Genomic DNA, 72,089 nt, shown 5'->3' on the forward strand with positions numbered 1-72,089 from the left:
AGGGATGTCACTTACTGGCTTGCTTCCCCTGGCTTGCTCAGCCTGTTTTCTTATAGAACCCAGGTCTACCAGCCCAGGGATGGCTCCACCCACAATGGGCTGAGCCCTCCCCCCTTGATCACTAGTTGAGAAAATGCCTTACAGCTGGATCTCATGGAGGCATTTCCCCAACTGAGGCTCCTTTCTCTGTGATAACTCCAGCTGTGTCAAGTTGACACAAAACCAGCCAGTACACCTGGTTAAAATTAAGATATGAAAGGAAGACAAAAACTCACAGTCTTTCTCTGTGAAGAAGTAGGGGTGACATACATCCCCACTTTCTTTTAAGCTGATTTTTGAGATGAGATTTCTTCTTCTTGCTGTGTTCTCTCCACATATATCAGGTGATCCTTGAACTTGCAATATTCCTGCCTCTGGAAAACAGAGACTGCTGAGGCTTTCCAGGCATTTGTGTCGTGACTACTTCCAGTCAAAAAGTGTTCTAATCACACACACACACACACACACACACACACACACACACACACAAATATGTCATCCAAGAGTCAGCTGAACAAATGTCATGTACCTTGTCATCTGGAAATGGTCTATCAGAAAAATGTACGCAGAAGAAGGAAGTTGGAGCTAAAATATGTGGCTTCATTTTTACTCCTGTAATGGCTAGAAGTCCAAAGATGCCTCTAAGGCCTTGAACTAAAATAACAAAAACTTAAGCTTCTGGCTTCTGCCACACCTTCATTGCCAATCTTCACCTGGTTTACTTTCAAATATCCTGTCATAAGATTATAAAGCTTAGGTTCTACAGAACTGGCAGTTTTACACTCACTGAAGTTCATAAAAGGGATAGATGTTGGGATGGGCTAGTGGTTTCGAAGAAAAGGAACTCTGCTGTAGAGAATAGGTTTCCACCCAGAAGGCCCTTGCATGCAGACCAAACGCTCAGGCCATTTTCCACCGGGAACAGCAGAGATCCAGGAAAGCAGGCCTGGTGAGACTGCACCGCAGAGGGAGGTCTGGGCCAAGCACTCGGAAAGCGCCCCCCCCCCAATTGGTTCAGGGGAGCAGGAACCCTGGAATAGGGACTTATTATCTGCCCGGGAAACCATCACATGTGGACCAAACACTCAGGCCATTTCCCACCAAAAACAGCAGAGATCCAGGGACACAGGCGTGGCAAGAGAGCGCTGCAAGTACCTGGGGCACATAGAGGGCTAGGCCTAGCCTGCGGTAGGTGCGGCCCTCCAGTTGGTCCAGGGGAGCAGGCACTCTGCTGTAGAAACTAAAGTACACCCAGAAGGCCCTTGCAAGCAGACCAAATGATAAAGCTATTTGCCACCTAAAACAACAGAGATCTAAGAACACAGGCAAGGTTCATGGGAGAGACAAGAACCAATCACTGACAACAACACGACATATAATCACAGACAACAAGATGGTAAGAGGAAAGTGAAAGAACGTGCCCAATGGAAACCAAGACAACCTGGAAACGTCAGAACCCAGCTTTCCCTTCACAGCAAAAAGCAGAATGCCAAACACTCCAGAAAAAGAAGACTCAGACCCAAAATCATACCTCAGGATGATGATAGAGATCCTTAAACAAGAACTGGAGGAAAAGCATAAAGAAATAGAAGCTTTTAAAGAGGAAACAAGAAAAACATTCAAAGAAATAAAAGAAGTAGAGGAAAACAGAACCAAAGAGATGAAGGAATTGAAGAATGAATCTAAAATGGAAATGAAAACAATAAACATAATAAAAGCAATATTCAGCAAACCAACAGCAAACATCAAAGGACAAACAAACCCAAAGGACAAACATGTGGAGAAAGAAATTAGGAAAAAGATGCCCTTCACAATAGCCACAAACAATATGAAATACCTTGGTGTGACTCTAACCAAACAAGTGAAGGACCTGTATGACAAGAACTTCAAACCTCTAAAGAAGGAAATCAAGGAAGTTCTCAGAAAATGGAAAGATCTCCCATGCTCATGGATTAGAAGAATCAATATTGTAAAAATGGCCATCTTACCAAAAGCAATCTACAGATTCAATGCAATCCCCATCAAAATACCAACCCAATTCTTCATAGAGAGGGAAAGAGCAATGTGCAATTTCATCTGGAATAACAAAAGACCTAGAATAGCAAAATCCATCCTCAACAACAAGAAAACACCTGCAGAAATCACTGTCCCTGACCTCAAGTTATATTACAAGGCAATTGTGCTAATAACTGCATGGTACTTGTACAGAAATAGGCACTTGGATCAATGGAATAGAATAGAAGATCCAGAAATGAGCCCTCACATATATGGTTACTTGATTTTTGACAAAGGAGCTGTAAACATTCAATGGAAAACGGACAGCCTCTTCAACAAATGGTGTTGGTCCAACTGGCACTCAGCATGCAGAAGAAAGAAAATAGACCCTTTCTTATCTCTTTGTACAAACCTCAAGTGCAAGTGGATCAAGGATCTCCACATTAAACCAGGTACACTGAAATTATTAGAAGAGAAAGTAGGGAAAACCTTAGAACACATAGGCACAGGAGAAAATTTCCTGAACAGAAAAACTATGGCTCGTGCTCTAAGGTAAAAGATTGACAAATGGAACTTAATGAGATTGAAAAGTTTCTGTAAGGCTAAGGACACTGTCAAGGAAACAAAATGACAGCCAACAGAGTGGGAAAAGATCTTTACCAACCCCACATATGATAAAGACCTAATATCCAAAGTATACAAATAACTCAAGAAGTTAGACACCAGAGAATCAAAGAACCCTATTTAAATATGGGGTACAGAGCTAAACAAAATGTTCTCAATTGAGAAATATTGAAATCTGAGAAGCATCTAAGGAAGTGCTAGACATTTTTAGTCATCAGGGAAATGCAAATCAAAACAACCCTGAGACTCCACCTCACACTAACCAGAATGGCTAAGATCAAAAATTCAGATGACAGCAGATGCTGGTGAGGATGCAGAGAAAGAGGAACACTTCTCCACTGTTGGTCAGGTTGTAAACTAGTGCAACCACTCTGGAAATCAGTCTGGCGGTTCCTCAGAAAAATGGACATAGTACTACCTGAAGACCCAGTTATCCCACTACTGGGCATATACCCCAGAGAAGCTCCAACATACAACAAGGACACATGCACCACAATGTTCATAGCAGCCATATTTATAATAGCCAGAAACTGGAAAAAAACAAGATGTCCATCATTAGATGAATGGATACAAAAATTGTGGTTTATTTACACAATGGAGTACTACTCAGCTATCAGAAACAATGACTTAACCAAATTCTTAAGAAAATGGCTGCATCTAGAGAAGATCATCCTGAGTGAGGTAACCCAGTCACAAAAGAACAGACACAATATGCAGTCACTGATAATTGGATACTAACCCCAGAAAGCTCTAAACACCCCAGAAACAACTCACAGACTATATGAAGTTCAAGAAAAAACAAAAGCCAAAAAAAAGAGAAAATGAAAAACCATTATACTTAATCTTTACACACCAAGAAAACTTTGACTATTTCCAGGTTACATCTTGTTTTACATGTACTTTATGCTCATTGTAACTAGTAAGATTTTAATGCATACTATCAAACCTTTAAAAAATCAAGTACTGACAAAAATGTATTCATATACTTTCATGCAAAAATGCTTTTAAAATCTGACATTTATCTCTGTTTTTAAACATAAAGTTGTTCAACTTTTTTGAAAAGGGGTTGTCATGGTCATGGTGTTTCTTCACAGCAATGAAACTCTAAGACAATAACTGAAAAACAAAAGTACATGAATGACAAAGGAAAATGTGAATAGCAGAATCTTATTCGTGATTAATTTCTGACAGTTCAAGAAGAATAAAAACAAAACTGACCACAAATCCCAGTCCAAAATGACTATACCAAGCAGACAACAGCACATTCGTGCTTTAACCATTCCTACCCACCGTGGGAAAGATACAAAATCAACCTAAATTCCCCTCAACAAACAAAGAAAGAAAGAAAATGTGGTTTGTATACATCATGATGCTGTAAGCCACTCAAAAAGATAAAATGGTGTTCTATCTATGTTACAACACAAGTGGACCAGGGGACCACTATAAATGACCCCAATACAAAAAGACAAAATACAGCATGAGCTTATCTATGTAAAACTGAAAATGATATTGAGGTTGGGGATAGAAAAATTGTTACCAGAGGCTAGCCAGTCAGTGAAAGAGGATGTTCAACGCAGAATGTCGCAAATAAATGGAAAAAAATGTTTATTGTTCTGTTCAGGTTATGGTGAATATAGTGAACAGTAATGAAACTCGTGTGTCAAAAATCCAGAAGAAAGGGTTTAAGCTGTATCACCCCCAAAATATTGCATATGTCTAAGTTGAGGGATATGCTAATCATCCTCGCCTATTATGCACACCTATAGAAACTGAAATAAAACACTACACCCTATATGAAATAGAACACTATATGTGCAACTGTTGCATCATTGAATGTTAAGTAAACAATGTTAAATAAAACAAGCTCTAAATAAAAATAAAGGTAGAAATAATCCATTTACATCTCTGTCGCTTAAAATAAAAAACCCAATTTATTTTTACATAGAACCACTATTAAAATGTACATTCTTAGACTATAATGAATCACTCCCACAATATTAAAATAGAAGCAACAACATTCTCTAATCAAAGTGTCAAAAATTAGAAATTAAAATAAGTCAAAAACTAATTTCAACAATTGGGCTACTTTATATAAATCATCTATTTTCAGAGACTTCACTGTACCAAATACAAAATAAAAATAAGACCCAAATCATGTAGTCATTTTGAATAATTGATGAAGTTTAAAATACTGCATTATAAAACCTTATCCAAGAATAATCTATTTTCTCACTGCACTTTAGAAACAACTGGATTTGGCAGCTCCTGATATTTGAACAATTTTGTCTGTACTTCTGCATAGTCCCATTAAATCAAATTAAATTTAAAAATCCATTTTAACCCAAGCCACATTGAATTGGCCCATATCACTTGCAGTTGCCATATTGGATAGCAGAATATTTCCATTATTACAAGCAGTTCTGCTAGGAGGCAGGGGCTTTGATTATACTGAGGAAGTCAGCCAAATATTTTGAAGTTTATGAGAATTGTTTAAATTTTATTTCTTCAAATTATCAGGGTCCTTCTAGTGAGAGTCTCAAATGAATTTTTTTCCCACTTCACTTCCTAATTGTACTAGATCATTCTCACAAATACATTAAGGTGCTAATTGACTACAATGGGTAAGCTGAGTGTACTAATTATCACTAATTAATTTAATGCTGGTTGTTTAAGCCTTTAACAGCTATTCACCTACAGAGTAATTCGTGTCAACTTGATGGCCATCATTCTCCTTCATTTCACTCAGTTGATCTCATTGCTTCAGTGTGAGCCCAGTGGAGCATCAGCATTGGTAGTACTTTTAATATTGACACAAAATGTGTACCTAGCCATAGGTGCTGTCACAGCTTGCATGACTCGCAGCATCTATAGTCACAAGCAGTGTGTTCCTGTTAGCCACATATATCACTAGAACTAGAGAGAAAGTAGCCTGAAGTGACCTGCACAGAGTGGAATGGAACAACCATGGAGAGAGCAGAGTATGCCCACACAAGAGGTAACTGGGGTAGGATCACAACGGAGTGAGTGGCAGAAGTGTGGCTAAGAAACCTGAAGTTAAGGCCTGCCAACAAGAGAAAATGACTTGGTATCACACCAAAGGAAGCCTCACAAAAGCTTAATGAGAAAGGAAAGCTGCAGGTCTACTTCATGTAACATTATATGCTTCAATATAAAGAAACAACAAAGCAGAGGTGAGTGGTGCTTGGTTCCCTGACCCTCACTGTCTGGTCAATGGCTTGCCCTGCTATTGTGAGGAGCCATGCAGAGCCCAGGAGTATCCTGCTTCCCACAGAAGACCTAGATGTCACAGGAATATACATACTCAATTAGTCCCCCAGAAATCCACCGGGAGTCAGGTCTACCTGGGGTACAGCCCTCAGAGTGTTTCGAGTGGTCACCTGACTTCAGTCATCTGGCCCATGTCTCACCCTGTGATGCTAAGGAGCCTTATGGGGTCCTAGGGGTATCAGTTTAGATGTCTCCTTAATCCCCCCACTGCCAGGTATACCTAAAGTATAGTCAGTAGAGGGGCACAGTGTTCTGTCCTGCAATCTATTGTCAAGTTCTGTCTACCTTGCCAAGGCATCCTACTAGTACCAGGAACATCCACCCAACACCGGGGACAAACAGATGACTAAAGGACATCATAAGAACACAATCAACAAGAGCAATGTGGCACCATCAGAAAACAGCTATCCTGCTACAGCAAGCTGTGGATTTTCTAACCTACCTGAAGCATAAGAAGATGCCCTAAAATGGAATCTTATAAAGATGATGTTGATCTTTAGAAAAAATAAGTACCTTAACAAAATACAGAATAAAATAAAATATGTAAAAAAAATTTTTTTTAATTGTCAAAGAACTGAAAATAGAAATAGAAGCAATAAAAAGGCACAAACTGAGGCAAACCTGGAGTGGAAAACCTAGGAAATAGAAAATAAACTACAGAAATCATCAGCAATAGAGTACAGGAGATGGAAGAGAGAATCTCGGGCATAGGAGGTATGGTTGAAGAAATCTATACATCAGTCAAAGAAAATAATAAGTCTAAAATGTTCATGACAAAAATCATTCGATAAATCTTGGACACTATGAGAAGACCAAACCTAAGAAAAGATAGAAATAGAATGAAAACACTCCCAGCTACAAGGCCCAGAAAATATTTTTTACAAAATCGGAGAAGAAAATATTCCCAACCTAAAGAAAGATATGCCTTTATAGATACAAAAAACTTAAAGAAGACCAAATAGATTGGACCACAAAAAAAAATATCCCCACCAATAATAATCAAAACACTAAATGTACAGGACAAAGAAATAAAATTAAAAACCTGCAAGGGGGCCCACACTCTACAGCCTGTGTGCCTCCCAGGAGGCCTACAGTAACCAAAGACACAGCTCCACTATTCTTCCTGTCTGCTTGCCTGCATAGGCCAGATCAGTGACCTTATACCCACTCATACACTACACCTTGTGTCTCACTGGAGGTAGTCAGTAACCAGGGACATAGTTAAGAACCTGGCTCAGCATCTCAGGAAGTGCTCCACATCAATAGCCATCAGGGAGATGCAAATCAAAACAACCCTGAGATTCCACCTCATACCAACTAGAATGGCTAAGATCAAAAATTTAGATGACAGCAGATGCTGGTGAGGATGCAGAGAAAGAGGAACACTTCTCTACTGTTAGTCGGGTTGTAAACTGGTACAACCACTCTGGAAATCAGTCTGGCAATTCCTCAGAAAATTAGATATAGTACTACCTGAAGACCCAGTTCTTCCACTTCTGGGCATATACAGAGATGCTCCAACATACAACAAAGAGGCATGCACCACAATGTTCATAGCAGTCCTATTTATAATAGCCAGAAGCTGGAAAGAACCCAGATGTCCTTCAGTAGATGAATGGATACAAAAATTGTGGTATATTTACACAATGGAGTACTATGCAGCTATCAGAAACAATGACTTTACGAAATTCTTAAGAAAATGGATGCATCTAGAGAATATCATCCTGAGTGAGGTAACTTAGTCACAAAAGAAAAGACATAATATGCAGTCACTGATAATTGGATAATAACCCCAGTAAGCTCTGAACACCCCCAAAAACAACTCACAGACTATACGAAGTTCAAGAAAAACAAAGGCCAAAAAAATAAAAAACCATTATGTTTAATCTTTACACACCAAGAAAACTTTGACTATTTTCAGGTTATATCTTGTTTTACATGTACTTTATGCTCATTGTAACTAGTAAGATTTTAATGCACACTATCAAACCTTTAAAAACCTTTAAAAAATCAAGTATTGACAAAAACGTATTTATACACTTTTATGCAAAAATGCTTAAAATCTGTACATTTATTTGTTTTTTAAATAAAGTTGTTCAATTTATTAAAAAAAAAAGAATCTGGTTCAGATATCCAAACCAGCCTGGATACCCATAAAGCCCATCTGATATGATACATCTACAACCTACGAGTTCTGCCTTCTTTCTGGTTCCATTCTCCACCTGAGTCGATCATCAGGCTCAATACCCTTCCACACCCTACAGCCTTTCTGCCTCCCAGGAGGTCTACAGTAACCAGAGGCAAAAGAGGCCTGTAGCAAGCAAGGACACAGATTGCCTGCTTCCCAGGAGGTCCTCAGTAATCAGGGACACAAGAGGTCTGCTCTAACCAGAGACACAGGAGGGAGGCCCACTCAAACCAGAGACAGCAGTGCCTGCCTCCAAAGAGACTGGCTCTAAGCCTCCAAGGAGGTCAGCTCCAGTCAGACATACCCAGACCAATTCACACCAGAGAAGAACCTGGACGGATGTCATCCAGAACCTAAGAGAACACAAATGTTAGCTCAGGCTACTAAACCCAGCGAAACTCTCAATCACCATAGATGGAAAAACTAAGATGTTCCATGATAAAACCATATTTAAACAATATTCTTCTACTAATTCAGCCATACAGAGGATACTGGAAGGAAATCTTCAACAAAAGGGGTGTAACTACTTTCATGAAAACACAAAAAATTAAATATTTCATAACAAACCCAAAAGAAGGTAATAATACACACGTAATACCACCTCCAGCAACAAAAGAGCAGGAACTAATAGTCTGTATGTCTGTAATACCTCTCAACATCAGCAGACCCAATTCCCCAATAAAAAGACACATTTTTAAACAAATGGTCCCAAGAAAAAAGCTGGAGTTTCCATTCTAACATCCAATAAAATAGAATTTCAACCAAAAGTTATCACGTGAAATGGGGAAGGATACTACATATTCATCAAAAGAAAAATACACCAGGAGGAAGGCTAAATTGTGCATATCTATACCCAAATGCCAGAGTACCCACATTCATAAAAGAAACTTTACTAAAGCTCAAAAACATACAGTGAGCCTTAAACAATAATAGTGGAAGACTTCAACACCCCACTCTCACCAATGTAAAAAAAAAAAAAAAAAAAAAAAAAAAGAACAGTAACACAGTAAAGCTAAAAGATATTATGAACTAAATGAATTTAACAGATATCTACAGAACATTTCACCCCAAAACAAGAGAATATACCTTCTTCTCAGGACCTCATGGAATCTTTTCAAAAAAAAAAAAAAAATGACCATGTAATCAGATACAAAACAAGTCTCAACAGATACAAGAAGATTTCAATAATCCCATGTATTTTATCAGATCACCATAAACTAAGGCTAGGCTTAAATAACAACAAAATCAGAAAACCCACATACTCATGGAAACTTAACAACTACCTGCTCAATTATATCTTTGTCAAGGAATAAAGAAAGAAAAAAATCAAAGACTTTATAGAATTCAACAAAAATGAAGACATATAACCAAACATATGGGAGACAATGAAGGCAGGGTTAAGAAGAAAATTCATAGAATTAAGTGCCTTCATAAAGAAATAGGAGTAAATGCAGAGAATATATAATAAAAAAAATTTTAAAGAAACTGGAGAGATCCCATACAAACAACTTAAAACAATGTGAAAGCAAATATATCCAACAGGAGTAGACAGCAAACAATAGTCAAACTCAGGGCAGAAATCAACCAATTAGAACAAAGAACTATACAGAGAATCAAGAAAATGCACAGCTGGTTCTTTGAGAAAAACAAACAAGATAGATAAACCCTCAGCCAAACTAACTAAGGATTAGAGAGACCACATTCAAATTAAAAAAAAATAAAAAACAGAAATAAAAAGGGTGACATAACAATAGAAAATGAGGAATTTCCAAAATAACATCAGAACATACTACAGAAGCCTGTACTCAACAAAACTGAAAAATCTAGGAGAAATGAATGATTTTCTAGACAGATACCACCTACCAAAGTTAAATCAAGATCATGGAAACTATCTAAACATTCCCATAACCTTTAAGGAAATACAAGCAGTCATAAAAATCCTCCCAACCAAGAATAACTCTTGGTCCTGTGGAGGCTCAATGACCCAGGGTAGGGGACTTTGATGGGAGTGGGTTGGTGGGGGAGCACCCTAATAGAGGAAGGGGAAGGGAGGGAATAGGGGGTTGTGGAGAGGAAACTGGATAAGGGAATAAAATTTGAAATGTAAATAATAAAATAACCAATGAAAATTTTAAAACAGAACTTCCAACCAAAGAAGCCAAGTGCCAAATGGTTTTAGTACAGAAATCTACCAGACCTTCAAAGAAGACCTAAAAATAACACTCCGCAAACTATTCCATAAAATAGAAACAGAAGAAACTTTACCTAATTAATTTATTTTTTGAAGCTACAGTTACTCTAATACCTAAACTACACAAAGACCCAACAATAGAACTTCTGACCAATTTTCCTTATGAATAGCAATGCAAAATTACTCAATAAAATTCTCACAAACAAAATCCAAGAACATATCAAAACAATCATTCACCATGATGAAGTAGGCTTCATCTCAGGGATGTAAGAATGATTCAATATATGGAAATCTATCAATGTAATCTACTACATAAACCAAGTCAAGGAAAAAAAGCCACATGATCATTTCATTAGATGCTGAAAGCATTCAACAAAACACAATATCCTTTCATGTTAAAAAACTTAGAGAGATCAGGAATTTGTGGCACATACCTAAACAAATAAAAGAAATATATATCAAACCAACAGTCAATATAAAATTAAATAGAAAGAAACTGGAAGCAATATCATTAAAATCTAGGACAAGACAAGGTTGCCCACTCTCTCCCTATCTATGCAATATAGTGCTTGAAGTTCTAGCCACAGGAATTAGGCAACAAAAGAAGATCAAGGGGATAAATGTTGGAAAGGGAGAAATCAACGTATCATTATTTGCAGATGATATAAGAGCATAGATTAGTGGCCCCCAAAATTGGACCAGAGAACTCCTATAGCTAATAAGCAACTTCATCAAGATAGAAAAATATAAAAATAATTATTATATTAATTAACTCAAACAAATCAGTAGCTGTTCTTTATACAGAAAGAAATTAGGGAAACAATGCCGTTCACAATAGCCACACATAGTATAAAATATCTTGGTATAACCAAATCAAGTAAAAGATCTGTATGACAAGAACTTTAAATCTGTGAAAAAAATTTGAAGAAAACCTTAAAAGATGGAAAGATCTCCCATACTCATGGATAAGTAGAATTAACGTAATAAAAATGGCCATCTTACCAAAACCAATCTACAGACTCAGTGCAATCCCAACAACATTCTAACACAAAGCCAAGTAACCAAATTTTAAAATGGGGTACAGAACTAAACAAAGAATTCACAACAGAAGAATCTCAAGTGTCTGAGAACTTAAAGAAACATTCAAATTCCTTAGTCATAAGAGAAATGTAATTCAAAACAACCCCGAGATTCCACCTCACACCAATCAGAACTGACCAAAAGCTCAAGTGACAGCACATGCTGGTAAGGATGTGGAGAAAGAAACACTCCTCCATTGCTGGTGGAATTGCAAACTGGTACAATCACTCTGAAAATCAATCTGATAGTTCCTCAAAAAACTGAAAATAGTTCTACCTAAAGACCCAGATATTGTACTCTTGGGCATATATCCAAAAGATGTCTCATCATACCACAAGGACACATGCTCCACCATGTTCATAGCAGCCTTATTTATAATAGCCAGAAGCTGGAAACAACTCAATTGTCCCTTAAGTGAAAAATAGATGCAGAAAATGTGGTTCATTTACTCAATTCAGCTATTCAAAAGAAGGGCATCATGAATTTTGCACCCAAATGGAAGGAACTAGAAAATATTATCCTGAGTGAGGTAACACAGACCCAAGAAGAGGTGCATGGTGTATGCTCAATAAGAGGATATTAGCCAAAAAGTACAGAATGCCTAGAACAGAAACCAGAGAAAGTAGGTTTCTGTACGAAGTGAAACAAACAAAGAGGCCAAAGTGAGGATTCTTCAATCCCACTTAAAAGGGGGAAGAACATGATCACAGGTACAGAGGGAGGGACGACCTATGTGGGAGAGGAGAGGGGGAAAGACAACAGGATTATGTATGTGGGCAGACAGGAGAGAAGCCCACAAGGCAGGAAGAATGAACTGAAATAAGCACCTTTGGGAGTTGGGAGGTCAGGGAATTCTCTAGAAAGTTCCAGAGACCCAGGAGGTAAAAATACTCTCAAGACTCAATGGGGGGTTACCTTATCCAAAATACCCAACATTGGGGAGAGAAAAATCAAAGAGTCAACCTCCAGTAGATAGACAGGGCTTCAAGTAGAGCAACAGGATTACTAACCCACAGTCAAAATTCCTGACCCAAAATTGCTTCTGACTAAAAGAACTGCAAGGACAAAGGTGGAAAAGAGACTTAAGGAAAGGAGGTCCAATGCCTGACCCAACTAGGGGTACCTATCATGGAGTGGGGAGGCACCAAGGCCTGACACTATTACTGATGCTCTGATGTCTTTACATGCAGAAGCCTGGCATGACTGCCCTCTGAGAGGCACTAACAGCAGCTGAATGAGACAAGCAGATATTTGTACCCAACCATTGGGCTGAAATTGGGGATCCATGTGGTTGAATTAGGGGAAGTACTGAAGAATCTGAGAGGGAGAGAGATCCCATAGGAAGACCAGCTGTCTGAACTAACCCAGACCCCAGGGAGGTTTCAGAGACTGAGCCACCAACCAAAACCATATACAGGCCAGTCCAAGGCACCTGGAGCATATATAGCAGAAAAATTCTATGTGTGAGTTATCCATCAGAAGAATGGCAAAATACTTATAAATTGTGAATTTATAATGTGTAATTATAATATGTGACACATTCTCAGGGCTGACTATTATTAGGTAAAGAATGGAAAGAACCAAGAGAGATGGAGGTTGAAGCACACCCTTGATGCCTAGAAAGGTTTGAGTATTCTTTTCCTTATTTGCCTAACTCTCCCCATTGATAATGATAAGTCCTTATTCCCAAAGGTTGTAAAGCTGATTTCTAGTTCCTTCTCACTTTTCTTGTCACTGGCTAAAGAAAAAAAAATCATTTAGTTGGAAAAATAACAGCTGCAAGGGAAACATGCCAAGTAACATATAAAAGCAGACCTCTCAGAATTATACCTGACTTCTCAACAGAGACTGTGAAAGCCACAAATGTCAGTCCCGACAAATAAACCCAGCAAAATTTTCAGTCACCAGAGACTGAGAAAGATGTTTAGTGACAAAACTAAATTTTAACTATAGCTATCCACAAATCAGCTCTACAGAAGAAGCTAAAAGAAAAATTCCAACCCAAGGAAGCTAATAAACCAAAGGAACACACGCATACACACACACACACACACACACACACACACACACACACACACACACACTGCCATCACCAACACAAAACTTAATAGGAATTAACAATTGCTGGTCAATAATATCTCTCAACATCAATAGGCTCAATTCCCCCAATAAAAAATACAGACTAACAAGTGGATGAGAAAACAGAACTCAAATGGATGAAACTAGAAAATATAATTCCGAGTGAGGTAACTCATACCAAAAGGACATGCATAGTATGTACTCACTAATTAGTGGGTATTAGCCAAAAAAATACAGAACACTCAGAATAAAATCAACAGAACTCAAGAGGCAGAGGAAGGGAGGGAGGAACTGGGATGGGGAAGGAAAGGGGCGGGAAAAGAGGAACATGATCAGGTATTGGGGAAAACAGGAGTGAAGCCCTGAGGTCCAGCAGAAATAATGGAAGCAGAAAGTAGGAGGTGTCAGGACCCTTAGAATGTACAAGAAACCTGAGATATGAGAAATACTCAAGACTCAGGGGTAGAGACCTTAGATACAATGCCCAACAATAGGAAATAGAAACTTATAAAGTGAATCTCCAATAGACAGGGCATCAAGTGGTGGAATGGGGCTGACATCCCACAGTCAAAAACTCTAACCCAGAATTGTCCTTGTCTAACATAACTGCAGGGACAAGCATGAAGAAGAGACTGGGGGAAAGGAGGTCCAGCAAAAAGCCCAAATTGGGATCCGGCTCAAGCAGAGGCTTTAAGGCCTGACACTATTATTGATGTTGTATAGGCCCTTTGAGGGGCCCAACAAGCAGCTGAAAGAGTCAGATGCAATGAACAGAAGCTGGTGACCCTTGTGGCTGAATTAGGGTAAAGCTGGAAGAAGCTGAGAAGGAGGGTCATCCCATAGGAAGACCAGCAGTCTCAATTAACCTGGACCCCTAAGACCTCTAAGACACTGAGCCACCAACCAGACAGAAAACACTAGCTGATATGAGGCTCCTGACACATATACAGTAAAGGACTGCCTAGTCTGGCCTCAGTGAGAAAAGAGGCACCTAACCCTCAAGAGACTTAAAGCCTCAGGGAGTGGGGAGATCTACTGGGGTAAAGGTGGGTAGGATATCCTCTTGGATATGGGGTGGGAGGAGGAAGAATGGATGAGGAACTGTTGCAGGGTGGACTGGAAATGGGATAACAGTGAGACTGTAAAAAAAAAAAGATTAAAGAATAGTAATAATAAATTTTAAAAGAAAATGGAAAAATCTTAGAGGTCCCTCAAAGAATGAATAAAAATAATAGACACCTACACAATGAACTACTACTAAGCTATTCAAAATAAAGACGTCATGAAATTTGCAGGCAAATAGATTGGAACTAGAAAAGACCATCCCAAGTGAAGTACCCAAGACCCAGAAAAGCACACATGGTATTATTTACTCACTAAGAAGTAGATATTGCCATAAAGAATAGGATAACGAAGCTACAATCTGTAGACCCAAAGAAACTAAATAATAAGGAGGTCTCAAGGCAGAATGCATAAATCTCACTCAGAATAGGAAACAAAAGAATCATCAAAAGTGGATGGAGAGAGGGAAGTGATTGGGAGAGGGGTTAAGCAGGGAAACAGAGACAGGAATCAGGTGTGGAGAGAGGGGAGTTGGAGAGGGCAGGGAGAGAGAGAACGGAAATCAGTGTGGGAAGGCATCTCTGGGACTACTCAGAGACCTGGGACAGGGAAGTCTCCTAGGAGTCTATGGGGATGACCGTAGCTGAGACTCCCTCCTAGCAGTGGAGGATATGGAGTCTGATGTGAAAACCAGGCTCTTCCAGAAGAGGGAGGGATCATCAACTCACCCACAATTTGTCCTACCAACAAGAGGCACAGAGATAAAGATGGAACACAGATTGAGGGAACAGTCAACCAATGACTGAACTGAGACCAATCCCATGGGAGAGAGCCAACCTGACATTGCTATTGATACTCTGCTATGCTTGTAGATAGGAGCCTGGCATAACTATCTCCTAAAAGGTTTCATCCAGCAGCTGATGGAAACAGATACAGAGGACCCACAGTCAAACATCAGGCAGAACTTGTAAAGTTGTGCAGAAGAGAGGGAGATAGAATTGAGAGGGCTGGAGGGATCAAGGATGCCAAAAGTAGACCTACAGACTCAACTAAGCAGGTCCTGTGGGGATCATAGAGACTAAACCACCAACAATAGAGCATGCAAGGGCTGGACCTAGGCCCCCTAAACATTGTAGCAGATGTACAGTTTGGTTTTCATGCAATCCCCTCACAATTGAAGGTGGATCTGTCTCTAACTCTGTTGCCTGCCATTGGATCCCTTTCCCCTCAGCGGGAGAGGATGCACTTAGTCCTGCTACAACTTGTTATCCCAGAGTTAGCTGGTACCCAACTTGAGCCTCCCCATCTTTGAGAAGAAATGGGAAGGGTGAGTCTAAAAAGAGAGGAAGAATGGGGGGGGGTGTCACTAGAATGTAAAGTGAGTGAAAAAAATAACTTAAAATATAAAGAGGTAAAGAATTTTTAAAAAATAATGCAATAGTGGATTTAAATAAATAATACACAATGATTGAACAAGTTTGTCTTGGGAATAAAAAGACTCAACATTAAATACAGTTATCAAAATAATTCATCATTTTAAACAATAAAATAACTAAATATTTCCTGAGGGATTGTGCCTGCAATACAAATACCAGAACTTTTTATAAGAAATTATTTATACCATGAAGTGTGAAGAATATCTTTAATAGAATCAGGAAATAAAACTGCTTCATGTGGTTTCAATTTTTCACAAAGTTTACACCATAGTAGAGAAAGAGAAAGCAGGATTATCTTTGTTTGCAGCTTATATGTTTTCATCTGAGAGACTCAACACCTATCAAGTAGCACAAGAGAGATATTCAATATAAAAATGAAAGAAAGTAAAGATATCTAATCCACTGCCACCAAATTACAATTCTTCTTATAATAAGCATAATCAAAAATTTTTAAAGTTATAAAGCTTTAACAAAAACTGTTGAAACAAGTAAGCAAGAATAGGAGACTAAAGGTGGCCAAAGTGTGAGCCATCCGTGTGGGAAAGTGTCATTGTTATACCTCTTAATGTGGATACTTGGTTCTAAAAGGAAAGGAAGTAAAAAACAAACAAACAAACAAACAACTCATTTCCCCAGACTAATAGATAAATGTAGTGAACACTTAAACAGAACTCTGTAAACCAAAAAACTAAATAAGATATCTGGAAAGAATCTTTTAAAACTTTGTCACCTTCTATTTATATATAGGGTGGCATGTGTGCCATGGCTTGCAAGTGGTCAGGTCAGCAGACAATCTCCGGGAGTGGGTTTGCTTCCTCAACCATGAGGGTCACACTCAGGTTATTTGGTTCTGAAACAAGGACCTTTTCCCACTCAACCACCTCACTCACCAAGAAATTAGAAATGATTATTGGCAGGAGTGAATCCTGAATATTAAAATGTACTATGGAGCGAAGGATGCAGGTCTCAAACAGAATTCTTGCTTAGCATGTGCAGGCCTCTTAGGTTGTTACAAAACATTTAGAGAGAGGGAGAAAGGAATGGCGGGGGGGGGAGGAGGGGAGAGGGAGGGAGAGAGGGAGGGGAGAGGGAGGGAGGGAGAAAAGAAAGGAAAGAACAAAGAAGAAAGAATGATAGATAGATAGATGGATGGATGGATGGATGGATAGATAGATAGATAGATAGATAGATAGATAGATAGATAGATAGATAGATAGATAGATAGATAGATCTTATGAAGCTCACAGGAATACAGTTACCCAATTACATGAAGAAACTTCAATCATAATGAACTTGTACAAAGTTATTAGAAGAAAAGTAAATTATTCAATATATACTTCCAGGAAACCAGCAATATGTGTAGAAAAATTATATAGGGTATCAGAAATAATCATCAGCTTCAGTAGACAGAAATGCAAATGTACTTGCAGAACAGTCTGATGGCTCTCATAAGTGACATGCATGACTCCTTCTAAACAATATAGGAAAGTCATTGCAATTAAAAGCACTTTACAGGGGCTAGGAAAATGGCTTAGCAGTTAGCAGTACTTGTTCTTGTCACAAAATGGGATCCAGATCCCAGCATCCACATGGTGGCTCATAATTATTTATGACTCCAGGTCCAAGGGATCCAGTGCCCTCTCCTGACCTCCATAGACACCAGACATACACATGGTATACATACATGCAAGGAAAATTTTCACACACATAAATAAAATTAAGAAATTACAGGTTTGCCTAGACAAAGCTCAGTATTGGAGAACCTAAACAAAATCAACAGTAATTTTAATTATAGTAGAATGGAGTTCTATACATTTCTTCAGAAAAATCCTAATCTTTAAATAAACAAATAAGAATAAAAAGTACGGAGGGAGGTGGAGAGAAAAGAGGTCTGAGGAGATCATGGATGAGGGAAAGGTCAAAACATGGAGGTTCCCAAGGACCAGCTAGATCCAGGTGAGATTAATTGGCGTTAAATAGTTATGAACATTAAGGATTTTATAGGTCTAATATCTCATATAGAAGGGTAGTTTGTATCTTTGTCAATTGGATGCAATCTTGTGAAGAGGGTTTGTGGATTGAGAGTTGACTATATAAACCTGTATGAAAAGCTTTTGGGCTGTAGAGTTGTGTTTATGTGGGACTTGGGGTACAGAAACACCCCGGGATGGAGGTGGAGAACAGGCGGTAGAAAACCGCCAGGGAAGAGAGTTGTGTGAACAGTGTGATCCGGGTGGTGGCTCTGGCCAGGCGACAGAGGTGCACGCATCTACGAACTAAAACTGGGCCTAAGCAATGAGACCTTAGGGCCAATAGAGAGATAAACCTTTTATATTTTTAATATTTACTGCAACAGGTGGTGCACCAACTGGTTAGGCAAGAATCCACCAGAAGGTGTATGGCTATCAGCCTAAGAGTTAGTTAGGAAGTGTTTGTTTTCTGAGTAAGAGGGCCCAGCGCCATTTTGAGTCATGTGTCTTTATTGTAGGAACCTTAAAGAGACAGCCTTTGCTGACAAGCTGTAGTGTCCTGCGCCTAAAAAGGCAGGCGACCCAGGTACACACAGAGATAGAGAAAAAGAAAGAGAGAGAAAAAGAAAGAGAGAGAAAAAGAGAGAGAGATAGGGAAAGAAAGAAAGAAAGAAAGAAAGAAAGAAAGAAAGGAAGGAAGGAAGGAAGGAAGGAAGGAAGGAAGGAAGGAAGGAAGGAAGGAAGGAAAAAATACAGAAATAGAAAGAGAGAAAAGGATTAGTAACTATTTGATTCTTTTTAGAAAAATTGTTTTCAAAAATTAAAAAGGTTATTTGTTTTAAAATGGTATAAAGAATTGAGATACAAGTCAAGTTTGTTTTCCTAGATAGAAGAATATAGAATTTACCCGAATCACATGGGAATTTTCACCAGCGGTTCAGAAATAAGATAAGTCCGTACACCAGAAGAATGAATACAGACAGATATTAAGTTAGGTACTAATAATGAAGATCTTATTCTCCAGACTGAGAAAGAAAGATAGATGGAAATACTTTGGGCTAAGATCCTAGACTAACATAATTGTTTAGTAAATGTTTGAAAAGTTGCTTCAGAAATAGACATAAAAAATTAGTCACTGACTCCAAGAGAGAGAGTGGTGATTTTTGCAGGTTAAAGGTTTCTCATTAATAGAGATCTGTGTCACAGAGAGTATATATTGGGGAAGTTATAAATAATTAAAGATCTGATGCCCCAGATTGAGACAGGTCAAAATACATAAGCTAAGGTCTTGGTTTTACACATTGCTTACATACTGATTTGTAAGTGATAGTACTTTGTTTTGTGAATTATCCTGCTAAGGCCATGTGGCTCATCATATGCCAGCTAGCAAGACTTTATAACAATTATCTTAATTGTTTACATTGTTTCAAAATAAATATGATGTTGAGTTTTGTGTTTATATTATTTCTGTGGAAGAAAATACAAGATACAAGGTACGCTATTTTGGGAGAAAGGTTTTGTCTTTGCATTTTTAAAAAGTGTAATTTGGCCCTGTGTGCCTTCCAGCATTATATTAATTAGATTTGATAGAGGTAGACCACCTGAAAAACTAAATTGGAAAAGATCAAACAAAATATTTCTTGATACTAAAATATTTTCTGTTGAGTTTTATATATGTTTTATAATGTACAGCTATGATAAGGCTTGTCATCAGAATGCTGAACCGGCCTGATTCCAGAAGTCAAAGACTACAACAACCAACAGTGTGGCTTTTCCTCTTGAGGCCTTTCCAGCTTCTTCAGTTCCCTACCCCCTTCTAAGTTCTCAATGCCCATATATTCAACTTGAAGAAGCTTAAGATGAGTCATCACCTGATTTCCTAGACTTGGGGGGGGGTGAAAGTGTTTATTGTAAGGTTGTTTTTATTTAAAAAGTAGGAATGGTCATATTCATACGGGAAGAAATTAGCCAAATTTGATTATACAGTCATAATCCTATTTTGTTAACTAAGCTAAAGTCATATCTTCATTAGTAAGAATCCTTCTAATTGATACAAAGTTAAAGTTATAATCTTTACAGTACTAAAAGTTGATTTGATACAGATTTAAAGTTTAAACATTGTGTTTAGTTGGCTGAACAATCTAGTTGAGGGCTAGATAACAAGCTCATGGTTCTGAGTCATTAAAACAGTGCTTCTTTAAAAAAGACAATTTCAATTTAAGAACAGTCAAGGCTTAACAATTCAGAGATGCTTTATGTAGACAGATAATCTTCAAAGGCATCAGAAGTCCACAGGATATATAATATTTATAGACATTTTTTATATTAAAGATCATTTGACTAAAGACCTGTCTATTCCTGACAGCACCACTTCTTAGATTCTAAGAAGAAATTGAGCATCAATAGAGTTGCTTCAGTTGTGGCGAGACAGCCACTTGGCAAGAATTGCCTCATTCATCTACAGACAGTACTGTCCAAAAGGGACACTTTTGAGGAATAGTCGACTGATAATATTTGCCAAGTCAAAATTATCAGACCTTCAGTTTCTGCATTAAAAGGGTCTGTCAGATATGATCCTGGGCCAGAAGGCTGAAGACTGATGCTCCAATGTTTTGAAAAATGTAGGATTGTCCAAGTGATTGGCTAGTTTTGAAAGCTGTATTTTGTGTTTCTCATTATCAGGTAATATTAGTCATTCTGAGATTTCTGACATTGTTGAAGACTGGTAACCTCATAGCCAAACCAGATGTTTGACATTAAGATAGTTAATATAGATCTAAAAAAGGTGATTTTCAAATGACATACAGTCTAAAACCCGAGATATAAATCAGGTATAGAATTATAGCCTTTCAATGTAGATAAAAAGGTGCTTTATTTAATAGACAAAATTTACAGGCTAGATGTTAAGGTTGTCTTATACTTTATAAATTTTAAAATGGAAATAATTATATTCATCTATAGTTGAAGAAAAAAGCGCCTTTTAACTAGACAAAAAGAAGAAAATGTAGATTGTCCTGAAGCTGTTTGTATTTTAATGTTAATTCCACTCCCCCAGAAGGGCTGCCTAGTCACATACTCACAAGGTGACTTCATCTGAACCTTCCCATTTTAATTAGTAAAATAAAGAAAAGCCAGTGACTGGGCAGGGTGAGGAAGGTAGAGAGAGGAGAGGTCTGAGGAAGTCAAGGGACAAGAGAGAGGTTGCAACATGGAGGTTCCCAAGGACCAGCTAGAACCAGGTTGGATTAATTGGCGATAAATAGCCATAAACATTAAGGATTTTTTAGGTTTAATATCTCATATAGAAGGGCAGTTTATATCTTTGTCTACTTGATGCAATCTTGTTGTGTAGAGGGTTTGTGGATTGAGAGTTGAATATATAAACCTGTATGAAAAGCTAAAAAAAGGAAAAAAAGGAATAAAAGGTACTGTGCAAAGATTATGCAACCCTATGTGTACTCACACCATTTTGGTCACTAAAAGTCAACAAATAGTAGCCTAACTTTCTCAACCACTCTTGGCTAAATAGAAAATGTTTGATAAAATCCAGATACCTGCATTTAAATCACAGTTTAAGGAAACTTTCCTGTATAGTTTATTAATGGCGGGAGAAAGTAGTGTTTTATAGCATACCCAGTTTGGGCCAGAAATCCCTATAATGTTAATCTGTATGGAAATGCAAGCATTAGCCTGTAGTGCATCATTGATTGCAAGGAACACTTTTAAATCATCATGCAGGTGACAGCTGAGCTCATGAGAATGAATGTGATATATTTATTTTCAGGTGCCCTTAAAATGAGAGAGACTAGATAATTCTCTCATTAACATATCTATGACTCTGTGACCCAATAACACACTACACTCCCTTGGCAAGTCTTGGTGTATTGAGCTCACTTTGGTACCAGAGTCCTTATAATTATAATTTCATGTTTCTTCATAACTTTTCTCCCATATATGAACTGATCAAAAAGCTGAGAAATATTTATGTGTATGTGCACATGTGTTATAAATATGTGTATACCACCATGTGAAGATATATATTTTTAAATACATGTGTGCATGCATGTTTAAATACATTTTATAATGTATAAATACATTTTATAAAAGAAGTTTAAAAAGTCACACACACATATATAAAACGAGACTCATACAGAAACTAATGTCAATCATTCTGCCACCTGGAAATAGAAAGAATATTAAGATGTTAAGAGAGAATTGTATTCATTTTGAAGTTAAATAAACTGAAGGGAAAACAAAACCAAAAAGAATCACTTAGGATCTGAGCTCATTAAACTTTTTGAACTTCAACTCTTTTGCCGGATAAAGTCTGACGTGACTACACTTGTACAGGTGCATAAAACAAGCACACAAACCAAACATTTACTGGAAATAAGTCATAAAGAAACTTAACATAAATCCACTTGTTAGTACACACATAATTTTACTACTGAATGATGAAAGCAAATGTGTATTATAGCAAGGTAACTGTGGTTGTTTAGTTGTACATACAGCATTAAATCCTGGCTCTTCAGGAAGAGTGGGGTAAGCCCAATGGGAGAAGGTACTGATAGCACAGGCCTGGAACAAGAGTGAGGTACAAACCCTAAAAATCTTATCTTGAGCAGGAGTAAGAATCATGGCCTACTTATTTTAGGTCTGTATGCCCTGGGGCACAGAGCCACCACTGAGGTAGTCACAGAGCCCTGATGGCCAAATTACAGGACTAAGCACCTGGAATTCCTCTAATGTACATGAAGCATTCACCGAACCTCAGCTTCCTGATAATGTACATTCACATCCAAAAGCCCTGCCCATTCCAACAGATTACATAGCCCTTGTTACCCTGAAGGAAGAGCCGATTCACTGAATATCAACTTGCAATGGTGGTGCCTGAATACCCCAAGGGCAGAAGCAGTGCCAAGCCCACAAGGAAGCAATGCATCTTCTATGTTGTTCAGTTACTGATGCATCGGTTCTATAAACATCAGCACTGAAAATGTCACTTCAAATAATACTTGGTGAAAATGACAGAAGTGTGCACATATCACAAAAGTCACTAGGAATTCTGTCCTAATTCCAAGTCAAAGGTCACTCAATATTAGTTAGTTAGTTAGTTAGTTAGTTAGTTAGTTAGTTAGTTAGCTAGCTAGCTAGCTAGCTAGTTGGTTATCTAGTTAGTTAGTTATCTAGTTAGTTTTTTGTTTGATTTTTATAAAACTTAAGTCAGCAATTCAAACCTCAGTGTTAAAGATCATTCTAACACAACACAATTCAAAGATACATTGATTTTGATGCTTAAAAAAGAAATGGCTTTAAGAAAATACTAAAAGTCTTCCTTTTTAGTTTTAAGTCGCAGTGTTTCCATGAGACCAGAGAAGTTCACATGTCCAGTACAAACACTATGGTTCATAACAAACAATCTGAGTGCAGGTGTTTCACGTGCACAGGGGTGAGAGGGCATTGCAGGGGTGAGAGGGCATTGCAGGGGTGAGAGGGCATTGCAGGGGTGAGAGGGCATTGCAGGGGTGAGAAGGCATTGCAGGGGTTAGAGGGCATTGCAGGGGTGAGAGGGCATTGCAGGGGTTAGAGGGCATGCACATGGGTGAGAGGGCATGCACAGGGGTGAGAGGGCATTGCAGAAGTGAGAGGGCATTGCAGGGGTGAGAGGGCATTGCAGGGGTGAGAGGGCATTGCAGGGGTGAGAGGGCATTGCAGGGGTGAGAGGGCATTGCAGGGGTGAGAGGGCATGTGCAAACAGAGTATTGTAAGGCTAAGCATGGGTGCTGTGTTTTGAAACAAGGCTGCAGTGAAGTCCTGAGGTGCCAAGTGGCTAAGCAGTACCCTATACACCTTGGCTCACTCTGTGCTTTCTTTTTAGTTCACTTTGTTTGTAGGGTTTTCAGAAACCTGTCACTGTTTCCAAACGTTTCATTCCTTCTCCACTGGAATCACATTTTACCATTTAAGGAACTGTGTCCTGAAGAAGTAAAATGAACAGCTCAAAGGATTTAAAGATGGCTTTCTAACTCAAAAATATTCCTCTCTTCCCTCCTCCCAGAGTTCACAAAAATCATACCCAAATTTGTGAAAAAGTCCTAAGAAAACCCAACTCCTATAAATTTTAAACATGTTGAGAACAAGTCATGTGGACGAAACAGAACTGTGCAGAGCTGTTTGTATGAACAAAGTGGAGATTCATTAAGTCAGCATAAAATAACGGGTGTAGTGCCCATTATAATGAAATCACTTAGGAAACAACTTCTGTGATGAGGAACTAGTTCCAAGTGCTTTGCATAACCTCTTTTCATCCCTCTCTCCCTCCATCCCTCCCTCCTACATCCTATATCTAAACTTCAACTAAGGAAGGACTGTCCTCAGCAAATACTTGGCATATGTAACTCACTTTACAGTCAGGAATTTTACAATGTAGCCTCATATCATTTACTCCTAAACATGAATTAAGCTGAAAACCAGTAGACAAACCACACGCATCGCATACTCCCTAATCCTCCCTAACTACTGAAAGTGGTCAGTAGTTCACTCAGTAACTTGAAGAAGCTGGACTTATGCCTTCTGGTCTCAGATGCTTCACTCTGATCCTTTTTTTCCCACTGTAGAATCCATCCTGTCTCTCCTCCCATGTCCCTGGTACTCCATCTCTCCATAACATCTGTGGTGCTGTAGGGGTGCTTCATTTATGATCCTAATCCAATCAATTACAACCCTGATTCTAATTCAGTCAATTAGAAACTGAGTCTGCCAAAACCTAGAATGGAGCTGAAGTGAAAAACAAGGGAAGGAAGGAGGGAGCCTCTGTTAGCATTTCAACAAAACATCACACCTGGGACTTGAATAGTCTTCCGTTCAAACGATTTATCTCTCATCAAGAATAAGCACAAGAAACTATTTGTTGAATTTATGAGGAAATATGGGGAAAGAAATCAGGAAAAGAAAAAGAGACACATTCCATCACTGAGGGAAGTCAGGGCAGAAACTCAAGGCAGGAACCTGGAAGTAGGAATTGAAGCAAAAACATGGAGAAGAACTGCTTACTGGCTTGCTCAGCCTGTTCTTATATAACTCAGCTTCCCAGGAGCTGCAAGTACAAATTACTTGTAAATAACATGCTTTGATTCATTGTTGGATGCTTGTAGCTGCTTGGTCTCTAGGACACTTATTCTTCAGTTTCTTATTTCTCGGGATGGAACGAGGATTGTGTGAGACATGGGTGAACGTTCTATCACTGAGCTATGGCTCCAACAGTTTCATCCATCTGTTTTTTGCCTGTTTGTTCATTGTAGAGTCTCATACATAAATAGAGCCTCCATGGTTTGTCAGGCATCGATGCGAGGAGAGACCCTTGGTTTTGTCAAGGCTCAATGCCCCAGTGTAAGGAAATGCGAGGGTGGGGAAGCGGGAGCGGATGGGTGGGTGGGTGAAGGAGCACCCTCATAGAAGCGGGAGGAGGATGGGATGGGTGTTTCTGGAGTGAAAATTTGGAAAGGGAATAACATTTGAAATGTAAATAAAAATATTCAATAAAATAAAAAAAATAGATCCTCTAGTAAGCCCATGATCTCCAGTACTCTGCTATCCGTCATCCCCAGTCCTCTGCTCTCCATCATCCCCAGTCTTCTGCTGTCATCCCCAATCTTCTGCTCTCTGTCATCCCCAATCTTCTGCTCTCTGTCATCCCCAGTCCTCTGCTCTCTGTCATCCCCAATCTTCTGCTCTCCATCATTCCCAGTCTTCTGCTCTCCGTCATCCCCAGTCCTCTGCTCTCCATCATCCCCAGTCTTCTGCTGTCATCCCCAATCTTCTGCTCTCTGTCATCCCCAGTCCTCTGCTATCCATCATCCCCAGTCTTCTGCTCTGTCACCCTCAGTTCTCTAATTTCCACCAACCTCTGCCCCTGCTTTCTTATTGCCAAAATTTTACACATATTGAAGTTGGTTCCTACCTAATCTTTTACTGAGTATGTATTATCTATAACTTCCAGGTTTTATTAGAAAAAATACTAACAGCGATAAGACATAATCCAATGGAGGTTTTGTTATTTTTGTTGTTGTTTTGAAAAAGAGTGTCTTTGTGTTGCCCAAAATGTCCTCACCCTGTCTAGGTCTCCCAACATGCATCACTAGGGATGGATATTTGTTTTGCTTTGCTTTGCTTTTATGAATTTATAAATAACATGCATGAGTTTTTACCATGTAGCCCAGTCTCAACTGAAACTACTAGTCCTTTTACCTTCACTTCCCCAGTGGGAAGATCACAAGATATGCAGCACCACACCCAGTCCAGTCCAGTCGTTTCCAAGTTTATAATCTCAGATAGAGGCTTACAGGTAATTTTCCATTGGCATAAATAGAAAAATAATTGAATCGTTGGCCATTGCTTCTTCAAACTTCATAAAAATCGAAGCTAAATGAATGCCTTCTGGGCATAATGAGCAAGCATTTGCGAGAACGAAAGCATCCAACTGGTGACACATCCTGACAGGTCACTCTCTCCCAGAGTCCCACATGCTGACTGTCAGGCTGCTTTATTGTTACTGCAAACCATCATTCCTTTGGCTGCTCTCCCAGCATTACAGTGAAGGTCTATAAAATGCTGTATCTCAAGTTCTGTCACACGTCAAGGCTAAGGAAAAAGAAAACATGGAAGAATTTTTCTTTAAGTCAGTGTGTTGCTTAATCTTGGAACCTTAAAGTATAAAGATTTGCAACCTGCTGTATTTAAATCTCCATTTCTTTTTCTTATCGTTTCTATTAGATATTCTATGTATTTCCATTTAAAATGTTATTCTCTCTGCCCCATATTTCTTTCTCTCCCCCTTCCACTTGTTTCCATAAAGATGCTCCCACTCCCACCTCATTACCCTGGCATTCCCCTACACTGGGAAAATGAGCCTTCACCAAACCAAAGTCCTCTCCTACCACTGTTGCCAGACAAGGCCATCCTCTGCTGCATATGCAGCTGGAGCCATGGGTCTCTCCATGTGTGCTCATTGGTTGGTGTTTTAGTCCCTGAGAGTTCTGGTTGGAGGGGTGTTGAAATCTCCATTTATTCTGTTGATAAGATCCTTGAAGAAGTAGAAAGCAATTTTTTGTATACTATAAGAGAGGATGAAGAGAATTGGCAGAGGAATAACAGAATGAGGGTTTAAAAGAAGACAAGAAGGGTAATAGAAAAATCTTCTTTACCCATAGATGCAAAGAGAGAAAAAAATATACCAGCAGTGAAATATACTAGTAGATTTTCTTTGATTACAGGTAGAAAAATGTACTTTGATTACAGGTAGAAAGGTAGAAATTGTACCCACTGTAAAACATATTGATGGCTTGCTTAAAACCACTTAGATGAATTGCTTCTGTTTCTATTCAAAAGTAATGTCGGCATAAAAATCTAATGTTTTCATTGGCACTTCAACAGTCCTGCTTGTCTCAACACAATTACACTTAGTACGTAAAAACTGTAATAATTAATGATCTGTTTCTGGGGCAGAGGGGATGTGTTTTATTTATAAGTGATCAACTTTAGTGTCTAAGCAGTGCTGTGTGAATGCAAGGACACGGTAGTTACTTGGTAATTTGGCCTAAAGCAATGTAAACCTCAGTGAACAGCCTTGGATTAACCAGGAATAGCCTGAGCATTGAATTCTACAGGGAGAAGCAGAACCCAATATGTAGCAGAGACATTCACAATCCAGCACAACTTGAGAGAGAGAGAGAGAGAGAGAGAGAGAGAGAGAGAGAGAGAGAGAGAGAGAGAGAGGGTCTCCTCCATCTTGAAACAGGGAGTATCTGCTGATCTTTCATGCTTTGTATTAAATGAAACAATTATGCACTCTTTCTTCTTCCCCTCACCCCTCCTCCCTCGCTCTTTATCTCCCTCCTTCTCTCTCTCAGTTGGTGCCAGCTACACTAGAGTGCTCTTCTGCCCAATCTCCTCTAGCTTCCACACCTTTAGTGTGACTACATGGGGTTTTCTCGTGTTCTTACTGACACCATGTTTTTTCAGACATCCAGCCCTGCTGTGAAGCTGTTGCAAAATCAACCAGTCCTTCTCCACCAACATGAGCTGGTCAGAATTTCTATCAGCCCAAGATACCTCAAGACATCTGCCTTCCCATGATTGGACCTGATGCTGAAAAACTAAAGTCTCCAGACGTCAGCCATTGACCCCTATGCACAAGCAGCTTCCATAGGTAGGGATAGCATGAGGTTTGAACTATGCAAAACAAGAGATGCAGGAGAAAATGTCTATCACACAGTTTTACCCATGGAATTTGCTATGGTCTCTGTTGGCTTTAAGGGTGTAATTCTAAGTAACATTTTTCTTCTCTTAATATTTTTAACTCAGATGTACTGAGTTCCTACTATGTGAAATAATACTCTGGGTATTGAGAAATAAGAGGTAAGACAAATTCTCTGGCAAAATAGATTTTGCAATAATAAAGTTTAAAATTTGAAATGGTTGGTTCTTCAAAAGAGGAATAGATATAGAAAATGTGGCACATTTATTTACACAACGGAGTACTAATGGAGCTATTAAAACAATGACTACATGAAATTCTTAGACAAATGGATGGAACTAGAAAATATCACCCTGAGTGAGGTAACATAATAACAAAAACAAATAAAAACCACACACATGGTATGCATTCACTAACAAGTGGATATTAGCCCAAAAGCACAGATTACCCAAGATACAATACACAGACCACATGAAGGATGACCAAAGTGCAGATACTTCAGTCCTTCTTAGAAGGGGGAACAAAAATATTCACCGGAGAAAATATGGAGACCATGTTTTAAGCAGAGACTGAAGCAAAAGTCATCCAGAGACTGCATCACCTAGAAATCCAGTCTATATACAACCACCAAACCCAGACAATATTGCTGATGCCAAGAAGTACAGGCTGACAGGAGCCTGACATAGTTGTCTCCAGAGAGGCTCTGCCAGAGCCTGACAAATACAGAGGTGGATGCTCACAACCAACCATTGAACTGAGAACAATGTCCTCAATGGAGGAGTTGGAGAAAGGATTGAAGAACCTGAAAGGGTTTGCAACCCCATAAGAACAACAATACCAACATACCAGAGCTCCCAGGGAGTAAACCACTATCCAAAGAGTACAAATGGACAGACCCATGGCTCCAGCTGCACATGTAGCTGAGAATGGCCTTGATGGGCATCAATGCTAAAAGAAGCCCTTGGTCCTGCCAAGGCTCAATGCCCCAGTGTAGGGAAATGTCAGATCAGGGAGGTGGGAGAGTGTGGTGGGTAGGGAGGCACCCTCATAGAAACAGGGGAAACGGGGTTTATGGAGGGGAAACCAGGAAAGGGGATAACATTTGATGTGTAAATAAAACATATTCAATAAAAGAAAGAGAGAGAGAGAAAAAAAAACAATGCAAAGAACAAAACAAAATAGTGTAGGAAAAAGCAAAGCAACATAAAGGCGTCCAGGATGAATGAGGAGATGACCCATGTTTAACATACAACCTTAATGCTCCAGCTGTGGACTTTGAACAAGTGGCTTAATTTCTCTAACATCAGATTTTCTTCTACAAAATAAATATAAAGATAGAGCTCATCATTTTTAAATGCTTAAATGAGTGCACGTGCTGTGTGCACGCACACAAACAAACACACACACACACACACACACACAGGTATATGTATACTTGGTACTTGTCATCCTGAGGCAAAACTTTAGCCCCTCCATACCCTAGGGGCTAAAATTTTAAATGAATTTTTTCAATTATGCTTCACAAGGCAGAAAAAAAAATTAGTTCTTAGTTAAGGCCAAGGAAATAATAATAAAAATGTTTTGGCACAGTACAAGAGCCCTGCTTTTCTTCAGGTGTCTTTTATTCACTGATATCTATGATTCATGCCATTTGTCACCTCCCAAGTGACATGAAGTCCCACCAGGAAGCAATGTCACACTTTACTTTAACCTGATGGCTATTTGATACTCACTTGTATCAAACACTTTAAGCAGGTGTGGGGGCTCATGCACATAATCCCAGAAGTTGAAAGGCAACGCCACTATACCATTCCTGAATACGTATCTAGGGACCCCAAGCCCACTGCAGAAATCCTTGCACTGCCATTTTTATTACTTCACTATTTCCAGCAGTCAAAACCAGCCTGGATATCTATCAATAGATGAATGGATAAAGAAAATTTCATGTATGGAAATAGCTAATTTGGTACAGTGTTGTGGTGATTATTAAAAATGATAGTGACCAGTTCCAGCCTGGCACCTCGCTACACTGCTCCCTGGCTTTAGTTCCAGCACCAGAAGGCCACATAGAACTAACATGTGTTTGTCTCATAGGCTGTCATCCTCTTGTTAGTATCTCTCCTGGCTGCCTCTCTGCTAGCAGTGAACTCTGCCCATACTCCAACCAGCCCAATAAATTCAAAACTCCAAAAACTTGTAATTTCTCAATGGCTTTATCTCAGATTTTCTTAGCAAATTTTACACTCCACAAAACATCCATACCATAAACTCAGAGCCAAATGGTATGATATAATTTGCCCACCTAGACAAGCCAAATCATCCTATACATTTTCATCCCTTGTAAAATGTTTGTAACAATCTTCATCTATGCAGAGGTGCACAAAGAGGATCATCTGTGTTTTCCTCCATGGTACCATCTTCTGGCTTCTCCTCTCTCCCTCTTTCTAAAACTTTATTCCCTCCTACCCTTCCTTCTCATCCAATGACAAGTCTTGTTTTATTTTGTGCCTTCCTTCCCGCATAAAGACAACTTACAGTACAGTACCTGCTGTGCAAGCATGAGGACGTGTGTGTGATTCTCCAGTACTGATAGGGATGGTGACAAACATCTATAACCCTAGCACTGGAAGGATGGAGACAGAAGGATTCCAGAAGATCATTGACCATCAAGTCTTGCCCGGTCAGCAAGCTCCAAGCTCCATGATAGACACTGTATCAAAAGTAAGGTGGAAATTAATGGAGGAAGATACCGAACATTAACCTTTGACTTCCACACTCATCCACACACATGCATAAGAACCTGCACACACATGAGCATACACACAAAAATGTGTGCACACCCACATAGCCTACACATATACACAAAGAAAATGTGGTACATATGGAGTTTTACTCTGGTATAAACAATGAAATTATATCTTCTCCCAGAAAGTGGGTGGACATAGAACAAAATCAGCCAGATTCAGAAAAGCAAATGGTGTGTATTTAGTTTTTCATGTGGAGTCTAATTTCATGTTTTAAACATATGGCATGAGATCAGAAGGGTTATTTGGAGAGAAGAGAGGCCTGTTGCCACAGGGAGGAAGGGACAAGTGAGGGCAATGACCAGTGAGTGTGGGCAAATTGCATGGTGTACAAATATGCTCATAAGCTATACCATTCTCTATGCTAGTTTTTTTTTTTAAAGAACTCATGAGCTTTTCTTTCTCTTTCAACAAAGGGAAAAAAACTCTGTGGTGCTAAATCACAGCAAGTTAGGTCTCAGTTGTTGATCAAGAATAGTGTGATCTGTACTGATTAATGAAGAGCAAATTTCAGGACTATAGGAAATTGTTAAAGAGACTTAAAGTCATCCTCATAATTTTGGAGATGTTGATTATTCATTGTTTCAACACATTGCTACAGAACACCAGCTTCAGTCACCTTCATTCCAAAAAGAGAATAAAGGACCCAAATATCTCTTTCAAGACATGATTAGACGATGAATCATATAAGAGTATTCAAAAGCTACTGTTTCAATGCTTAGAGACATTAAACACAGGGAAAGAAGGCTATGTGGACCCATCTTGTAAAACAATATTTTGGGAAACCCTGCTTAAAAATCCAAACTATTTCTAAAGAAATTAATGGTGTTCTATAATAGAGTTAAGGAATATTTATAGATTATACAATTTTCAAACATGCAACAAAGTAACATTCATATTGGATAAAATCCATAGTCTAGTATTTAAAGAAAATTACAAGTTAGAAAGTAAGATAATATGACCCACCATTTGCAATAGACCAAATAAATAAATAAATAAGGCAGACAGCAGAATTAGTAAGAACTTTAAAATGAGTATTGCAACTATAAGTGTTCAAAAATCTTAAGTAATGATTGGCCATGTTAAATAAAGTATTAGAAAACCTAGTAATGACCCATATCTAACCTGAAGATAAAATTTATTACATCCGAGTTAAGTTCTGTAGTGGTCAAGGATAATATCACATTAACATAGATTAGCAAACTTGAAGATATGCCAATGAAAATGATTCAAAAATAAAAATAAAAAGGAAAACCTGAAAGCAAAACAAATATTAAGTTTAGGTGAACTGTAGTCAGTATAAAAATTCTCACAGTATGAGAAGTAAATGGCAAGACAGAATAAAGGAAGAAATATTCAAAGATCTTTTTCAATTAGATGAACAATAGATCCTCAAGTGAGATGCAAGTGGTTCCCTCCACCCCTGTCCTGACCATCACTACCACAGAGCAGAGTGGGTGAGCCATGGGAGACCTGGGCCCCAGAGCACAGCAGTAAATTAAACAACTATCCAGAGGAAATCTCAGTCTACAGGAATGGAGCTGTTAACGTTCCCTTAAGAAGAGATAAGAGGATCTCAAAGCATTCATAAGACCTTCACCTAATCATTCCTGGAGAGTCAAACCACCACGCACTCCTGGCCAAGCTATGAATCAATTTAGAAATGTTCAAGTGTATCCGTAAATAATTAATCCACTTTAATCTCCCTGGAGGTGTCAATGCAAGTTCCACATTACCCACCTAATGCTCTGGATTCTTGAATCACACACACACACACACACACACACACACACACACACACAGAGAGAGAACCTTATATTCAATATGCTTTAATCAGATCAATGGCTGGGCTACTCCCAAAGTTCCATGTTGCTAACACCTTTTCTCTGATACTCCTGAATTATTACTTACTAGAATCTATATTCCATCTTTTCTACCCTAAACCCAACGGGGGTTGGGTGGCCTGGGTCCACTCTTCCCTGGCTCTGACATGATTTTATGCTTTCTCCTCTTGCAGGTCTCAAGCCCAGTTCCTCATCCTCTTTCAACATAGTGATTCTGCTTTCTCCCCCTTCTGTGTTACTTGCCTGGGAATCTTAAAAGTCCCACCTCTGTCTCTCTGCTCCGCCATTGGCCACTGGCAACTTTATTTACCAATCAAAGTCAACTGGGGGGGGGGGCCTAGACCCTCAGTGTCTTACATAAAAATTTTTGAATTCTTATGCAATTTTGGGAACCCAATTAACATAATACAAGCGAAAAACTGAATCCACAACATTTTCACCTTGTTGTCTTTTTAAAAAAGCCTTTGCTCTCAGATATGTATTGAATATAATTACAATCATGATATAAATTATATGGTGTGATATACACTTATATCATCCAGTCATTATATTTGGCAGTTTAGATAAAGTATTCTATCATCTGTCCTAACTTAAAGAGTTTAGAATTCTGTACCTCAATTAGGTTTGATTTTGACTCGTATTACCGACTGAAAACCATCCCTTCAAATCTGAAACATCTTCCTAATGTCAGACAAGTTTGATTACAAAACTATAACTAGTCTTCAACCTTGTCAGAGATCTGAGAGGGAAATAAATGTTACCTGAATATGTAGGAAGCACAGAGACATGGCTTCCAAAACTCGAGACAGCGGAGCTCCTGGACAGCCCTTGGTATTTCTTATAGTGTTGGAGTGTCTGTGTCCAGCCGTTGGGCCCAGAACTGTCTGACAGACCTTAAATGAAGCAGGAATTATGAAGAACTGGCTTACCTGTCCTGGCACAGCTTAGCCGTCAACCAGCCCACATCCACTTGCCCTTTTTTGCATAGCACTTTATCTATAGATGAAATTAGGGCAATTGTCACCCGAGCTTGTGACAATTGGGACAGTTCCATGTGGAGATAGTGATGCCCAATATCTTCTTTGAAATGAAATATCAAATGCACTATCAGGAGCAGACATCGTGTCTCCTAGTCAAAAGGTCTATTAATAATGAAGTGATTTTAAATACCATATTCTGATGTTTTTGAAGAATATATATATATATATATATTCTGAACTCTTAAGTCTTGACTACTCTTAGCTATTTACTATTTGAATAATATTTAAAACACTCTATTGCAATTAAACCAGAATATAATATTACCATGCCTTTATTATCTGAGCATTAACTTGCATTACTTAATCTTCCTACAGTTGAATATTAAAGGGAAGGCATGTGTATTCTATTTGGGAATCTCCAATTAATTTTTAAAAGTGAGTTATTGCCAGACACACATTCTTTAATCTTGGTTCTGCTACTTGGCCCAATGGTCTCAGGACACCCCCCTTAAATTTAAATTTGCCTTAAATAGCCCAATAGCTGGGCCACTGCCTAACCTCCATGCTGTTCACCTTAACCTCCTGCTGATAATCCAAGTTAATAGTTACTAATTCTGTGCTCTAGACCCATCTGGGCAGCCCTCTGGGCTGTGCTCTTTTGGCTCCTTCCCATGCCAGCTATACCTCTCTGTCCTGTACCCTTCTCAAACCTCTCCTCTCATCCACACTCTCCCAGCATGGCAGATCTTCCTCTCCCTCTCCTCCTGGTCCCAAGCCTTGAAATCCTAAAATATTGCCTTGAAATCCTAAAACAGCTACGGGCTGTTGGTATCCTTATTTACCAATCAAAACCAACTGGGGACAGATTCCCAGAAGCTACATTCAGACCTTCATACAGACAAGCACTTTTGGAGGAGCACTTCATTAGGCAAGCACTTTTGGGAGGAACATAATTAGCATTTTAATACAAGCAGTTACATTAAAGTATATGTGAATTTTTTTAATTACTAAGGGTGAGACTTTTGGTTGCACAGCTGCTATTAGTCACCCATCTTCCCATAAGCAACCCCAATAAATGTACCTATTTCCCTAAACTGGATTTGTCAGATTCTTTGTTCAACCTGCTCTCTCTGAGTTTGAAAGTCTTCTCAGGAAAGTTATTCCACACCAGAGATCAAAATTAAAAAACAAAATTAAAGCCTGAAGTAAGCTATGCAAAGAACATCAGAACCCATGTTTATAAACAGGGGCAGAGGGCGGTATCAGTTGCATGGATTATGCACATTAATGATTAATTCAGTTACCAGTGTGTGGCATTAAAGAGAAAACAGAAGCACTTCTCTTGGAGTCCAGACTTGAACTCTCTACTTCATGCTCCCTGTGTCTTCCATCTGTATGTACTTCTGTGTTTGTGCTTGTGTGTGTATGCTTGTGTGAATGTGTGTGTGTGAGTGTGAGTGTGAGTGTATGAGTGTGTGAGTAAGTGTGTGCGTGTGTGTATGTGTGTGCTTGTGTGTGTGAGTGTGTGTGTGAGTGTGTGTGAGTGTGAATGTATGTGTGTATGTGAGTGTGTGTGAGTGAGTGAGTGAGTGTGTGAGTGTGTGAGTGAGTGTGTATGTGCTTCTGTGTGTGAGTGTGTGTGTGAGTGTGAGAATGTGTAACTGTGTGTGTATGTGAGTGTGTGTGTGTTTGAGTATGTGTGTGTTTGTGTGAGTGTGTGTGTGAGTGTGTGTGTGTGAATGTGTGTGTGAGTGTGTGTGTGTGTGCTTCTGTGTTGTATCAGCTGTTGTATCTATGTGGAAGTGCTCTCTATCAGTTGTGTGTCTGCCGCTAACAAAGGGCTTTGCTCTTGAACAACATAGAATCACTCAGGAAAGGAATGGGATACATCCAGAAATCTTTAAAAGGGATCAAATCTCTGAATCAAACTGATCCCAACCAACCCAAAGGACAAACATCATACTTGTCAACCAATATCAATAAATGATTGCTTTCAATGTCTATGGGAGATCTTAAAACGTTGCTTTCAAACTCTGTACTTAGTGTTTTCAACAAACAATGCATTCATTATTCTGAGCCAGAGGTGTAGAAGAATATATAACTTAAGCAACTATGGCAAAGCTTAGGTTGCAAGAGTTACCTACATGGGAAGTCTAACACATGTAAGTTCGGCTAGCTTGTTTTCTCTTAAGGACAGGTTTAAAATAGTTTGCATAGGCAGTAGACCAGCATTCTTAGGTCTGAAGTGACATCGTGGTGGCTATGAGCCCCTGCAAAAGTTCCGATCTCTTACAGTGTAAAAACACTGCATTGTCACCATCACTGACTGACTATGTGGGTGGCAAAGGTATACAGACTTTTCATCAGACACTCTGAAAGCCAGTAGCTTGTAGAATTTATTTTTAAGAACTAAATTCTTAAAATATCTTTAAAAGAACATGCCATTCATAAGGAAAGCTAACAGGTCCATGATCAGCAGATGCTAGGAGCTGAGTGCTTAAGAGACTGGAATAATGGGTGGGTGGTAGGTTCTCTGCATGTAAGTTGTGGTTGTATAGCTTAATGTTGTTGTGGGACTCCTGGGAATTTGGGGGATCTCTGACTCTTTTGTTTGCACTCAAGACCCTCTTCCTCATTCTGGATTGTCTCATTCAGGTTTGAAATGAGGTGCCTGGTCTTATTGTAACTTGTTATTCCAGGTTTCACTGATATACATGAGAGGCTTGCTCTTCTCTGTAGGGAAATGAAGGAGAAATGTGGAGTAGAGGGAAGGGAGGAAGGGAGACCAGGAGGAGAGGAGGGAGAGGAAACTGTGGATCAGATGTATTATTTAAGAGAATAAATAAGAGAAGAAAAAATTAAAATATATTTGTAAAGTTATCAGTAACATAAGAAATCTTTGTGACTGCACTTTACACATTCTATAAAGCTTTATGGACCACATAAACAACTGGTGAAACTATAAAGGAGGAATCTGGATGTCATTAATGTCAAGGTCATTAATTGTGTGTTACGATTATGTAAGATACTACCATTAAAAGAAACTCAACAAAGTTTATAATGAATTGTTATATACAACCTTTGGCAATTTTCTTACGTTTACAATAAATCCAATTTCTAATTTTTTTATTACATTCACTTATGTATTGGGGTTGGGGAGTGGGCAAGTGCTATGGGGCACTTGTGGAGGTCAAAAAGCAATATGCTGGAGCTGGTTCTCTCCTCCCACCATGAGATTTCTGTGAATTGAACTCAGAGCAGATCATCAGTCTTGGTGGAAATTGCTGACACTCACTGAACCACATGGCCAGCCATATTTATTTTAGCTTTTATTTTTCACTAAAACTAAGGAACTGGAGAGGTGACTCCGAAATTGAGAACAGTGACTGCTCTTTCAAATGACCCAGGTTCACTTCTCGGCACCCACGTGGCAGCTCATTATTATCTGTAGCTCAAGTTCCAGTAGGTCTGATGTCATCTTCTGGCTTCTATGGACACCAGACCTGTCCATGATAAACAGACATTCCCTTAAGCAAAACACTCATTCACATAACCTAAAACAAAAATAAAATAAAATATGAAAATATACACAACTTGAAAGAATTCAGAAAAACTAAAACCTCATTTTAAGAAAAGACAAAAACAGCAGAAAGAAACAAGTGAAGTCTGTATCTATACATAAGAGTGAAAAATACCAGAAATAATGTGTGCAGCCAAATATTAAAGACAATTACACTTGAATGTCTGATAAAATCCTGAAGTAAAACCATTTAGTCCTAGTTTTTTTGTTTTGTTTTGTTTTTTGTTTGTTTGTTTGTTTGTTTGTTTTTGTTTTTGGTTTTGTTTTTGTTTTTGTTTGGTTGGGAGACTTTTAATGACTACTTCTATTTCTTTAGGGATTATGGAGTTGTTTAAATGGTTTATCTGATCCTGGTTTAACTTTGGTACCTGGTATCATCCGGATTTTCCAGTTTTGTTGAATATGGCCTTGTGTAATATGATCTGACAATATTTTTAATTTCTTAGGTTATTGTTAGGGCTCCCTTTTCATTTCCTACTTTGTTAATCTGGATACTGTCTCTGTGCCCTCTGGCTAGTCTGGGTAAGGGGTTATCTATCTTGTTGATTTTCTCAAAGAAACAGCTCCTAATTTAGTCGATACTTTATATAGTTCTCTTTGTTTCTACTTAGTTGATTTCTGCCCTGAGTATGACTATTTCATGCTGTCTACTACACTTGGGTGTGCTTCCTTCCTTTAATTCTAGAGCTTTCAGATGTGCTGTTAGGCTGCAAGTATGTGCTCTCTCCAGTTTCTTTTTGGAGGCACGTGGAGCTATGAGTTTTCCTCTTAGCACTACTTTCATTGTATCCCATAAGTTTGGATATGTTGTACCTTTATTTTCATTAAATTCTAAAAAGTCCTGAATTTCTTTCCTTACTCCTCCCATGAACAAGTTATTACTGAGTGAAATATTGTTCAGCTTCCATGTGTATGTTGGCTTTCTGTTGTTTTTGTCGTTATTTAAAACCAGCCTTGGTCTGTGGTGATCAGATAATATGCATGGGAGTATTTCAATCTTCTTGTATCTGTTGAGGCCTGTTTTATGACCAATTATATGGTTGATTTTGGAGAAGGTACCATGAGGCTCTGAGATGAAGGCGTATTCTTTTGCTTTAGAATGAAATTTTCTATAGATATCTCTTAAATCCATTTGTTTCATAACTTCTGTTAGTTTTACTGTGACTTTGTTTAGTTTCTGTTTCCATGATCTGTGCATTGATTAGAGTGGGGCATTCAAGTCTCCCACAATTATTGTGTGAATTGCAATGTGTGCTTTGAGATTTATAAAGATTCTTTTATGAATGTGGGTACCCTTGCATTTGGAGTGTAAATGGTCAAGACTGAGAGTTCGTCTTGGTAAATTTTTCCTTTGATGAGTAGAAAGTGTCTCTCCTTTCTTATCTGTTTTCATAATTTTGGTTGAAAGCTGATTTTATTCAATATTATAATGACTACTCCAGCTTCTGTCTTGGGACCATATTCTTGGAAAAACATTTCCAGCCTTTTACTCTGAGGCAATGTCTGTCTTTGTCACTTAGGTCTGTTTCTTGTATGGAGCCAAATGCTGGGTCCTATTTACATATCCAGTCTGTTAATCTATGTCTTTTTATCGGGGAATTGAGTTCACTGATATTAAGAGATATTAAGGACCAGTGATTGTTGCTTTCTGTTATGTTTTCTGTTAGAGTGGTATTATGCTTTTGTGGCTATCTTCTTTTAGGCTTGTTGAAAGATTACTTTCTTGCTTTACCTAGGGTGTAGTCTCCCTCCCTGTGTTGGGATTTTCAATCTATTATCCTCTATACATCTGCATTTGTGGAAAGATGTTGTGTAAATTTGGTTTTGTCATTGACTATCTTGGTTTCTCCATGTATGGTAAGTGAGAGTTTTGATGGGTATAGTAGCTTGGCCTGGCATTTGTATCAGTGTGATTCTGATAGGACTGTCTTTATATAAACTTTTTCTCTTACTGTTTTTCATATTTTTCTTTGTTTTGTGCATTTGATGTATGGCTATTATGACAAGAGGAATTTCTTTTCTGGTTCAATTTATTTGGAGTTCTCTAGGTTTCTTGTATTTTTGTGGGCATCTCTTTCTTTAGGTTAAGAAAGTTTTCTTCCATAATTTTGTTGTAGATATTTACTGGCCCTTTCAGCTGGAAATCTTCATTCTCTTCTATACCTATTATCCTCAGGTTTGGTTTTCTAAATGTGTTCTGGAATTCCTGGATGTTTTGGTTTAGAAACTTTTTGCATTTTCTTTGACTGTTGTGTCAATGTTTTTTATACTATCTTCTGTACCTGAGATTCTCTCTTTTATCTCTTATATTCTGTTGGTGATGCTTGTATGTATGATTCCTGATCTCTTTCCAAGGTTTTCTATCTCCAGGGTTGTCTCCCTTTGTGATTTCTTAATTGTTTTTATTTGCACTTTTGGATTCTGGATGGTTTTGTTCAATTCCTTCACCTGTAAGGTTGTGTTTTCCTCTATTTCCTTAAGGGATTTATGTGTTTCCTTTTAAGAGCTTCTACCTGTTTACCTGTGCTCTTCTCTGTTTCTCTAAGGGAGTTATTTGGGTCCTCAAAATCTTGCTTTTCTAGTGTTTTGGGATCTCTATGACTTGCTGTGGTAGGAGAACTGGGTCCTGATGATGCCATGTAGCCTTGGCATCTGTTGCTTAGGTTCTTGCACTTGCCTCTCTGGTTATCTCTGGTGTTAGCTGGTCTTTCTGTCTCTAGCTGAAGCTTGTCTTTTGTGTGAGCCTGTGATTTTAGGTGTGACAGTACTCCTGGGAGACCAGATCCCTCTGGGAGCTGTGCCACAAGTTTATCTCCAGGGCACAGATGGAAACCAGACAGGACTAGTTTCTTAATTTGACAATATTTAAAGAATTTTTTTAATTACACTATGACCCAACCCATACTCTTGTGGGTATTCCAGCTGGGCTTGAATGAACCTTTGCCAAAATGTATTTATAACCCATGTTGTCAGGGGCCAATCAACAGGTATATAGATGAGCAAATAAAACTAAATGTTGGCAATAAGGGCATGCAATGTCACATTATTGTCCATAACAAGGGATCAGTTTCTTGCATAGATGAGCCTTGGGATTATTATGCTAAAATAAAAAAAAAAAAAAAAACTCAGATGCAAGGAGAAAATAGTATATGCTTCCACATATTCAAACTATATCAAATAGTCAAATTCATAAAAACAGAAGGGGAACAGAGGCTCCCAGGGAAAAGGAAGGAGGTCAGAGTCTTACAGTTAAGTGCTACAATTTCAATTTGGAGTATTTTATTCTTACGTTTTATATATAGTAGTCATGGTTACATAATGTACTTAAGGACAAACCTATGAGCCCAACAAAGAGCAAAACAGTAAATGTGAGCCAACAAGGCAGCTCGGCGAATAAAGGGATTGCTGCAGAAACCTGAGGATGAGCTCTATTCCCGGATACTATGATGGAAGGAGAGGAATGACTCCAGAAAATGTTCCTCTGACTTCAGTCACTCTGGCATGTGCACACCTACCTGCACACACACACATACACCTGCACACACACAAACATAAACATCCATACACACACACCAGCATATACAAACATGCACACACACATACACCTGCATACACACACAAACATAAACACATACACACACACACAAACATGCACACACATACATACATACACACACATACACACACACAAACACACACACAAACATGCACACACATACATACATACACACACATACACACACACAAACACACATATACACACATGTGCATCTTCTAATAATAAAATTAATTAACTGTTAAGTGTTACATATTTTATAGTGATGGGGAAAGAAGATAAGAGTATAACTCATGGGCAAACATCTATCTACTACATGTAGAGCCATGAGTTCACTCCTTAGCACTTCAAATATATGAATATGCATTTGAAGACAAACCAAGAGGATAATCATCAGCAGACCAAGGAGACAGGTTTCAAAAGAAACACTAGTTGCTCGTGCCTTGAACTTAGATTTCTTCTCCATATTTATGAGGGAGAAAATATGTTTATCAAGCTTCTAATTTCTAGTTTTCTGTTATGGGAGTCCTAGAAGATTATTATAAGGTCAATGTTAAGATTACAAGAAAACACATAAAGCAAAATCATGCCTGTACAAAGCCCACAAGAATACATGAAAACATCCCTAGAACTGATTAGTGTAGCAAGAGTGTGAGCACCCTGTCGACTCACATCTTCTAAGGAGACCATGAATAACTTCAGTTTAGAATCTAACGTCAGTATTTACAATGTTTTAAGAATGACTTAGCTACAAATATTTACATAATCAGAGAAAATAACTACAAAAATGTCTTTTGGAGGACATTCTTTTTACATTGGTATACATGAATTGAACAACATAATATCTTGCCATGACATTTTGATAATTTAATTGTATCCCATGATCATCTCTAGCCTTTACTTCCCCCTCCTGACTTGCTTCCTTCTTCTTCCTATATGGTCTTCCTTACACTCTTATAAAGTCTGTTTGCACCAAGATTCTTCATATGAGATTTAAAAAAGAAAAAGGTGTTGGAATTGCTCCTGAGTCCAGTTGACCTTACATAATGATGAGAAGCAGTTTTGTCTACTTTCCTGCCAGTGAACTATTTGATCTGTATCGCTAAATAACACTGAATAATGCTACACTGTGGGCACACGCAACATTTTCTTTATTCATTTATCTATCATTGGGCTAGGCCGATTTTAAGGATTATGAATACTACCATCATAAACACATGTCCAGGTAGGGGCTGTAAAAGGAAGTCCGACTCCTTTTGTGTTTTGGGCAGCCTACTCAAAAGAACTGACTTCCATATGACTATACTAATTTATAATCCTTTTCCCACATCCTCTAAAGAATTGGGTCCTTCATTGTTTGTTTTCTTTTCATGATGATACTGAAAGCTAGTTTTGGCTTGCATTTCCTGTTCAATATGTAAGTGGGACTATTTTATCTTTATAGTTTGGGGCCCTTATTGGCAACTTGATGGTCATGGGACATTGTGACTGCCCTTACTGACATTTTGGTTGGTCAGAAAAACATATTCAGAAGTGCATAAAACCTTCAAGAGTTGTCCGCAGGTGTCCATCTCTGCTCCTTAGGCCCCATGCCCTAGAGGCCCCGCACTGTCTAAAACAGTTCCACCAAGGAGCTATCATGAGCCTCTGGGGAACATTTTATACCTGAATTATAAGTTCTGCCCTCAGACTCCATAGGCTCATCACCATCATACAATCAAAGACAGTCTCCACTTTCTTGTTTTATTCAATAGCCTTTTTTTAGCTGGCACCAGTATGTTGTACCTGTAATCCAGCATTCAAGAGGTTGGGCTAGGAAGATTCTGCCAGGTTCAAGGCCAGCTTCAGAAACATCATTAGTGATAAAACTATATAGGCTCAAAAGGAGAGCTTGTCTCAAAATAAAATTTAAAAGTATTTTTAAGTAATGTTAAATATTTTTTAAAAATTGAAATGAAAACATAGGGCATAGCTCAAGTATTGACAAATCCATAATGGCTTTTTTCACATAACAATAGAGTACAGAATAATATCTCTGCCCCTAACACACCACATCCCATCTAGTAGGTCATCTATTGGCACAACACCTCTGGCTCACACTCTGTCAAACACTGGTCTTTTCTGTCTCCTCCATGGCTTTACCTTTTCAAAACTTTTATATATAGGACTCATACAAAAGGCTGGTTTTCAAAATTGGCTTCCAAGAAGTATTTACTTGCAGGAACCAGACATGGATGTCTGTCTCCTCAGATGCTCTCACAAAGTCATACAGATACAGATGAGGATGCTTACAGCTAAACATCAGACTGAACATGGGAATCCCAATAAAAGAGCTAGAGAAAGGACTGAAAGAGCTGAAAGGTTTGCACCCTCATGGGAAGAACAACATCATCATCAGCCAAGGCACTGAGGTGGAGAGGGTGATTGGGAGAGGGAGCACCTTCATGGAAGCAAGTTGGGTGGGGGGAAGAGGGGAGTGGGGAGGGAAATGGTATAACATTTAAAATGTAAATACACACCAAGAAAACTTTGACTATTTTCATGTTACACTTTTTTTACATATACTTTATGCTCATTGTAACAAGTAAGAGTTCAATGCATACTATCAAACCTTTAAAAGAATCAAGTACTATCAAGAGTATATTCATCTACTTTTATGCAAAAATGCTTTTTAAAAATCTGTACATGCATTTCTATTTTTTTAAATAAAGTTGAAAAGGGCCAAAAAAAAGTAAATAAAATGTAAATACAGAGAATATCCGGTAAAAGTTTTAAAAAGAAAGAAAGAAAAGTGGCTTCTTTCCCTGAACAATATGCAATCGAAGTTCCATGCCATTTCATCATGATTTGTAGCTATTTTTTGTTTGGATTTTAAGATATAATCTTATATATTATAGTTCAAAGTAGCCTTCAACTTATAATTCTCTGCCTCAGACTCCTAGGTACTGAGACAACTGACTGTACCACACCAAACTGTTTCTGTGCACTGGAGATTAAACCCAGACCCATGCATATGCCAGACAAGCTTTCTGCCACAGAGCCATATCCCAGGCTCTTCATTTGCTTTAGTACCCAAATAGCTCGCTATTTCCTGGCTGACTCCAGGCTGTTTACCCACCCACCTATCAAAAGACATCTTTATTGCTTGCAAGTTTTCTCAGCTGTGAAGCTGTTTGGGTTTTCCTGTGAACATATCAGGAAAAGATATCGCTAAACCAAGTGATCGTAGTAGATTCACTTTTGTAAGACATTGCCAAACTGTTATACAGAGCAGATCTAGGGTCTATTGGTCATTCCATCAAAATCAGGGGGGGAGCTCATCTTTCCACAGTGTCACCATGGTCCTGTGACTTGAAGAACCTCGATTCCAGCCCCACGCTGTGCAGCACCATCTCTGTTTAGTTTGTTCTTTCCCTAAATATGTTGAGCATCTTTCCATTTCCTCATTTGTCACGCATGCACCTTTTTCCAAGAGGTGTGTATGCAGATGACCCAGCCACATTGAGCAGTGCAGTTTATAGGGTTTTTACATATTTGGATTTAAGCCCTTTAAAAGGCACACATTGCATGTGCATTTCACATTACCAACTCACAGTTTGTCTTTTCATATTTTTTTTGCAGAGTGAATATTTTAAGTTTGACTCTGTGTGTGAGTCTGTGTGCATGCATGTGTGTGTGTGCATGGGTGTATGTGTATGTGTGTATATATGTATGTTTGTGTCAGTATCTGTGTGTATATGTGTGGGAGTGTGTGTGTATATATGTGTGTGTCAGTATCTGTGTGTATATGTGTGGGAGTGTGTGTGTATGTATGTGTGTGTCAGTATCTGAGTATATGTGTGGGAGTGTTTGTGTGTATGTGTGTATGTATGTGTGTATGTGTCTCACTATATGTGTGTGAGTGTGTGTTATCTATGTTGAATTTTCTTCTTTATTTTTTCTTTTCACAGTATTTTCACTGATTATTTGGAAATTTCACGTCATGAACCCAGATCACACTCAATTCCCAGTCTTCCCAGTTCTACCCACCAATCCTTATGAGCACCCCAGAGGGAAAAAAAAAGATGAAAAGACTTCCGCATGGTCTCCCACGTCATCCCAGGCCACGAACCTCAGCATGGTCTCATGTGTCAGTATTACCATGAACACAGCATGGCTTCGGGTGGCTGCATTGACCTTAGACATCAAATGGTCTTCAGTGGCTGCATGGGCCACTGACCCCCAACATAGCCCCCGGCCTCTGTATGACCCTGAACAACCACATGAGCCTTGAGCTTTAACATGGTCTGAGGCAGCAGGCCACGAACACACCCAAGGGGCCTCCAGATGCAGTATGGACCTTATAAGTCTGCTGAGGAGGTCCAGTCCAGAAAATAAATTGTTCATTGTCTTGGACATCCTGTCATTGCACAAAACCAGGGTGATTGTGCAGACGGGTAGTGTGTTTGGGTGCTGAGCCTGAAGAAGCTTCAGGCTGCTGCATGACACTGTCAGCCCTATGCAGCAAGGACACATTCTGTCCATCTCAGCCTTCTCTCCCACCTGTCACACTGCCCACCCCTCTTCTTTGTGAACTCACTGTTTCACACCTCTATCTTTCTCCTGTCTCCATCGTTTATCGTAGTGGCTTTGAATACTGCAGTGGGTCAGAGAACACATTTTATTTTTGTCCAAACAGTTTCGCATGCAAATATTCACTGCAATGAGGCATTGGTCTAGTTCAAGGTTTCTGGTTTCTGAAGCAGCATTAATACTAGGCTATTGCTGAGACTCAGCTCAGATTATCCTGCTGTTGCCCAGAGGGATGTTACAGCTAGGCAGGGCTTCTTTGCAAGTGCCTGGCTTCCTCACACCTCCCTGCTCTTCACTTCTGCCACCCTGAGGCTCGCTGAGCTTGACGTCTGTGCTTATAACCTATGGGCAGCAGCTCTGCCCTGCACTGTCTCCCAGCAGAGCAAGTAGCATGGGCTAGAGCAGCAGTGTCTCCATGATGAATGATGGCACATTCAGTACTGAGCTTTTACCCCTTCCCCAGGATCTCCAGGCCTTCACACATCTCCCTGTGGTTGGTGCACCTCCCCATGTTCCTCCTCCAACCCTACCTCACCCACCACACCCCACCTCCTGCTGATCAGGCAAGACCTTTGCTTGATGAAGGGTATAGATTCAGTTCTGCTCAGTCATCTTTCTTTCCAATTTCATGAGTCCACTTTTTAAAAGCATCTTCCAATAAGACTTGCTTTAATTTTTTTCTCGGTTATTCTGGAGATATTGAGGGCTCAGAAGTCTCCTTTTCTGCTCCCGCTATCTCCCTTTGGAGCTTCCATTGGGTCTCTCAGACTCCTCAGAACTCTGCCACTGATGCAGGGATAGCCACCACCATCTTGATTTTCCAGCTGAAATTTCCTCTTTTATAAACACAACACTTCCATTGAATTAGAGGTCCATCCTTCTTTGGCAAGACTTAATCTTAACTATTCACACCCACCACAGGCTACTTCCTAAGAATATCATTATAAGGTAAAAACATTGATGGATAGAGAAGACCTCTGTCAGTGATCAGTGATCGGAGCTGATTGTTCCAGAAAAGTGTTAGGGAACCATTCTAGCAAGCATTTTCTTTCATTCCCCCTGGCTAATAGACTCTCCCCTGATTGGTCCTCATTTGCATATCAACCCTGGTTGGGCAGGGCCCATATATGACTATGTACTGTTCTGGGAGTATTGCTTTCATCAGTGTAGCACTCAGTAGGAGCCTAGCTCTCAGGCCTACACTAAGGCAGGCTTCTGAATGGTTCTACTGTGGGAAATGCACTTCCACATTGCTTATTCCAGGTTCTCATGGGTTCTTTAGGGTCTTTCATGTATAGAATCAGAGCAGCTACATATAATGGTACTTCATCCCTTCCCTGTTTGTGTTTTTCTTTTCTTCTTTTGTTTTATTGATTGAGCTAAGACTTCAAACACTGCTGAACAGGAGGGGAGAGTAGACATCCATGCCTTGTTCCTGGTCTTACTGGAAATGATGGGGGTTTTCTTCATTAGCATGATGTTTGCTGTGGGATTTCTGCATAATGCCTTGTGTTGAGATGTGTCCCCTGTATCCCTAGATTCTCCAGAATGTCTATCATGAAGGCATGTTGAATCTTATCAAGGGTCTTTTCTGCATCTAATGAGATGATTCTGCAGTTTCTACCCTTGAGATTTTTTGTGTATTTTTTTTAATTTATTTCTTTACCCTAAACTGAATCTCTGCAGTAAAATTGTCTTTATAGTGGTTAAGAGAAAGAAGATAGTATGAAACAGGTACTGTGTAGGGGAGAAAAGGGAATAATGGTGTTGGAGGTATAAGTGGGGCGGAGAATGTGAAGGTAAGGCAGAGGAAGAGTCTGTGGCTGATAACTAACATTAGGGATTTATGAAACGGCCATTTGGAAACTCACTTCTTTCATGGTTGACTTTAGAACCTTCATATGTATGTGTATGTATAAATAAGTATGTATGCATATTTTTCATATAAAAGAGTTACTCTGCACAGTGTGATATGATTAATCCTAAAGCTATTGGTACCCAAATGAAAAGCCCAGTGCTGGTGTGAATACTTCCCTTCAAGTTGTTGGTCATAGGAATCCTGGAGAGCCCCAAAACAATACAGGCTATTGCAATTGGTTTCCTGCAAAGACTTGATAAGACCCTATTGCTGAAGACCACACACATTGGTCCCAGGACATAGAAAAATCAAGTTATTAGTGAACAGTAAGCTTCCTCCATACTGTATAGCTTTCATGGTACTGAAAAGTGCTCCTGGGGGTATAAGCAGTTGTCAAAAGTCTTACCTAGATAATAACTCTATAAAGTACAATGAGAACAGTATGCCGAGATATGCCTGTGGCTGGAGTACTGACACAAATGTTATAGGTAACCACTTATTTTCGGATTATATAAAAAGCTCATTGTGTAAGAGGAAAATCATGTCTGGTATTATAAATTTGTGTTAAAAATCCAAAGTTAAACACGCATAGACCCCAGAGGTGAACCTACTATTATCATTTTACCAGTCATCGTATCTGTCACCTAAATTCATATCTCTCTACCTGTGGACAAATGTGGCTCTAGCTCTATGACCTTATCAGAGAAGTATCTTTGTAAGTAGACAATGCCCAATGCAGACACTTACAACTGGTCAAAGTATAGAGAATAGCTGTGGCATACTCAGCCACAAATGAGACATTCATTACCCTGCTCTACAAAATAGCAGAGCAAGAATATTGTAAGAGCCAGCACTCTGGGAGAACCAGAGCAAATGATCTGGACATGACAGGACTGTACTCATGAAGCACAGCCACTATGGCTACCTGCAGAAGACCTGCACAGCATCAATCTAAAATGGATTGAGAAATGGACTGATGACTCTCCAACCATAACTGAGGAGCTAATGATATGGGGGCCTCTGGGAGAGGGAGAATCAGCTTTCTTTAAGGTCATGCATAGCTCCTAGAAGACCCACCATGCTCCAATGGATGAGCACATATCTAGGAGTGGGCAGCACAAATTGCAGTGGATGGGTTATTGAATTTAGAAAAAAAAAGTAACTTGGAGTAGAAAAGTGGAAGTAGATTTTGGGAGAAGTTAACATGACTGTCTTAGTTCCTTTTCTATCACTGTGAAAAAGTGCCAAAGTCATCATACCTTATAAATGTAAGCATTTAGTTTGGGACTCATGGTTCTAGGTGATTATAGGTCATATAAAAAGGAACATGCCAGCAGACAGGCAGGCATGGAATAGCAGCTAGAAAACTACATATTGAGACAACAGCCACAAAGTGAGGAAAGTGAGCAAACTGAGAATTGTGTGGGCTTTTGAATCCTCAACATTCACTGGCACTGACATGACTCCAAGGCCACACCTCCAAATCCTTCCCAAATTGTTTCACCAACTACAGATAAAGCATTCAAATGTATGAGCCTATGGGAGCCATTCACTTTCAAATCACTACAATAATCAAAATACACTATATAAAATTCTCAAAGAATAAAAGTGTTTTTTAAATAGTAGCGTTCTTCTCTTCATCTTTTACCCACCCCAAGCCTACATCCCATTAGATCATTAGCATATACACTAATAATGCAGTGTCATTCTTGATTGGTCATTTAAAGACTCTTCTAAATGTGCAAAAAATATATAATTTTATATTATTTTAGTAGCTTATAATTTCAAAATTTTATAGATATAGTTACTTTCTTAAGAGTATATTAAAAAGACAAATTTCTTTATTAGTCAGTGTGTATATACCAACTATCATTATATTCCAAATAGTATTATTCATTTATAGCTTCATTACTGAGAGAAATTTTTAGTTAATTATATCGTGGGTCCTCCCTCTTGATTTATACAGTAAATTTTATAACAGTGCCTCTATCAAATTTTAATTTACAAAATCTCTGAAATGTTATAGAGAACAACAAAACCATTGTCTGAAATATTAACTTGGTAATAAAAGGGCTGTATAAGAGGGTTTTTTGTAATATGTAAACTGCTAGTCCCAGCTCCATGTGCTGCAATTATAACCAACTATAAAACTCACACTTATCCCTTGAAGAACAGGATGGTATAAAAACAGAGAATTTGTTACTTCATTATTCTAGACTCTTAAACACCATGGCATCATGTGGAAACCTTCCAGTCTACACAGAATCAACCCTTCTTCCAGGGCATCATTAGAGATGCTGTATCCAGGGCCAGCCATCCTACAGAAGAACAAAAGATCAAAAATGGGTCTGAACCAGATACAAACCTTCTATAAATTTTCTTTCTATAAGACATTTCCTTGCCAGTTCTTGTCCGGTATCATTTTGCTGTCACTTTTACTAGGACCTGTGTTTTGCCAGTGATCTGACCTCTTCCCTTAAGTGCTTACATCATCAGCTTCCTTTAACACACTCCAAAGAGAATGAATAATCTCCATGGGGAAAGAGCAGAGGGGTGCAAGTTTTGTTTTCAGCCACAGGTTGTTTCCTCTGCATAAGTGAACCTACCTTGCACAGAGCATTCAGTTTACCTAACTGCTACCTAGACTTCCCATGGACAATTCATCTGAAGAATTATCTCCACTGGAAATGTCTACTCTTTACTTAAGTAAATTTTCAGTTGAATTTCAGTCCTCATTTTTAGCTGACACACTCTTCCTTTCCTATTACATCACTACCTGAGCCATAAACATGGTGCCTGTAAAGCCACGTTCAAAGCAGGCCTGTCACCTCCAAAGATAGGTGTCAGAGACAGAACAGAGTATGACACCACCATACAGGATCTGTACAGCAAGACCCTGTCTCAGAAAACAAATAAATATCCAGCAATAATGTCTGTATTAAACATGAGTAATAATTAGAAAGCAAGAGCAGGCCTCCAAGCTCTATTTTTTCTTTATGTATGTATCTCAAAAAGAGTCATTCACCGAAGTAACACTGAGAGTTTAACTTGAGGTCATTGAAAAATGTCAAGATGTTCCCAAGAAAACTTACTGCATTTGGCATCTATTGCTTGCTAAATCAGGTGGGTAAAGTTCACAGAAGTAAGTTCTGTGCATGAACGAGCTGGAGCCCTGTGCACATACAGTACCGTAGGCACACAGACATGGTGGTCCAGACTATTTCCAATGGAACAAAAATGTAAAGCTTATTATAAAGTAGATAAGGTGACAGGAAGCCACTATTGCACATGTAATGACTACACTCCCAATATTCCTGCTTCAAAATCCAAATTCTGTAAAATGGGTGTCACTCTACTTCAAAGATAACTGATTTTTGTTGTTGTCATTGTTGTTCTTGCTCTGTTGAACTAAATTGTCTACACATGTTTAAGGAGATGAAGACCTTTTTTAAATGCTTCATTGTAAGGCTGAAAAATAATAAAGAAAAACAAGCACACACTATGTCTGACAGAGAGGGGTTTATTATCCACACTCTACAATGGCACCTACATATTAGCCAAAACATAATCACTCCCATATTAAATTCACATAAATTAACCAAAATTAAGTTAGCAATTAACACAGAAAGACAAATTATGAGGTTATAAAAAAGTAGCCTCAATAATAACCAAATTATTGATAATTAAAACAACATTAATATATAATGTATTTTGAAGGATTTATTTTATTTTTATATTATCTTTTCAGTTTTGTAGTATTATATAACTATATCATTTCTGTCTTTCATTTTCTCCCTCAATCTCTCCCAAATATCATTTTTTGCTCTCTTCCAAATTAATTGACCATTTTTTCATTAATTGGTACATGCATATATGTATATACATGTATATTCCTAAATAAAATCTGTTTAGTCTGTATGATTTTACCTGTATAAATATGTTTTCAGAGCTGACCCTTTGCCACTGGGTAACCAGTCAGTGTGCTATTCCCTAGGAAACTATTTTTCCCACTCTCAGCATTTCTTGGTTGTCTGAAGTTCTTTGTGTAGAGCTTTGGCCTTGTGCTCTTTCCCTCACCTTGAGCCTATTGTTTTTCTTCTTTTTCAGCTCACATGTAAGCAGCCATGTTGATGAGACCTTATGCTATAGCTCTGGTCATTATTTGGAGACACAATCTCATGGCAAACTCTCTTATCTTCTGGATCTTCAAGCATTCTAACACCTCTTCCACAATTTTCCATGAGCCTTACATGAGGGATTTATTTTTCAGGCATATCAGTTGGGACTGGGCTCCACTACTATACATTTTGAATGGATGTGGGTTTTGTAATGGTCCTCCATCTGTCTAAAAAAGCACATTCTTTATAAGATGTGAGGACTACACTTACCTATGGACATAAGGATAAATGTTTATGGATTGCACTGGTTTAATAAAATTGTGGCTGTAGATTCTGCTCTAAGATTCATACTTTACTAAGCCTGGATAGTTGGTCAGGTTTCCTGTACCAGGCACAATTTACCTCTAGTTTAGTAGGTCTCAAGTCTAATTAATGAACCATGTTTGCGTGGTAGGTTGGTTGGTTGGTTGGTTGGTTGGTTGGTTGGTTGGTTACTCCCAAGGTATGTGTGCCACTACTGTACCCTTAAAGTTATTGTGCCGGGTAGTCACTGATATGGTTCCTTGGTATCACAGCTAGATAGGACTGATAGTTTCCTCCCGCCTTTGGATGCTTGGATGCCTCCTTCTGATACCAAGAAAGCTAATCCTTAGGCAGGAGGCATTCCAGTCTGTTCCAGCTCAGGGGTCCCCTAGGCCCTGTGTCTGAAAGACATGGTATCTTCAGCAATCAAGACTATCTTCTGCCTCTAGAAACAATGAAGAAAACCAACAGTTTGTTATATTTGAGGAATCTCTTGGACAACCCTGACCAACAACCCTAAAGAGGAATTCTTAGGCCTAATGTTGAAAATTTTATTAGACAGTTTTTGACTCCTGGAGGGTGCATTGATAGCTAGATGAGAAATTTTCATTCAGACTATGTATGTGAATATTTACACAGACACACAAATGCACTCACACACACATGCACACAGAGAGAGAGAGAGACATACACATTCATTATGACTCTCAGGTATTTGGAGGGTTAACTTTAAAGATATATTTCTATCCTGTTACCACTTTCTGATACAAATCATTGACAATATATGGCTCTAAGGTTTGAATTTCCTAAAGTGGATAGTATTCATGACATGTAAAACAGACATTGTAGCATTCTCAGAGTCTCTGATACCATGTATACTACTGGAGGCAATGACTATTCCTCACTGAATCAGCAAAAAAGGATGTTACCAACTGTGGTAAATAAGTGAGATGAAAATTTCTTTCAAATGAACTTTTCCTTGCTAAAGGAACATTTTTTATTACATTTTTATGATGTCAGCTCTATAAAGTCTAAAGAGGCACATGAAATTAATATTGTCTTCTGACATCAGCAATAAAAAAGATGCCAAAAGCCAAACATTAAGTCAGTGCAGCATCTGCAATTTCATCCATATCTCTGGCTTCTTGAATTGAATGTTGAAGAGAAATGGAATGACTTCTGTTCCCTCCTGTGTTCACTTCCAGTAAACAGAGTGCTTGCAGTTCTGTACTTTGTGACATCATCTAGCAGAAGCCAGCTTTGCTTAATTCTTTACTAAGTTGTATGTGATATTAAACTTAGGACCATTTGGATGCTAAATTAGGCCTCTCCCACTGAAAGACAGTCACTGCTCTCTTTGTCTCTTTCTGTTTATATTTCTCCAAACAATGCCTCATGCAGTTGCTTTAGATTCCTTTGAACTCACTAGATAGCTTAGGCAGTCCCAAGCTTGACATCCTTCTGCCTCGGCTTCTGGAGTACCTGGAATTTCAGGCCAGCTCCAAAAATGAGTTAATTGTTACTTTGATCCAGGCTCCAATTAAGTTGGTGTTTGTGCCATTGCCCAGGTGTAAACATCAACTAGAGTTTACTTGTTACAAGGTCCACTTTTATTTAATACTGGGAAAAGCAATATTATCTATAAATTAAGGAGAGTATAAATGGAAAGACCCAAAGGTTGGTGAAATTGCCAGACTTCAAACTGACCTTTCTTCAAAATTCATTTCGCATTCGTTTTTGGTTGAGCGATATAATTGGCCCACTGGTTCCCAGAGCTTTGTGCTTTCATTATGTAAGTCTGAGAAGTATCCGAACCTTCATGTATCCTAACACTTGTGAGAAAACAAAACCAGTGACGGTGTCAGTTATATTACATTTCCTTTGCTTTGACATATTTTTTTACTTTAAGACCAATGCAAATATGGACAGTTCATCATCTTGTTCTCTCCAAATTACATTTAAAAAATAATGTTAGTAGAAAGCCATCACAGACATGATAACTTAGTAAAGCTGATAACAAATAGTTCTCAGTCATAAAGAACTCAGTTAGATATTCACTTAGAATAAAGCTATTGCTTAAATAACAATATAACAAAAATAACTTAAATGAAATAAATAACAAATTTGAAAGTAAGCAATGGGAAAAGCACTCACACAGCATGATGTCTATTTCCTCTTAAACCAGGAACCAAGAGAAAGTTAGCAAACTTGGGAAATGTGATCTAATCCCCTTACCCTGGTGGAAGAAAGCTTCTGGGGAGGAAGATCTCAAAAAAAAACCTGACCCTTACATTGCCCCTTTACAAAGCTGATCTGAGGGGAATGAAAGGTATTGCATCTAGAGTAAATGTCTATGGAGAGAATAGTAATATAAATAAAAGTCACGTGTTGAGCAAGAAGGAGGAGGGAGAGGGGGAGGAAAAAAGCAAACAGTGCAATGGTTACGTTTTTCTCACTTCTGTGACTAATGGACAGATGAGGCAAGGAAGAGTGATTGTTGGCTCACAGTTTTAAGGTGCCCTCTATCATGTGAAGAAGGCAGGGCAGGGAGAATGGCTTCAGCTGAGACAGCAGGACCACGAGGCAGCTGGCCATGTGGTCAGGGGGCAGAGTTGAATGTTACTCTTCCACACCCCTTTTTATCACCCATGGAAAGATGGTATCCACATTCAGCATAGGCTTTCTCACTTCACTTAACCCACTCTGAAAGCAACCCCTCCTGAAGATGTGGCCAGCAGTGTGTTTCCTAAATGTCATCAGGTCTCCATCCAGAGGACATTCATTTTCTAACTGTTCTCCCATCCCGGATCACTTCTTCCCTTGGAAGTGCTGTGTTCCTAGATAAACCGTCTCTGCGAAAACCTAACATACAGGCAACAGTCTACATCAGATCCATGGTCTTTCAGCTACACCCTGAAAAAGAAAATTACTCTGATTTTTAAAGAGTAAAAAACATTTACAGAAAAATGACTCTGTCTCTGTCTCAGTTTCTGTTTCTGTCTCTCTGTCTCTGTCTCTGTCTCTGTGTCTCTGTCTCTGTCTCTGTCTCTCTCTCTTTCTCTCTCTCTCTCTCTCTCACACACACACACACACACACACACACTTCACACCTGCTTTCATTGCAGCATGCCTTTTTTGTTCTGTAGAATTAAAATGTCTTGTATTTGGTTTACTTGGGTCAAATTTTTGTTAGTTCTTTGAGAATTCCACATGTTTTGACCATATTCGATGCTGGCTCTCAATTCTCCCCAGACCCACACATCTCTTTCCTACCCACATAACTTTGTTTCCTCTTTCCTCTAACACTTAAAGACCAATTTGTGCTGCCTAAATATTCTTCTTCAAGTTTTTGAAAATATTTTTCTCAAGTAATATGTTCTTGTTCATGGTTTTCTCTTCTGCCCATCAACTCAGGTCCTCCCCAAGTCCCCTTGCATCTGAATCTACTTCCTTTCTATCTCTCATTAGAAAACAAACAGGCCATGTTTATTATCTGAGAGATAATGATAATAAATAAAGTATAAGATAAAACTAAAACGTTAGAATAGAATAAAACAAAACAAACATAAAGCAAAAAGCCAAGAGAAGACACAAGACTCAGAGACGCACTCATGTGTACAAAAAGGAGTACCATAAAAACACTAAAATAAAAACCATAATATATGTGAAAAGGAGCTGTCTCAGACCTATGAAGGCTCTGTACATATGCTGCCTCAGTCTCTGGAAGGACCCTGAACCTAAGGGGAGAGAATAGATGGAGACATACCATTTATGGCAGAGTATTCCAACCCAACCCAACCCACAGCGCATAATGTCTGACTCTAATCTGCTGCAGAAAGAAGCATCTCTGATAAAGACAGAGAGAAGGACTCATCTATGTGTGTACCAGAATATCATTAAGAATCATTCTATTGCAACTTTCTTTTAAGAACAGTAATATTCAGTTTTACTCCAGGTCCCTGGAATGCCTAGGTTATCTTCTTCCATTATTTGACACTTTCATTTCGATTGACTTCATATGTGTATATTTGGGGGAGTTTTTGTTGTATTAAGTTTCACACTGACCTTCAAATGCCCATTAGTTTTAGCTATGTCTCACCATGTACCATGTCACCCCTTCTGTTCATTCTTCCAATGAATCCACCCATTCCAGCCTCTCCCAATCTACAGAGATCTATCTATTCTATTACCTCTCCTAGAAAGATCTTCCTACCCCCCTCTAGTTCCTTACCATGTACTTAACTCTGGTCATATGATTTTTGTCTCTCAGTTTGTCTGTCTGATGGATTACTCATCAGAAATTTCCACTGCTATGTTGAAATACATCCTTTATAATCTTTGAAGAATGTTGAAACTTATCAAGTGCTTTTTCTAGGTCTACTGAGATCACTATGTGAGTTCTTTTGCTCTGTTAATATAATATATAACATAAATATATTTTTGTATGTGGAATCATTTTGGGTTCCATATTTAGTTGTAGTGCATAGTTTTAGATATGATGCTGGACTCCATTTGAATTATTTTGTTGAAGATATGTTCTTCTACGATCATAGAGCTATTGAATTACAGTTTTCTTGTCTCCTAGTGTCCTGGCATTGAAGCCAAAGTAACATTATCTTTTGAAATTAGTTTGTACTTCTTATACTTTTTGGAAGAGTTAAAAGTGTTTATCTACCAAAGAGTTTCAATTTAGTTTAGCTTATTTTTTAAAATTACTTTATTTTCAGTGATTTTGCCACTGATTTTTCTTTCCTTTTTAAGTTCTGCGCCAGCAGCTATTGCTTCACATGGTTCATACTGTTGACAAAATACACGAGAGGCATTATTTGGAAAGAGAAAGGCTTACTTTGCCTTGTGACTTGGAAGATTTGAACTCATATCACTGCAGGCCTGAGATAAGGCAGACACCTTATATGAGATGGGAATGGCAGAGGGGATCTGGTCTTATCACAGTAAAGAACAGAGGGTGTATGGGCAAATATACCCTATAACAGCATGCCTACAGTATGCCACCCCTCCAAGCAGACCCCACCTTCTAATAGCCAGTCTGGCTATTGATTTATCAAAGCATTTATCAGTTGATAGAAGTGAGCTTTAGGTTATATTTCCATGATCCAGTCACCCCTTGACAACACCATCAACCGGTGACCAAGCCTTCAACACATGAGCCTGGTAGAGTGATATTTCTTATCCTAGCCTTAACAATTATTTTTCTTCCCTTATTCTAACTTTGGGATCGGTTTGTTCTTCCTTTGACTTTCTAGTTTCTTGAACTACAAAGCTTGTGTCTTCTTTTTGATATTGGTATTTCTAGCGCTAAACTTCCCACACACATTTTGTGTCAGTGATGTTACAATTTATATGCATTTCTATTGTACGTTCACTGAGAAAACATTTATGATTACAGTTACTCTTGCTGCTTTTGTGTTTCAAGTTATATACCAGAATTAATATTGTATGCTGTTGGGAAAAAGATGAAGAGAGTGGGGGAAAAGATGAAGAGAGTGGGGGAAAAGATGAAGAGAGTGGGGGAGTGGATATACTCCATGGAGGTGCAGTGAGGCATGGGGGAAAGGGGAATGCCTCTGGGGGACCCATGTTGGAAATCCCTTCCCCTTGAGGGACCAGTCACATGACAGTATAGGACAAAATAGAGTTTATTTAGGCTTGGGGAGGGGAGTTAAAGGAGTAGTAGAGGCAGAGAGAAAAAATGGGAGTAGAGGAGTAGAGGCCTGCCATGAGCACGTCAAGAGAGAGGTGGGAAAAGAATGGGGAGAGGAGAGGTAAGGGGAAAGAGTGAGAGAGAGCAAGATGCCAAGAGACCAAGAAAGAGAGGAGGGGGCAAGTAGCCCCTTTAATACTGTCAGGTAACTGGGGAAAAGCATACCTGGCTGTTGCCAGTTAACTGTGAGGTGGTGTTTACAGAATCCCAACATATGCAGAGTGTGGTGACTATATGTCTATAATTCTAGTACCCAGGAGATTGATGAGTTCTGGGCCCTACTATTCACTGCTGCCACTGTAGCTACAACTTCCCAATGTTGCTGTTGCTTTTCTTCATAATGGCAGCAGTATTATATTCTGCTCTATTACAAGCTCTCAGCAGAAGCCTTTTATCAGACTTGATGTTGCGACAACAGAAATGTCTCAGGGTGTGTCTCCCTGACTGTTCACCAAGTGGGACAATAACCAGGCGCCAGTCACAAGTCTTACCTGCAAATAAAAGCTCATGTTGATAACAACCACAGTGTGTCACTTTGCCCTGTCACAGTACTTTCTTTGCTGGGCCACCTGAAGTGCTCCCCCCCTGGAAATGACTTCAAGGTTGTTCATCAGTGCTTGTGATGGCAAAAGGTCCAGTGCAGACTGGTTAAATGAGAGGCAGCTGAAGATGCACATTCAGGATCTGGACCAGTGTGATTATAGGGCGGCTTCCTTGAGGTCTCCATGAAGTTCTCAGAGCAGCTGGTGCTCCCATAAAGGTGATCCTTCTAGCTGCTTGATTGGCAGCCTTTTGCTTAAGGCAAATAGGACAACAGGAAGGACCCATTAGTTGCTGATTAAGGAAACAAATTAACTCATTCCTTAATATCTTTGTTTATTTACAAGAAAATGAACATCTGATGTGCATTGATGGAATAAACTTAGAGATAACCATGAACATTAACAGTCATTTAAAAGATTTTGACAATAATATAGCTATGTTTCATACCTGCCCAATGCCCCAGAGAGGAGGCATGTCCCCTTTATCTGTCTCAATACGGTGAATGACCACTCTAACCTTTTATTTTCCTAAGAAAAGTTTTCTCTGATACCACTGAAGGACAGTTTTTACTTTCATAATATTGTTCCTTTCAAGTACTGCTCCTGCTGCTACTGCTGCTGCTGCTGCTGTTGTTGTTGCTGCTGCTGCTGTTGTTGTTGCTGCTGCTGCTGTTGTTGTTGCTGCTGCTGCTGCTGCTGCTGTTGTTGCTGCTGCTGCTGCTGCTGCTGCTGTTGTTGCTGCTGTTTCTGTTGCTACTGTTGCTGCTGCTGCTGCTGCTGTTGTTGTTGCTGCTGCTGCTGTTCTTGTTGCTGCTGCTGCTGCTGCTGTTGTTGCTGCTGTTTCTGTTGCTACTGTTGCTGCTGCTGCTGCTGCTGTTGTTGCTGCTGCTGCTGCTGCTGCTGTTGCTGCTGTTGCTGATGCTGCTGTTGCTGATGCTGTTGTTGCCGCTGCTGCTGCTCTTGCTGCTGTTGTTACTGCTGCTGCTGCTACTGTCGCTGCTGTGGTTATTGCTGCTGTTGTTGTTTCTGCTGCTACTGTTGCTGCTGCTGCTGCTGTTGTTGCTGCTGCTGCTGTTGCTGCTGTTGCTGTTGCTGCTGCTACTGTTGTTATTGCTGCTGCTGCTGCTGTTGTTGCTGCTGCTGCTGTTGTTATTGATGATGATGATGGTGCTGTGACTGTTACTGTTGTTGCTGCTGGTGCTGGTGCTGTCACACCCCACCCCTTTGTAGCATGCATATCCCGCCTCCAGACTTAGGAAAAGTGGAACGTTATGGCTTTTTTTACGTTCTGCCTGCCTTGTTCTTCTGAGACTCTTACAATACACACACTGGCCACCTGGTGGGCTTTCTGAGTTGCTCGGGCTTACTTCGATGTTAATTTTTTTCTTGGTTTCTTTCTTTCTTTGTTTCTTTTGATTTACCCAATGGGTGATTTTGGTGATTCTTGGGAAGGGTGTGTTGTGTTATTCTTCTGACTGGTAATTTCAAATGTCCTGACTTTAAGCTCTTTAACTCTTTCTTCTACTTGATCAAGTCTGTTACAGAAAATATAACTTAGAATCAGTAGTGGTGGGTAATACATAAGTTCCAAATACACTGTATGCACATATGAAATTCTCAAAGAATTAATAAACAATGTTACATTGTTAAGAATAAAGACTTGATAGCAAATTTGATTTAGTCACCTATTGCCTCTTTACCAGATTTGGAACAAACAATGCACATATTGAAATTAACCAATTAGTGTTTTTCCAAGCACATTATGTTACTAATGGCAGCAATCACTTATAATATAGAGTCCCTCATCTTCAGTGCCAATGCAGCCATCAGTTAATGGTATTAGAATTACTAAACACTTTAGGAAGATTTCTCAGATGAAATAAAAAGCCTCATTTAATTTGATAGCCTATGTTGTCAGGAAGAGAAAATATCCCCACATTATAGGGTAACACCATTTAAGCTCCCTATATAAGTACATAATTTAGGCAGCTTCAATAGTAGCAGGCTTTTTCAAAGGTTTTTAATTATCCCTTCCAATAGTCACTACTGTTCCTTGCCCTCCATCCCATTTTAAGCTTTTCTATTCCATTATTCTTCATTCCCTCTTTATACCATCTGCATTCTATCTCCCTTCCTTGGAATCCACCCCTGATAGGCCCTTACCAGTTTTTAACTTCTATGGGTACCCCTTTTTAAACATACTCAAAGATTTGACACTAGCATCCACCTATGAGAAAACAGGTAGCATTGTCTTTATGGATCTGAATTACCTCACTCAGAATGATTATTTCTAGATCCATCTACTTACTTGTAAATCTCATAATTTCATTTTCTTTACAGGTGAGTAATATTCCGTTGTGTTTATGTAGAACTCAATAGCTGATGGACATGTAGGCCGTTTCCATTCCTTGGGTACAGTAACTAGAGCAGCAAGGAGGATGCAAGTTCCTCTGTAGTAAGATACAAGTCCTTTGGGGATGTGCTCAGGAATGGCATAGTTAGACTCTAGTAGCTTTATCTCTGTTTTCATGAGGAACATGCACTCTGCCACAGCAGCTGCACCGATTTGTCCTACTGCCAACAGTAAATAAATGCTGCCTCATCCACACCCATGTCACCATTCATTGGCACTTGGATTTAGTTCATTCATTTTATTTTTTTTTCTAATCTCTTACAACTTTATTTTTAAAAAATAGGGGTACATATACAGATTTTCTTATTTCTTATCTCAGCCATTCTGACTTGGGTAAGATGAAACCTAAAGACTTAATTTACATTATTGATGGCTAGGTGGACATACCAGATACACCATGTAGGGGCTACTTTTTTTTTTAATTGTTCATCAATGGAATCCCATAACAGCTACCTCTGTTGCCATAGCTGTTGTTATTGCTCTGGGTTGCCCTTCAGAAGTTGACCTTATGACTTTAATCCTGAAGATACCATACACATCAGTCACAGAATACAAAGAAATAAAAAACTGATACCAACCTGAAACTTACATGTCTATTGACTAGCTTTTGTTGTGTAAAAGGTTCTATGCATGCTGCTGGAGAGAAAAGTAATCAACAGTTTTACCCATCAGAGAACCCTGCAAACTACACTAACAACTGTCCTTGCAAGAGAAAGCCTCTAGTAGTAGTTATAGTAGTAATCAACCTCATTAGCATTGAATCTAAAACCAACACCAGTACTCATGCCTAGTACTGTCACCCAGACCAAACTCCATGACTAATTACAACGTAAGTCATACGTAAGAACCTAATAGTATTAATCTGCTAAATAAACATATTGATGAACAACCCCTTAAGTTCTTATCTTCCTACTCTTAGATCAGTGCATCTCTCAGCCGTTATCAGAGAGGCTTCCTTTTATAGTAAACAACAATTGATACTGAGTTCTAGTCAATATCTAGAGAAGAGGAGACATTAAATGTACAGCTGTGAAAGAGACAACCATAGCACACTCCTAGCCCCAGAGCTCAGGGATGATCACAGGGGAGGATACGGGAAGAGTATAAAAGACAAAGCTAGTGAGATCTGCAGCAGAACTGTATTTGTTAGGTGACAGGGAAACATTGCACATGTGAGCCCATGCAGCTGTGACTGTATGTCCAGGATATGCATAGGATTAAGCCAGATGAAATCCTGGCATGGATGCGGAAGGGTGTTCATGAAGCCACACCACTCGCTGAGGCACTGTTAGCAATTGATGGCTTCAGGGGGGAGGAGAGTCAGTTTTGTTCAAGAATAATACCCTGAGAGGCTACCCATACACTGTGTGCAGAGAACAGCGAGTGAGCTTAGAAAGAAACAGCACATGACTTGAGAGGAACACCTACTGGGGAAGATAGAGAATATTTTCGGGGGATGGTAGGAAATGGATTTGATCAAAGTGTACTACATGCATGCATAAAATTAACAAACAAATTTTAAAAGCCTCATTTAAGCCACTGAGTTGCTAGGAAACAGCTGTTGATGAAGCATTTGTCTCATAAGTAGAAGGACCTGGGTTTGACCCCAGAACCTACATAAAAATGCCAAGCATGTCTATACCAGTGTATTAGGAGAGTTCCACTGGTTTTATGCAACAAAGTCATAGCTAATTACTTTCTATCAACTACACAAATGGCAACGGTTGCAAAGTTGCGTTAACAGAGTTGACCAGAGTTCAAGTGTTGTCTCCTCTCAGAAACGGTAAAGCTTTGTGCAAGATGTTTTATCCCTCAAGTCCTGCTTTAGTTGTCTGGTAAAGCAGATGATTAATGGCTGCCTGTCCAGAACATAAAGGCAACGTTTGCATAACACACTAGTTTAGGTGCCTGTGGGCCACACAGACTTTGTTCTTCCAAAGCACTGGTATATCCATGTTAGTTTAGTGGTCCAGTCTCTAGTGACTATTTCTTCAATGCAAATGTTACATCTTTGAAACAGTCTACAAACTCTGACATGATTATGATGGTGGTGGTGACAATAAAACTCTTTCTGGCTTTTTTACAAAACTAGTCAGGCTTGGTGCATGCTCTTGCGATCTCAATCTCGGTGCTTCACGGGCAGGGACAGACTGATGCTTGCTGCTCACTGGCAGGCCAGCCTGATCCATTTAGTGGGTCCCAATGAAGACCAAATCTCAAGAAAAAGGTAGATAGACATCCCCTAATGAATGACAAACAAGACATCCACATGCACATGCATACATATGGTATATACACATGCACATACACACAGATTGAGGAGGGGAACAAATATATAAAATAAGAAGTATAGAAGGAATTACCCAGTAAAGATGCAAGTCTGGCTAAAACTAACTATTGTCAATGTATAGTGGAAGCCTTCCAACCATTCAGTAGATTTCCTCATCAAAAATCTGTAGCCCAGAAAGAAAGCAGTTTCTGAAGAAAGAGCCTGCCCTGAGAAATTACACACAAGAAGCAATGACAACAATGTAACAAACTCTCTATTCCAAACTATTTCCCCAAAGAACTCATTTATTAATTACAGTTTGTATAGTTGACTCTGAGCTAAGTCTGTCCAGTCAGATCCTCTATGACAGTGGTTCTCAACCAATGGGTCACTACCCCTTGACATTGGAAAGACCCCTTCACTGGGATAACCTCAGACCATCAAACTGCACAGACATTCAGACATTTGCATTACTCCTAACAGTAGTAAATTTACAGTTATGAAGTAGCAACAAAACAAATTTTATGATTGTTGAGGTCACTATAACATGAGAACCTGTATTAGGAAGTTTGGGAACTGTTACTTTAGGACTTTCCTAATGTCTGGAAACTGGTCTACACTCTACCATGTGTGAATGATGACCATTCACTAGGATAGTTAGTTTAAAACTGTTCATTTTGCTCTAATACTGTTAAGTTTCAATTTCATTAACACCATGAGCAGTGATAGTAATAAAATTCTAAATCCTGCTTATTAGGAATGTTGTTCCTTTTGAAATAAATTACTTTGTTTATGGTGTATTTTTTAAGAAAATGGAGTCCTAAATGAAAAAAAAAAAGTGATACTCACTCCTCTACTTAAATGTTACATGAAAAACATCCAAGAGTTCAGTTAAGTAAAGGATCTGAGTCTCCAATGGACAGATTCGTAGATAAAGGAAAGTAGAGTGGGTATTAATGCTTTGAGAAGCAGAAGAGGGAACAAGCCAGAGACACAAATATAGATAAAATACAGAGTTTGAAAGGAGCCTTCATCTGTTTGCTGGGTTTTTTAAAACAGTGTCTAATTCTTGATAATCTATGAAGAAAAGAGGCTTATTTGGCTCATGGTTCTGATGACTTGATAGTCTAAACAGCATAATGCCAACACCTGGCAGGGGTGTCCTTCCCTGCATCAAAATATGGCAGAGACAAAGGTGTAAAAAGAAAAAAAGACGAGAAGAAGGCTGAGTGTGCAGGTTGGCTGCGTTTTGTCATTTTGTCAGGATCCAACCCAATCTACTGGAACTACATTAACATCCTTCTACGCTAATGCAGAATGACCTCACCACCTTTCCTGGGGCCTCTGCTCTTAAAAGTTCACCACCATTAATTCCATTGGGGCCAAGCTTCCAACAGATGAAACTTTGGAGAGAGTATTCAAGTCACAGCCAATTCAAAGTATGGAATAAAAGAGAGAAGCAGCTGGCAGTGTTTTGCTTTGTGAGAAAGTAGATTGTCCTGTAGCCTTAGGCAGAAACTCCCAGAAAGTCTGCACATGGTATTTCTAACTATAATAGCTCTTTGGTCCTTCACTTCGTGCTTTAGAATGCAATCAAGCATTTTCTGTCTGTTTTGTTCCTAAATATACTTGAAGTATAAGAGGTATGTGTCCTTACTAGAAACAGTAGGATACATCAAACCTTAGTCCATGAATATTTTATAGGCAGAGAAGAATTAAAAGATCAGACTAAGTTCAGAGCAGTAACTGAATCTCTGCTCAGAATTAATGTGTCTCATTACCTGAGTGACATTTTTTTCAGGAGTAGATGCTGTTCATTACCCAGTCAGAGCCCTGAACAAATGACATGTTCCTACTTCAATTACGGAATTTTTAAAGTTATGTTTGGGCATTTATGCAAACTTTCTCATAGTGAAAACTAATGTAATTCATGCCCTGGTGTGTCTCGAACCTTAAGTATTTTAGTGACAGGCAATATAATCTTCCCCAATTGGTAAAGCTTATTTGGAAAAAATAAAATTTGAATGTAGCAATGTATGATACTACTAAAATGTTTACTTAAATCTAAATCTGTTCAATGCTTAGAATAAGTGCTGCATTTCATTTCATTTGGAATCTTCTACTCCATTATTTCAATAATCTGTAATTTCAGTTGCTAGAGTACTTTAATTTACATTTCTCTGTGTCCATAAAGAACATCGGAATTTACTTTCTGGATAGTTAGTTTCCTTGCAGGGATGACTTGAATAATCTTATCCATCACTACACATAAGGCCCTTTTTTGCAGACATCATGGGCTTCCTCCAATCTTTGAGTTTAAGTGTGGGTTTTTAGCTGGCTTTGATCAACATGCAATACCACATTGTACTAGTCACTTTTCTCATCACCATTGCCTGACAAGAAGCTACTTTAGGAAGGATGAGTTTCTTTTAGCTGGTTTTAGGAGATGATACCATCCATAATGGGGAACAGAATAAGATGAAGTTCACAGTAGTGGCTGGGCATGTGTTTGTGACTTCTTATGTCTTCATGGCCCTGGAAGCAGAGACTAGACAGAAAGTCGATTCAGCTATACATGTCAAGACCCATCTTCTGATGACTTACTTTTCCAATGAAACCCCATCTCATAAAGGTTCCACAAGTTCTCAGAACATCAGCACAGGATGAGCATCAAAGGGTTCAAAGCCATGAACCTACAAGACATATTGCTTATTCAAATCACAACAGCAAGCAATGCAATAAACAGAAATTCAGCCTCAGTCGCCACCACCCTTTCCTCAGACAAAGGTTAAAAAAAAATACCCATTCTCTGGATTACTATTTAGCATACTATTCAGCAAAGTCTAAACTTACATCTTAAAGTAGTAAAAAAAAAAAAAATACATCATAAAGTAGTACTACATATTCTAGGGAAAAATAAGCTTTTAACTTCTTCACTGGCCTAAAGACCTTTCCTCCCATTGATGTCAGACAATGTCATCCTCTGCTACATATGTACCTGGAGCCATGGGTCTCTCCATGCAAACTCATTGGTTGGTGATTTAGTCCCTGGGAGCTGTGGTGGGTTTGGTTACTTGATAATTTTGTTCTTCCCAAGGGAAGGGGTTGCAGAGCCTTTTAGCTCCTTCAGTCCTTTTTCTAGCTCCTTCATTGGGGTCTCTGTGTTCAGTCCAATGGTTAGCTGCAAGTATCCTCCTCTGTATCAGTATGGCTCTGGCAGAGCCTCTGAAGAGGCATCCATATCAGGCTCCTGCCAATAAGCACTTCTTGGCATCAGCAATAGTGCTTATGTTTGGTGGCTGCATATGGGATGGATCCCCAGGTGAGGCAGCCTCTGGATGATCTTTTCTCCAATCCCTTCCTCTCTATTTGTCCCTTTATTTCCTCCAATGAACATTTTGTTCTCCCTTCTAAGAAGGACTGAGGCATTCACCTTCTAGCCTTTCTTCTCTTTGAGCTTCATAATTTCTGTAAATTATTTCTTGGGTATTCTGAACATTTTGGGCTAGTTTCTGCTTATCAGTGAGTACATACTATGAGTGGGTTTTTTTTGTGACAGGGTTACCTCACTTGGAATAATAGCTTCAAGTTCCATCTATTTGCCTAGGAAATTCATGAGGTCATTGTTTTTAATAGCTGAGTAGTATAAACCAAATGGATTTAACAGATATCTATAGAACATTCTATCCTAAAACAAACAAGCAAACAAAAAATACCTGCTTCTCAACACCTCATGGTACCTTCTCCAAAACTGACCATATAATCGATCATAAAATAGACCTCAACCAATACAAAAAGATTGAAATACTCCCATGCATCCTATCAAATCACCATGGACTAAGACTCATCTTCAATAAGAATAAAAATAAAAGAAAATCCACAATAAAAAAATGGAAGCTGAACAATGCTCTACTCAATAATAACTTGGTCAAGGAAGAAATGCAGAATTAAAGACTTTTTAGAATTTAATGAAAAATAAAGGTACAACATACCAAAAATTATGGGACATATGAAATCAGTACTGAGAGGAAAACTCGGAGCTCTGGGTGCCTCCAAAAAGAAACTGGAGAGAGCATACACTATCAGCTTGACAGCACAGCTGAAAGCTCTAGAACAAAAAGAAGCAAATGCACCCAAGAGGAGTAGATGACAAAAAATAAGCAACCTCAGAGCTAAAATCAGCCAAGTAGAAACAAAAAGAACGATACAAAGAATAAACAAAACCAGGAGCTGGTTCTTTGAGAAAAATCAACAGGACAAACCTTTCTACAGAATAACAAGAAGGCACAGAGACAGTACCCAAATTAATGAAATAAGAAATGAAAAGAAAAACATAACAACAAAAACCAAGACAATCCAAAAAAAAAAAAAAAAAAAAAAAAAAAAAAAAAAAAAAAACAGTAGATCCTACTGCAAAATCCTATACTCAACAAAACTGAAAAATTTAGAGGAAATGGACACTTTTTCTAGACAGATAAAAGATACCAAAGTTAAATCAGGATCAGATAAACCATCTAAATATTCCCATAGCCCAGGACCAGATGCATTCAGTGCAGAATTCTACCAGATTTTCATAGAAGACCTAATACCAATACTTTCCAAACTGTTCCACAAAATAGAAACAGAAGGAACACTACTCAACTCATTCTTCAAAGTCACGATTATGCTCATACCTAAACCACATAAAGATCATTCAAAGACAGAGAACTTCAGACCAATCTCCCTCATGAACAACGATGCAAAACTACTCAATAAAATACATGCAAATCGAATCCAAGAATACATCAAAATGATCATTCACCATGATTCATCCCAGGGATGCAGGAATGTTTCGATATATGGAAATCCATCAACATAATTCACTATATAAACAAACTCAAAGAAAAAAAAAAACACATGTTCAACTCATTAGATGCTGAGAAAGCATTTAACAAAATTCAACACCCCTTCATGTTAAAAGACTTGGAAATATCAGGAACTCAAAGCCCATACCTAAACATAGTAAAAGCAATATACATAAAACCAGTAGCCAGCATCAAACTAAATGGTGAGAAACTTGAAACAATCCCACTAAAATCAGGGCCTAGACAAAGCTGCCCACTCTCTCCCTACCTATTCAACATAGTACTGGAAGTCCTGGCCAGAGCAATTAGACAGCAAAAGGAAATCAAAGGAATACAAATCGGAAAGGAAGTAAAAATATCACTATTTGCAGATGACATGATAGTGTATGTAAGTGACCCCAAAAACTCCACCAGAGAACTCCTAAACCTTATAAATGACTTTAGCAAAGTTTCGGGATATAAAATTAACTCAGACAAATCAGTATCCTTTCTCTACTCAAAGGATAAACAGGCTGAGAAAGAAATTAGAGAAAATACACCCTTCATAATAGTCACAAATAATATAAAATACCAGTGAAAATTCTATATGACAAGAACTTCAAGTCTCTGAAGAAAGAAATTAAAGATCTCAGAAGATGGAAAGATCTCCTGTGTTCATGGATTGTCAAAATTAGTATAGCAAAAAAAAAAAAAAAAAAAAAAAAAAATGACCATCTTGCTGAATGCAATCTACAGATTCAGTGCAATCCCCATTAAATTCCCAATCACTTCTTCATAGAGTTAGAAAGAATAATTTGCAAATTCATTTGGAATAACAAAAGATCAAGTATAGCAAAAACTATACTCAACAATAAAAGAACTTCTGGGGAAATCACCATTTCTGACCTCGAGCTGTATTACAAATCAATTGTAATTTTAAAAACTGCATGGTATTTGTACAGAGACAGGTAGATGGATCCAGGCCAAAATCAGCTGAATCCTCAATTCAAGACATTATGATGCTAAAATCCAGACTCCAGCCTATATCCTTGGTGTAGCTTCCAATGGTGATCAAAGCCCATACTAGTGCTGGCAGAACTTGCCATGGTAAATCTGTTTCAACACTGTGTGTCAGCCTGGGGTTGCTCTCAGCTCCTGGAGACTTCTCTTTGTCGTTTGCACATGCCCTCCTAACAAACTGTGTTACAAGGCAGCTCAGTTCTCTGGGACTGAGCAGAGGATACCCTTCCCCATCTGCCAAGACAGCTTCTTAACACTACAGTTCCTTTGCCATCTCCTATGGCTCTGACACATATGTGACTATCTGGGATGAATTTAAGGAAGAGACTTGTGCAGTGGCACAACTCTTCGGAGGATTACTTTAGGATGTACCTTGTCTTATTCTGTTTCTTGTTTGTTTGGTTTTTATTTTTAAGACAGAGAGAACATGAAGTTGTGTAGACAAAGAGGTTGGAGTGATCTGGTGGGGGATGAAGGAGGGAAAAGAGTATGAGCAAAATATATTGTATGAAAAACCTTAAATAACAATAACAAGTAAATCCCAAAAGAGAAAGAACATTGGTCATTTACCAAAAGAGAAAAGAACTCATGGAAACAGGCCCCTAAATGCTAAAAAAAAAAAAAAAAAAAAAAAAAAAATGAATGCTGGTGAAATAATCCTTGATTCCAACAACACTTTGTGGTTTTTATAAAGTAAAAATAGTTTTCAAGGCATCTTAGACATAATCCCAATGGTTTCATTACAAAACTAAGTTAAGAACAAAATATTTTAACATTCATTAGCTAAAACTGACCTTCAATATCTACAGGGAAAACTGAACATCCACATGTACAAGGATGAAACTCTATCCCTGTCACTCTGCACAAAAGTAACATAAGACCTAAAACTTTGAAACTCTTAGAGGGGGGAAATGCACAGGAAAACCTCGATGGTATGGGTGTAAGAAGTGGCTTTCTGAATAATACCCCAGTCACCTGGAATAGAACGCAAACAATCTCCAAGGCTAACAGGCTTCTGCATGGGGAGGATGGTCAGAGGACCTATTCTAGCTCCAGAAGAGCTCACTGAATGCTCCTCACATTTATTATCTCTCTCCTATTAGAAATACCTGCAATGATTTATCATCACATCAGACTTTATAGTCACCTCCACACAAATCTGTGCTTGATTAATTAACTAAAATTGGAAGGCATTTCGATGATGAAAAGTGCTAAGTAGTCCTATGAATAAGAATTAGCCTTAGTGTGGTGCTCTAACTGAATTATGCATGCCAGAATTAGGAATCGATCAGCAGAGATAGGGTCAGACACCTGATGACAAAAACCAGGGTAAGTGGTTTAATTAAAGCAGCACAAACAACAAGAATAGTTATTAACAAGAAAACAAAATAAGAAAACTTCTTGTCAAACACCTGGTGTAGGCCAGGCCCTATCTGGGATCCTGGAGGCACAATACTGAATGACAAAGAAGGACACCACTTAAGGATCTTATAGTGACTTCTCACAGCACCATGGAACATAGTCCCCATGAGCCTTATAGTCAGTAATACAGCCATGGTCAGTGTGATTCTCCGTCATCCCAGCCCTCTGCTACCTGGGAGTAGTGACGTAAGAAAAGGCAAGGCTACAGAACCAGAAAAATCACACACAGCACAATGGAGATGATCTAGCAGGGATTCTTCACTGGGATAAGGCAGTGATCTGTTCCGAGAAGACGTGAACTGGAAGCAAATTAGGCACAGACGACAAGGAGGGTCAAGGTAAGACTGGTCTTCAGAGGTATGTTTTTAGTCAATGTCCTCTGAAGCCACTAAAAACAGAGATGGTCCCCAGAGGGCACAGTGCATGACATCTATGCTATTTAGACCAGTGCCTACAGCTGAGGAACTGAGGAAGAAGAAACAGCCCCATCAGGAATTCCCCTTCTCAAGATGACTGTGTACCTCTGTGAACCTGGAGTGAGAGAGAAAGCCATGATGCAGGACTCAAACTTGATGCTGTCAAGATGACAGCATGCCTCCTTGCCAAAAACGGATTTTGTTTCTAAACACAAATTTGAAAGATAAAGTAGATTCACCCGACAACTCTGCTTCTGCATAATTGGCCCTTTTCTGGAAGCCGACTTCCAGAAGCTGACCCAATTTTTCTATAAGTGGTGAGCTTGGTTCAAAAAGGAAAGCCATCCTAACAAGGAGATCACCTCACTGTGCACTACCCTGGAGTGCAGGGATCTTCACAATCTGATCAGCTTTCTGATTCATATGTTTATCAGGGGGCCAGTTTTTTCTCTAATTCTGATTCACCCACATTACTGCAACAGCAGGAGATGCCTGTCTTTATTTTGCCTTTACTGTGAGTTCTTTAGAAGGTCCTCAGAAGTCACTTTCCTTTAGTGATGCTATATAAATACCCAGAAGTTCTAATCCTGTTTTCAGACGTTCAATGTTTTCTCAAAGGAATGATCATTAATATATTGTTTTATAGTGATAAGCTGTGATGATGATCAATAGGTTAGTTGTAATAAATGAATTGTTTAACTTATGATACTTTCAACTTATAAGGAATTTATTAGGATGTAACTCCATCATAAGTCAAGAAGCATGTGACCTTCATGAGAAATACATTATATGTGTGTTATAAAAAGTGAGTATGCTGTGGGTCTCTGTATCTGCTCCCATCACCTGCTGAGGAAAACTTCACTGATGAAGATTGGACTAGGCATTTACCTATAGGTATAGCACAATAGCATTAGAAACCATTATACTGACTTTGAGGAACTAGTATCAGTGTATTTGCCTCTAACCTAGGTTCCTAGGCCATCCAGCCTCTGGTTCCTGGCCGTTCATAGCATGTCATTGGTTGGCCACTCACACAAGTACTAAGCCACCCTTAACCCAGCACATTTTGAAAACATTAGGTAGAGCTCAGTGAATCCCACCGAAGATGTAAAAGAAGTATTATAAGAGCCAGAGGGGTCGAGGACACCAGGAGAACAACCGCCGGGATCATAGACATGGAACCTGCAAGGGTCTGTGCCAGGTCTTCTGCACACATGCTGAGATTGGTTAGGTTTGGTGCTTGTGGACCTCCTTACAGTATGAGGAGGGCGACTCTGACTCATTTTCCTGCTCATGGGACCCTTTTCCTCCTCCTGGGTTGTCTAATACAGCCTTGGTATGAGGATTTGCACATAGTCTTATTGCATCTTCCTATGCTGTGCTCTTCTGAAGAGAAACAGAAGAGCAGCGGATCTGGGAGGAGAGAGGAGGGCAGAATGGGAGGAGAGGAGAGAGGGGAGGCTGAGGTGAGATACATTATATGATAGAAGGGTGCATACAACTGTAAACTACCTGCATCATACCAAGTACTGGAGGTTCTGGGCCCTTTGAAAACGTTCCTTTGGGGACAAAGAGTCCTGGTGATGCCATGCTGGGCAAAGCCCTCCATCCCTGAGATCTATTCTATTCCCCTTTTTCCA

The sequence above is a fragment of the Micromys minutus genome (genome assembly GCF_963924665.1).
Source record: "Micromys minutus genome assembly, chromosome: 15".
Lineage (NCBI taxonomy): Eukaryota > Metazoa > Chordata > Mammalia > Rodentia > Muridae > Micromys > Micromys minutus.